This window comes from Lactuca sativa, chromosome 2 (genome assembly GCF_002870075.4).
Source record: "Lactuca sativa cultivar Salinas chromosome 2, Lsat_Salinas_v11, whole genome shotgun sequence".
Taxonomy (NCBI): Eukaryota; Viridiplantae; Streptophyta; class Magnoliopsida; order Asterales; family Asteraceae; genus Lactuca; species Lactuca sativa.
The window spans coordinates 151882648-151954736 of NC_056624.2; the positions used below are offsets into that span (position 1 = coordinate 151882648).

At 40.2% G+C, this 72089-nt stretch overlaps 1 pseudogene; it reads left to right on the top strand.

Moving 5' to 3' along the window:
- Nucleotides 1–17517: 17517 nt before the first annotated feature.
- On the top strand, nucleotides 17518–31198 carry LOC111918888 (cysteine-rich receptor-like protein kinase 2; annotated as a pseudogene).
- Nucleotides 31199–72089: the final 40891 nt, after the last annotated feature.

Sequence of the window (72089 nt, forward strand, 5' to 3'; positions counted from 1 at the left end):
TCTCCCCCTTAGGATGATTCCGTCTCGGAATCATGCATCAGGAAACAGATGTGGATAACGACTCATCATGTCATCCTCTGTTTCCTAAGTGAGATTCGGCCCATTCGAATGTTTCCATCAAACTAGCACTAAGTCGACCATCTTGCGTCGTAACTTCTTAGTCTCACGGTCAACAATTGCCTCAGGCTCTTCAATCAGCCTCTTATTATCATCCATCCTTAATTCTGAGATTGGAATTATGTCGGGAACATCTCCCATGAATTTCCTCAAATAACACACATGGAAGGTGTTATGAATACCATCGAGTTCTTTGGGCAATTCCAGCTTGTAAGCTTGGTTCCCAATCTTCTGAAGAACTTTCAACGGTCCAATAAACCTTGGACTCAACTTTCCTTATTTCCCGAATTGTATAAGTCCCTTCCACGGTGAGAGTTTAAGCAAAACCGAATCCCCAACTTTGAAGGTTATCGATCGTCTTTTCTTGTCAGCATAGCTCTTCTGACGATCTTGAGCTGCTAACATTCTTTCTCTGATCACTTTCAACGTCTCTGCAGTCTCATGGACTATCTCGGGGATCATAAACTGCTTCTCTCTGGCTTCAAGCCAACAAGACGGCGTACGACACTTCTGTCCATACAAGGCTTGATTAGGTGCCATCTTGATGCTCGAGTGAAAACTATTGTTGTAGGAAAATTCTACCAGATGTAAGTGCTCGTCCCAGTTTCCTTGGAACTCAAGGGTACATGCTCTCAACATATCTTCCAGTGTCTGAATCGTTCTTTCGCTCTGGCCATTAGTTTGCGGATGGTAAGCAGTACTCAAACACAACTTTGTACGCAACTCGTCTTGTAGACTCCTCCAAAACCTTGACGTGAAACGACTATCACGATTTGATACAATCGTAAGAGGAACACCGTGAAGTCTTACAATTTCCTTCACGTAAGCATTTGCGAGCTTATCCATAGACCACTTCTCGTTGGCTGCTATGAAGTGTGCACTCTTGGTGAAACGATCCACGGCTACCCAAATCATGTCGTGTTCGTTCTTTGTCTTGGGCAGTTTAGTCACAAAATCCATGGTGATGTCTTCCTATTTACCCATGGGTACAGGTAAAGGTTCTAAACTCCCATACAGTTTTTGATGTTGTGCCTTAACTCTCGCACATGTCACGCACTCGGCCACATACTTCGCAACATCGAGCTTCATTGTCGGCCACCTGTAGTAGGGTTTTAGGTCCCTATACATTTTAGTGCTACCGGGATGAATCGAGTACATGGTCTGGTGTGCTTCTTCCATCAGAAGGTCTCTTATTCCTCCCATCTTAGGTACCCAGATTCGATCTTGGAATACCTTTAGTCCTCGACTGTTTGTACCGAACACTAACATTTTTCCCAAACGTTCTATCTTTCGGTCATTCTTCTCTAAAGCTTCTTCTTGAGCTTTCCTGATACTTTCCACAATCGTCGAGACGACCTCGATTCTCAACGCTCTTGGCATTTTCCTTTCAAGGTTGACTTTCCGACTGAGAGCATGAACAACAACATTTGCTTTACCGGGGTGGTAAAGTATCTCACAGTCGTAGTCCTTGAGTAAATCTAACCAGCTTCGTTGCCTCATGTTCAATTCTTTATGATTAAAGAGATACTGGAGACTCTTATGATTAGTGAACAACTTGCACTTCGTGCCGTAGAGGTAATGCCTCCATATCTTTAGGGTAAATACTACCGCCGCCAACTCCAAATCGTGAGTGGGGTAGTTCTTTTCGTGCTCTTTCAATTGTCGGGATGCATATGCTATCACCTTTTCTCTTTGGGTCAGAACACAACCCAATCCGACTCCAGATGCATCACTGTAAACTGTGAAGTCTTCAACTCCATCGGGTAGAGAAAGTATCGGTGCTTCACATAACTTCTTCTTTAGGTTCTCGAATGCCTCATCGTGTTTCTCACTCCACGTATATGTAGCTCCTTTGTGGGTCAAAGCTGTTAATGGAGCAGCTATCAAAGAAAATCCTTGGATAAATCGTCGGTAGTACCCAGTTAGTCCTAGAAAGCTTTGGATCTCTGTGGGACTTTTCGGACGTTCCCACTTCATCATATCCTCGATCTTTGCGAGGTCAACCATTATCCCTTCTTGGTTAACCATGTGACCCAAGAACTGGACTTCTCGTATCCAAAAGTCGCATTTGGAGAACTTAGCATAAAGCTTCTCCTCCTTTAATACTTCCAACACTTCTCGTAGATGCTTGCCATGCTCCTCTTGGCTTTTTGAGTAGATCAGAATGTCGTCGATGAACACTATCACGGATTTATCGAGGAATGGTTTACAAACCCTGTTCATCAAATCCATGAATGCTGCTGGAGCATTGGTTAGTCCAAATGACATAACCAAGAACTCGTAGTGTCCATATCTCGTTCTAAATGCAGTCTTCTCAATATCCTGCTCTCTTACCTTCAGCTGATGATATCCTGACCTAAGATCGATCTTTGAGAAGTAGCTCGAACCTTGCAGCTGATCGAATAGGTCGTCAATCCTCGGCAATGGATACTTGTTCTTCACCGTTGCCTTGTTCAGCTCTCGGTAGTCTATACACATTCTCATGCTTCCGTCCTTCTTCTTTACGAATAACACGGGAGCTCCCCATGGTGATGAACTAGGTCGAATGAAACCGTTGTCCAACAACTCCTGAAGTTGCGTCATGAGCTCCTTCATCTCCGTCGCTGCTAATCGGAAAGGTGCCTTTGCTATCGGTGTTGTGCCTGGTAACAAGTCTATACGAAACTCCACTTGCCTATCAAGTGGTAATCCGGGAAGATCTTCAGGAAAGACTTCCGGATAATCATATACGATTGGTATATTTTGCACCTCTTTCTTCTCCTTCTTAGCATCAATTACGAATGCCAAGTATGATGCACATCCTTTGGACAAACATTTCTTGGCTTTCATCAGGGAGATGATTCCAGAATTCACTCTGCGTTTGTTCCCGTACACCATAAATGATTCCCTTCCGGGTGGGTTCACCTTTACTATCTTCTTTCGGCATTGAATCTCAACATCATTGGCGCTAAGCCAATCCATACCCAAAACGATGTCGAAACCGTTTAACTCTATGGGTAATAGCTCTTCGTGGAATTCGTTTCCATTTAGGTCGATGACGATGTTCCTAATACGATTACTAATAGGTACGAATTTGCCACTGGCAACTTCTACAATCAGGGCATTATCAAGTTTTTCTACAGGCAATGCTAATTTCCCACCAAATTTATGTGACACAAAGGAGTAGTTGGCTCTGGAATCAAATAGTATATTGGCAGACAAACCATTTACAAGAAAGGTACCTGAAGCGACGTCTGCTGCCTCCTTCGCAGCCTCAAGTGTCATCTGGAAGGCCCTCGCCTTCGGCTTCGGAGGTATGTTGGGTCTTCCTGCCTCCTTCTTCTTCGGGCAAACCTTTGAAATGTGCCCCTCCTCATTGCACTCATAACAGACCTTCTTAGTGAACGTGCATTCGTTGGCATAGTGCCCAGGCTTTCCACACTTGAAACAAGTGACTCCTCCATCACATTTCCCCCGATGCTTCTTCTTGCATTTGTTGCACCATTTTGCTTCGGTTCCTCCTCCGCTCGAACCAGACTTCGAGAATTTACCCTTCATACCGAACCTCAAGGATCCGTCAAATTTCCTCTTCTCTCCCACCTCTGCTCTCTCCAGACCCTTCTCTCGTATCTAGGTCTCCACATTTTTAGCAGCCCAGATGGCGGCTTTCAGAGTGGTAGTTTGCTTGACCATTGGAGCGAAGTCTGCTGGTAATCCAAGTGCAAAATTGTTAACCTTGGAGAGTTCAGTTGGGATGAGGTGAGGAACAAGCTTCATTTTCTTAGTAAAGCTGGCAGCGTATTCAGTAACGCTCATTCTTCCCTTCTTCAGGTTTTGGAATTCGTTGTTGATCTCCAGAAGATCATGCTCAGAGCAGTATTGCATCTTCAACTGTACCAGAAAATCCTCCCACGACATCTTGCTTGCTTCACCTTTGGGCATTGAATCAGCTAGTAGCTTCCACCAACTTAGTACTCCAGATTTCAACAGAGGAACCACGAGAGCGGTCTTCTGCCTGTTGCTACACTCGCAACTCTCAAAAATCGTCTCCATCTCAGAGATCCAGTTCATGACTTCCACCGGCGTCGGGCTTCCAGATAGACTCGGTGGTTTGGACGCCATGAAATCCTTGTATTTGCATCCATGTCCGTCATTCCCTCCATCCTGGTGGTTTTGCCTAACTATCGGTGGGTTGGCTTGACCAATAGTCCCACTGTAGTTTCCCTCCTCAGTCTGCCCTTCATTCAACTCGGGCTATTCGATCTGTATGGTCACTTCCTCTCGATTTTGCTGGAGCAAACGTCTGGTTTCCTCCATTTGACGATCCAACATCGCCTGGATCATCGCTTGCACTCCAGCCATCGTTATTGGCTCAGCAGTGGCTTCCACAACCGGTATTTGCTCAATCATAGGGGGTTGGTTTCTGTTCCCATATGCATTCATGTTTCCGCTACGGGTCCTTGCCATCTTGATCTATACACCGAATATGGTGAATTTAGATCTTTATTTAGGATAGACGTTTAAATCATCCTTATCCGTCTGAAACGTTTACATGCTAGTTCTAATATCGTAGTTAAATGCTTAGAATCCTAAACACATAAGGTTTCCAGATCCGGTCGGCAATAGACCATAGATCCGAACAAATAACAGCATATCAGGCACAAGCATTTAGCACATAAAAGCATTTTAGGCACAATTCCTAAAATAAGCTAGTGCTCACACCTCACAATCATCGCTTAGCATTCTAAGTTTAAGTCTAGAAATCCTACAAATTCCTAGTTTGCTTAAACTAATGCTCTGATACCAACTGTGACATCCCCATTTTCACGGCCAGAAAAGACCGATTTTGTTTATGCTTTGTTTGAAAATCAGAGTAACATTTTAAATAAAAGTGTTGCAGAATTTGTCCCCAAACAAAATATGATAAGGATTTATCAAAAGCATTTCCAAGGAAATGTATTTCATTAAAAGACTTGGGATGTCATGTTCGATACAGATCAAAAGCATAAACAATACAATATAAGCCTTACTACATTATTTCGTATCTACAGGCCTATATCCGTAATCCTTCATCCAAAACATCACATCTATGCTCATGCGCCACTACCTGTAATACAAGAAACTGAGTGGGTCAGGCTTGGGAGCCTGGTGAGCACATAAGATTTTCAACCCACAATAAATAAGTTTATTAATTTCATCAATCAACAATAACCCGATTACCCGTTCCCGTTATCCTCACTTTACGTCCCTAAACACCTATCATAAGGGACCTAGCCTAAGGATCATCATCGGGATGGACACTACTGCTAAGGGGAATCCTCAACAATAAATGTCCTAAAGGCAACTATGTGGGGGATGGAGTACACCGTTGAACACATCGTTCACAAACACCTACAGGTTGCGAGCCTGCTAGTGTTCCACTAGACTGTCTAGAAGAGTCCGTGGTTGTCATCTGTACTCTGCTAGATGACAGAATCAACAACATCAACATCGAGGCCTCTCATCATTTTATCACACATCACCTATTACATCTACCCATGTTTTACCCCAACATTTTCATAGATATAAAATACATATACAGTTTAAATCATTGAAAACATGTATAAAAACGTTCATCCAGCATAGATAGCAAGTATTCAGATAATATGCACACATAGCATGTAATTTACATAAAATACTTCATATTTATGTGTAAGCTGAAAGTAACTATGCACTCACCTGAAAGGTGGTGACTCAGCACTCGGACAGCGCTTCGATACTCTCAAAACAATTTTCCTTCGATAAAACCTAGTACCAATACTACTAGGGTTTAGTCTAATGATAACCACGGCAAATTAATAGTCTGACAATTATTATTATTATATAATTGTTTAATAACACTCAATATAACTCATAATAATTGCCCAAATAATTATTTTAAGGACCTAATAACATTCCTATAATTATTTGAAAGCTATATTAAAAATTGTGTAAGCGTAGCTCACTTACAGTGGATTTTAAAGAAAACCGGAACTTTATTTGGAGCAGCGTTTCGAAAATCGAAAGACTCTTTTTCTTGGTACTCCGGGAGCCTCGGGGCTTCCTTCGGGTGCTAGGGGTTCACCTAGAATTTAAGGGAATCAAAAGGGGCTAGAGAGAGAGAGAGTGAGATTTGGTGCAAGAAAACCGGCTGCCCTCGCTGCCTTTTTATAGCCTACGAGGCCTCGGACTACGCTGGGTGTAGTCCTTGGCTACACGGGGTGTAAGGCTCGGATAAGGCTTCCAGCTGGCTTCGAACGTGGACCGATCTCGGAGTGGATATGAACCGGAGTACACGGGGCGTAGCAAAGTGACATGTCATCATCCGAAGCGAGCACCGTGGTCAGCAGGTTACGGCTCAGATGCAGGCACATCATCGATTTAGCAACATACTTCGCAATTTTACTTTTCGACTTCTAAAAATCATAACTTTCACATACGAGATCCGTTTTTGAGGTTCTTTATATCCACGCGAAGGTGGGAACATACTCTACAACTTTTGTTTAGACTCCGTTGGCTAATTTTGACTCTATCTTAAAAGTTATATCATTAACATGCCGGGACAGGATTGGTCCGTTAAATTCTCATAACTTCTTCATTCGACGTCCGTTTTCGCCCATTTTTTTTCTCGTTACGCTACTCTTTACGAGATTTTTGATTCTTGTTTAGGTTGCATCGGCTAAAAACCGCTCGATCTAATATTCGAATTTCGGGCTGTACACTGCTAAACTGAAACTTCGAAAAATCATAACTTCCTTATACGAAGTCAGATTTGGGCGTTCTTTTTATGGACGCTCTCGGTTTAACGTATTCTACAACTTTCATTTAGATCACTAAGGCTAAATTTCGCTCTATCGTAAATTCACTATTTACGCTTTCCGGTATCGTGCCGTTTCCGTCGCAAAACTTCGACGGGTAATAACTTATTCGTTATAACTCGGATTTCAGCGTTCTTTATATCCCTAGAATCCTTGTTTCGACCACTACAACTTTATATAAAGATATCGGGCTTATCTCACACTTGAATTTTGACGCTTATTTTTATCTTTTATTTATTAAATATGTATAAATACATAATAAGCATAAAAATTCACATAATTCACATAATACTCAAATATTTCATCTTTATTATTTCAAAAAGAGTTACAATAGTTGACCTAGACTATTACATTGTCTAAAAATGCTTAGCCTTGAAACCCGGACGTTACAACCGAGAACAACGGAAACGTTCTGGGGCGGAGGACGTCATGGAATGTATCACAACAATGTAAAGTAGTAAACAAGCAACAACATCATCCATTGCATTAATAGTATAATTTTAAATACGTGTGTGTTCTTTCATATCATAAACAACATAATGAATTTTCAAAATAAAAGACATGTCTTGACTGCTCCGCCTTCACAAAACTTGGTCGTCGTACCTGTCTATTTGTGACTTGAGAATACAAGTTATTTTGAAAGCGAGTATCAGCAATAAAGATGGTGAATTCATAAGTATTAATGTGTCTTTGATTTGTAAAACTATAAAGAAAGACTTGTTAATGTTTGAAGAAAAGTTTGTATCAATGAACATGTTTGTAAGTAATTGTAAGAGTTTGACAACCCTAGAAAATCCCATATTTCCTACTAGTATAAAAAGTAGTCTTCTACCAAGACTCGACTATTTTGAAAGTAGTCTTCTACCAAGACTCGATTGTTTTAAAAGTAGTCTTCTACCATGACCTGACTGTTTTGAAAGTAGTCTTCTACCAAGACCCGATTGTTTTGAAAGTAGTCTTCTACCAAGACCCGACTGTTTTGTAAGTAAGCACCATTGTAAATGTGACGATTTTTCCCCTGTTTAACTATTATTATAAAACCATAGTCTACCTCATCGTTTATGCGTATGAGTCACAATATAAAGGTAATAAGGAAAATAGTCTATCTATATTAAATATATCCTTCCTCGTCATTCATGTGAATGTGTTACAAAGTAAAGGTAAGAAGAAATTAATATAATAACTAAAATTGTATCCTTTTGAACTAGGATATTCACGGCGTGGAAACTCGCCGAACAGTACAACTGTAGACACCCGTCGATGAGCATTTTCCCTACTGTAGCTAACAGCCTTGGGTGTGGAATGGTAAGTCCCGAAACGTTTGTAACAGATTCTATGTAATAGTATCTATTAAACGTATTAATGTAAACGTGTTCATGTAAGCGTATTCATGTAAGCGTATCTATGTAAACGTATTCATGTAAGCGTATCTATGTAAACATATCTCTTCATATTGTATGTAATGTATTAGTATAGACTCATGAATGAACTGACTCTTGTGTGATTCCTTGTACTTAGAATAGTAAGTAATATCTCCTAACTATACCTATTATAGTTACTAGTAGTATACGTGTATAACTGAAAGTATGCCTTTGCTACCCAAAGGTACTGAACTGACTGGTGGAACTTTTATGTCTATATATGTATACATGATATATAACTAATATTTAGACGACATTCGGACGAGCAAACGATGCCCTAAGGCCACATCCCAACGAGGAAAAGGAAATAAAGCGAGCTAAACTTCCTAAGTCCTTTAAACACTATTTATATAATTATACATATCTAGGCATGCATTTGACAATATAAAAGCATAAAAGAAGTTTTCTAAAACCTTTGAAATATTTAATACTAAGCAACGAAGACTTGATGTCAGTTTATAAAACGATTTGAAAGTATTTTGTTTGATAAGACAGTTTTAGTATAAGGAAAACCTTTGTTTGAAAACACATTTGTAACAGAGTTTGAAAGGAAACATACGGTACGTAAAGCAGTTTGATAAAGAGTTTTTAACATGTAAAAACGTTTATGAAAGTCATTTGAAGAAATTTGTTTGGTAAAACAGTTAACATATAGTAAATCCATTTGAATGCTAGTTATTAATCACATGCGATTGATATAACAAATAGCATAATTCAACTTGTATCCCCCCATAAAGCATTTATAAACATTTAGAAACATTTAAAAGGGTTAATTAAGGGGTATGAACTCACCTGTAGTGAGCGGATCGGATGGAAGTGTCGGATAAGTGCTTGGTGTCAGGTGAAGACTTAGACACACACAATGATCCTAATAACATATGAAGACATATGTATATATATACACACACAATTAGTGATTATAACACTAATTAGACATTAGACATGTATAAACATCCTAATGTGAGGAAAACACTTTGGTCAAAGTGTTAGGAGGCCATTGGATTGCGACAAAGGAGTGCAAGACCTCATACGGGAGTTTATGGTCAATGGACCATGTTGGTTGGAGTTTATGGTCCAGGGGAGTTTACTCCTAACCTTAAACTCTCAATTAGGTCACCAAACTAGGCTTAAAACTATCATAACTTAAGTGGCTAAGTGTTCTAAGGCTTAAACAAGAGGTTGGGTGAGTTTAAGGTCCAAGAATGACCTTGTATCATGTTTACGGTCTGGGGACCACTTCCCCATGAGTTTACGGCCGTAAACTCATGGTAAGAAGTAACATTTAGTGTATCGAGGTCCTTAGTTCAATGGTGTAAGGCTCTATGCTAATATCCAAGGCTTACTGTGGTGTTAGGGGCATCAAAACACCCTTTGGGGGTGTTTACGGTTTTGGGAGATTCCCAAACCGTAAACTCATGTTCATGGGGGGGGGGGTTTGGTGTTTTTCAAGTGCTAAACTCATCAAGGGAAGGATCTATGCTTGTAACGACCCGTTTCCGGTATGTTAATTCCTTGGTAATTGTTGTAAGTTTTGCAAGAGGAACTCAGCGAGTTCATAGCCTGACTCGCCGAGTAGGGTCGCGGCTGCGTGCACGCGTGAGCCGGGGACTCGGCAAGTCCATATCCTGGACTCGGCGAGTCCATCCGTCTGGGTGAAACCCTAAATCCCCGGGTTGCCCACTATTTAAACCACCTTATAGCCCCATTCTCGCCTCCCTCACCCTGAGAACGTAGTGAGAAAACCCTAATCCTCCCTTGAGAGCTTATAAGTGATTTGGTGCCATTTTGTGAAGGTGTGAAGAAGGAGAAGAAGAAAGAAGCAAGGAAACGAGTTGTAGTGCAAAGATCCAAGGGCAAATCTGAGTTTATTGAGGTATTTTCGGAGTTCCCTTCTTGTTATATGCTTTAAACTTCCATTAGAGCTCTTCTAAGAGCTATTGATGTTTGTTCCAAGCCTTATGTTTGCATGAATGTCTTAATAAGTCGAAATACCTTTGGATCTGAATGTTGGGGTGTTGTAGAGCCCAGATCTACTGTCTTTTTGGAGTTACTTTGCATATTAATCATAGATCTACCCATTTTATGCATCTTTTAGCCTTATTTCCCTTATTCATGAGGTTGTGCACGTAAAGTTGGAAACTTTACGTGGTAAATCAGCTTATTGGACTCAGATCTATCAATTGTATGTGTTGGATTCAAACAAAATCGAGTAGAAATCAGTTGCATGGCGGCAACTCGGCGAGTCGGGAAGAACGACTCGGCGAGTTGGGTCGCGAGTTCCTGAGTCCTTCATTTTGATCAGTGTCGAGTGAATCCAGTGAGTTAGAGAGTGGACTCAGCGAGTTGAGGGTAGACTCAGTAATGGAGGGACTCGGCGAGTTGTTCATACAACTCGGCGAGTCCAAGGCAATCTTCTTAGGATCATGAACAACTCGTCGAGTTTGTTCATACGGCTCGGCGAGTCGGATGAAGATTGTCTGAGTTCTTGGATCAAGGGTGTACTCGTCGAGTCGATGCCACACTCGACGAGTAGCAGCGTGTAGAACTGAGAAGTGAGAGTAGGACTCGGCGAGTTGGTGGCCCAACTCGGCGAGTCAGCCCCAAAAGTAAGTTGACTTTGACCAAGGGTAAAAGAGTCATTTTACCCCAAGTGCAGTGTTTAGTATTTGATTGAGTGTGTTCATGGGCTTGTAGCCGAGGAGATTCAGGAGCAACAGCCGGTAGCTTTCAGAGACACACACTCAGCCGCCAGTTTACGAGGTGAGTTTCCTTCCAGTAGGGACGGGTCTAAGGCCACAATGCCGGCCCGTCCAGTTAGCAGTAGTTTTCGGACTTGATCCGATGCAGTAGTTAGTATGTTTGATGCCTTCGTGGCTCAGACAGGATTTGTGAGCTATGTTTTATGTGTTATGTATTATGTGTTCCGGGCTACGGCCCGATGTAGTATGCAGTATATGTGTTCATACTAGTTGTTATGATATGCTATGCTATGTTCAGTCCCGGACTTCGGTCCGATGCAGCCAGTTCCGGACTTCGATTTGATGCAGTTAGTTCCAGACTTTGGTCCGATGCAGGGGACAAGGTCCCAGACAGTTCCGGACTTCGGTCCGATGCAGTTAGTTCCGGACTTTGGTCCGATGCAGGGGACAAGGTCCCAGTCAGTTCCGGACTTCGGTCCGATGCAGTTAGTTCCGGACCTTGGTCCGATGCAGGGGACAAGGTCCCAGTCAGTTCCGGACTTCGGTCCGATGCAGTTTCCGGGCTTCGTCCCGATGCAGTGGGCAAGGCCCGATATGTGTTTATATGATATTGCTATTGTATGGTATGTGGTATTTTGGGGGAGCTCACTAAGCTTCGTGCTTACAGTTTCAGTTTTGGTTTCAGGTACTTCCGCAAGCAAAGGGAAGAGCTCGGGATGATGGCATCGCACACACCACCGCCTCAGCTTTAGCCTGGGATTGATTTAGTTGTTTTGATTTGATGTAGTATGATACAGTTTTCCGCACAGTATTTTATTATGTTTTGGAATACATCACGCATGGTTTTATTATATGATGCTCTGATTACAGTTTTGACTATATTAAAAACAAAAAATTTTGGGTCGTATTTTTGGGTCGTTTCAATGCTAGGTTCTAAGCATAAGGAAGGAGCTAGGGCACACTTTGTCACCCATTTTAGGGTTTACGGCCTAAGAAGATCTTGGGCCGTAAACGCCTTGTTCTTGTGTTTATTGGGTGATTTCCTTGATATATGGATGTGTAACAAGCTTTAATGCACTCTAGGATAGAAGTACTTACAATTTGGACGAAAGCTTGAAGATCCTTGGGAGAGAAATCGGGTTTTTCTCTAGTTTGAAATGGAAGAAATGAAGGAAAAATGGCTAAATGTCATATATATGTACTCCATGGAGTTTACGGTTCAAATGCCATTTGGGCCTTAAACTCAAAAATCTTGGAGTTTTTGGAACTTTACTGATGCACAATAAACTCCAGAGTATACGCCCTATGTTTACGTCTTGAAGGGTTAAAGCTCAGAATGCTCAAACGGACACCAAACGTGCTAAAAGGTAGCATAAATGAGTTTGACTTTCTATGAGGTGTTTGACTGTACCGGATAGAAAATTTCGGGTTGTCACAGGCTGCATATCTGTAATGGAAATACTCCATCATAGCGGTCTTTATAGACCCAAACAACTTCAGAATTTGACCCCGGACAATCTCGACCACCTCCTCGCGGATGATTTCCCTGACTCGATCCTCTGTCAACACTCGCCCCTCCTGGCCGATAACCTCAGGCGCTGCTGGGGCCTCCTAATCACCCTGTCCTGATCCGGATTCGGATCCTGTCATGAAACGCCTCGTAACCACCATACTGAAAATATAACAAGAAGATATCAGAAAATCCGCATAAATAACTAGGAACCAACTCCCTACTAAACCCTAGGGGTTGTGACTTCCTTGCTATGTGTATGGGTCCTGTGCTTTCAGTAGTACGAGCCCATACTACCTTCCACACTTACCCATATTTGTCTCAAGTATCACCACAACACCCTAAAAATATACATCCACGTGGTGGTCGCTCAACCTCACCCCTAGAGGAAGGATAACTGTCTCACAACTGACCTACCAGCCTTACACAACCCACTTATCCATGAAACTTCCACCAACCCTGTAGCACTAGTGTATGCTGGCCATACATAACGCTAGACCTTATAGACTTTCGAATATCCAACCCTACCCTAAGTCTCTAATCAAACAAGAACATAACATAAGGCTAAATCAAACATTCTCAGGCTATAAGATCTTAATTATGTATAACCGTGATGCATACACTAAACAACCACAATAATGATGTCAATTTCATATAGAGGAAACCCTACGCTAGCAGGCATCATGTAATCTGGAAATTCTATCATGCAATTCCTGAAGATCCCTAGCCTAGCACTAGCATGCTGTTCTAACATATCACATCATCAAATAACTGTATGGTATTCTAGGGTCTACTTACTGGATCCGGTTGATCGTACACCTTGCATCCTCCTTTACTTATTTTTGAAAACCATTTGAAAATCGTTTCCTTGATTTGAGACTGGAGTCCTATGAGTGTTCCTCCAATTCACTTAAACCAAGGCTCTGATACCAACTTGTAACACCCAAAAAATTCAAGCCAATTTAAAACTTTTCAAGACATTTAAAACCAACAGTTATTACAGATTTGTTTTCAAAATAGTATATATCAGATTTTTCCCAGAATCATAAACAAAACATGAGGAGCTGTACGATCATGTGTTCGCCTTGCCGCGATCCCCTGATGTACCTAAAACAATAAACTAAAACTGTAAGACCAATAGCTTAGTAAGTTCCCCCAAAATAAGAACACCACACAGTCATAACCATATCATATAAACATATCGGCAAACAATATGCATAATGAGCCTTTAACCTGACTGGACCGCCTTGCAGGACTTCAGCCTATCTGGATCGCTCCCCGAGCCTTCAACACGTCTCGACTGCCTCGAAGGGCCTACAGCTTATCCGGACCGCTCGCTGGGCCTTCGGCCTAACTGAACCCCTTTGCAGGGCTTTCAGTTTATCCGGACCGCCCTGGGTATGTTGGCCTTCAACAAAGAGCATGACCGCCTCAACCCAACCCCCAATAAACAAACATGTGCACATACATATCATACGCTAGCATATATAACAGTCAAGACGATCTAACAGATCACTAATCATAGCAACATCCTATTACCAGGGTACAGACCTAACCAGATCATTAAGAATATCACCATCCTAACTACCATGATGTAAACCAATAAGCATATCATATAATAAACCCGAATACAAATTCGACAAGTGCCGACATTGGTGCCTTAGACCCATTAGATATAGTGAGGATAACTCACCTCACAACTGACGAACTGAAGTGATAAGCTCAATTCTCAGATCACCGTCACAAACTCTACCACCTGTATTCAACATAGAATAATATCCATAAATTTCCAATTTCCCAAAATGCCCCCAAAAGTCAACTAGTCAACCCTTGGTCAAAGTCAAAATCAAAGTCAATGATCATGCTCAATATTCCATGTTGACCTTAACTCGTCGAGTACAACCAACCACTCGTTGAGTCACTTGGGTGACTCGTCGAGTTCCTAATGTTTGTGGCCGTAAACTCCTTGGCCAACTCGTCGAGTTTTCTTGTAACTCGCCGAGTTCATGCGTGTCCATAGGTTGGGAAAACCCTAGCTGACTCGTCGAGTCACTTTACTGACTCGCCAAGCCCACGACAATCTTCATCGGACTCACCGAGTTGACCATGCAACTCGCCGAGTCCCTTCAGTCCTTCATCCAAATAAATGCTTTTTAAGCCATGCTAAGGTTCCATATTGCAGATCCAAATCCCCAAGGCATGTTTATCACATAAAGTTGAAAATTTTACGTGCATGCAAGGCTCTAGAGACTCTAAATGACAAATCCAAGCTTGCAATGGAGTGTTACACCTTAGGATTGTCTCATTCTTGCAAAATCTGGAAGCTTTATGGACTTAGAGACCCAAGAGAGTTCAAATATGAAGTTGCAACTTCAGATCTTAGCTCAAACACAAGAAATGCTTCCTAATATGCTAGAAAAGCCCTAAAATCCACCCAAATGAGATCTAGAATGAAATGAGGTCAAGATAACGGCTTAATACCTTCAAAAGGATGCCAACTGAGGTAGATCTCTGATTCCCACACGTTCCTTGCTCCTAGTCACTTGATCTCCAAGTTTTTCTCACCAAAAATCCTCTTCCAAAGCTTAAACACATAAATGGAGCACACTCACACGAATTAGGGTTTGTGGAGTATTAAGAGGCTGTAAGGGGAGGCTGAGGAGGCTAATTGTCCTTTAGATAGGGTGCAAAACCCCGGAAATTAGGGTTTCATCCTCCAGCTTCTACTTGTCGAGTCCCTTCTTGGACTCGGCAAGTAGGTCACTTAAAAATGTGGACCAACCTGCTGCTACTCGATGATTAAAGGCAACCAACTCGTCGAGTAGACCTTGGAATCATGAAAATCTATAACCAAATAAATACCTGAGAATCGGGGCGTTACAATTCTCCCCCACTTGAACTAGACTTTGTCCTCGAAGTCTGCCACGGTGAACAACTCCGGATAATGCTCTTGCATCTCTGCCTCCGGCTCCCACGTCCACTCGGACTCCCTCCGGTGCTCCCACTGTATGTTTACCAAAGGTATCTCTTAGTTCCACAAAATCTTCATCTTTCTCTCCAGAATGGATAATAATGTTGCATATTTGTTAGATTAAAATTGGATTATATTGGTTCAGTTATTAGTTGGATTTTCAGGATAATCCAATAACTCATCTAATCTAATTGGATTTTGAAATTTCGCATCCAATCCAATCCAATTGTAATTGGATATCCAATCCAATCGACCGTTTGGTAATTGGATCGATTAATTTTTGCACACCCCTAGTCTAAATTGAATTTCGTTCCATAAAAGACACTAATTTATCATTTTTTTTTCAATTTTGACACTAAGTTTTAATTATTATTATTATTATTATTATTATTATTATTATTATTATTATTATTATTATTATTATTATTTTCAGATTTGACATTTTTTTTTCAATAGCGAACATTATTTTTTCTATTTTTGTTCAATGTTGACTATTTTCCATTTGAAACCGTATATATATATATATATATATATATATATATATATATATATATATATATATATATATATATATATATATATCATTTTATTACATTTTAAATCATATATATTCTTTTATTTGAAAACCACATGTCTATATAAATATAAGTACTTTTTTTTACAATCAAACGATAAAATATTATGTATAAATATTTATTAGTTATATAAAAATCACATTTTACATTAAATACGCTACTATAAAATGAGTTTGGATATTTGAATGCGTGTAATTGTTCAAGACCCAGATGGGAGTGCAATCCGTGAAATTTATACATTTCATATCATATTTATAATATTATTAGGAACATCTTGAATCTCATGGTATGACTCCAGAATGCTATCACGAGTTTATCTTGATTGTCCATTTAATTATTGAACCACATTTTAATTATTTTGGAGGTATGTAATCATTATGTCCATTGACAATATTGAAAATCATATTTTTAATTCAAATTTTCAATAATATTTATGAAGGATAAATATCGCCATTATTACATTTATTTTAGTATTCTCATTAAACTTTGATATTTTGTTTATATTTTTCACATCTTCTTTGATGCTTCAAACGAATGTTAGATGCGACATCAATATATATTTAATAGAATTATTTAATTGTAAAAAAACCCTCATATTTATATAAAAATGTGGTTTTTAAATGAAAAAAAATGTATTTATATGGTTTAAATGTAATAAAAAAAGTATATACGGTTTCAAATGAAAAATGTTCACACAAATGAAAAAAAATGATGTTCGATTTGGACCAAAAGATATAATGTCAAAATTGACAAAAAATTAAAATTTATTGTCAAAATTGAAAATAATGAAAACTTAGTGTCTTTTTTATAAAAAAAATAATTTTTATACGTCAGCATGTCATGTCTGTATGCCACGTTATCAGACAACTGGATTGACTGATCAAGTGACTATGATTGTAATAAATTGAAAAACACAGTGTCAAATCTGAGATAAAAAGACACGATGTCAATTTAAAATTTTGATGTAAACTTTGTGATTTTGTACTATTTTCCCTTGATTTTTTTGATCATGTGGTAAGAGTAAAAGTGAGTCCCTAATATAATATTTTCATATATAAACAAGACATTAATACTAGGATGAAATTCGACACCTAATACACCGTCCCAAATTATATTAATGACTATGATTAAAAACATTTTTTTATTTTTCATTTACTAATAGTTAACGACGAAACTACAACAGTATTCATTAGATTCCAAAGTGTTTTGCGACATAAAATACGTCATTAATTTCGTCGCCAAGTTCCTTGCTAATTTCATCAATGATCTTGTTGATGTAGGCCTTTAGCGGCGAATTTCCAACTGAACTTCCATTGTTGATTCCAATGTTTCTTGTATGTAAAAATATATAGAGTCGCACACCACACACATCCTCAGAGCCGCCGACGCCGACTCTCATTATAGCCGATCATTTCCCTATTGTTTTGATCACTAAGATACAACTTGCATATTGATCTTATAAGATCCAACATATTTATCATAATTCCATCTTCGATAGGACGTCAAACCACACCCCTTGACCGAGGAACGAGACGACAAATCCGTTGAACAAATATCATACACACAAATAGATGAATATTCCATACATTGCTAGTCATTTATTATTGTACACTTATCACCTTTCTAGCCATTTATTATAGAAAATCCGATACACAATAGGCACACACCAATATTATTATTATTATTATTATTATTATTATTAAAGAAAAGTATACCGTTAACGGTTTGGTAAGTTCTGCTTCTTTATATATCTTGTACCCCAAAAGTCACCAACAGGCGTCTAAAATCCACTTTTGTAGCAAGAACAAAGGAGAAGCCATGACTAGGTGGTGCTACTGCTACTATAGATGGCAGATGGTGGTGGTTGCCTTTATGTTCATGGTCTTCCTCACAACTCCGGTGACATCACAGCCACAAACAAACATACTAATCACAGCTTGCAGCCAAGCTAACCACACCAACCTGAACCTCCAGAATTTCTACGCCAATCTTAACTCTACTTTCCAAGATGTCCGAACACAATTATCGAACAATAACACATACTTTGCCACCGCAGAGCAGACAAGGAACTCAGAGGCAGTTTACGTAATGGGTCAGTGCAGGAACTACATGTCGACGATGGACTGCGTGGCTTGTTTTGATTTTGCCGATAGGGTAATACGTTTCTGCGCTGGTGCTAACGGTGGCCGAGTTGTACTTGACGGCTGCTTTCTCAGGTGAACATTTATATATTTACTTTTTTCATATTGTGAATACAGATTACGAAGCAAGAGCAGCCAATCTCGAAATATCTATGATCATGCAACGTGCGGTTTGTATTGCGTTGAAAGACTTCGATTCCCTTGGTTTGTTTCTATCATATAGAAGTAAAGTCCACATTTTATTTCTCGTCTGGAATAAACCACCAATTTTTATGGGAGTTGATTTTTCGTACTGTTTGAAAAATCAATATAGGGACAATTATATCCGCTTCAACCTATTTATTTTTAATTTATGATATTGAAGAGAGAGATCCAAATTGATTTGCTTCCAGACGACGCCTATTAACCTTCCTCCTTCTTTCTCCTTCGGCGCTGCAGTTTCTTGAGTTGCTGATGCTTCCGATTCAAAGGGTAAGTGAAGTAGAACCCATCTCTTCAGTCACATCATCCCACCAAAGCCTCCGTCTCCGCTTCTTCCACTGATGATGCATGTAAAGTGCAATCTTCAATGGATACCGATTCAAATTAAATCTTTGATGGAACTCAAATTATTTAGGAGTCTTCAATTCCCGATTTGGTATTTTAGTATCAGAACATTGAAATCAAATCTAACCTGGTGTTGTTGAGCTATCACGAATCATATCCAAATTGGAAGAAAACCATGAAACAATCTGCCATCTCGTATTAATTCTTCTTTAATCGAATACCTACACCTGGCGCCCAACAAAACAAACGTTTATTCAAGGAGCTTCAACACAAGACTTCAAGAGCTTCAAACAACTTGTATACGATGGATAAGTTAATGATCACATTTGGATGGAGGGCAAGACTTGTATACGATCAAGCTCTCTCTCTCTCTCTCTCTCTCTCTCTCTCTCTCTCTCTCTCTCTCTCTCTCTCTCTCTCTCATATGTTGGTGTGCCATTAGCTGTTGCAAATAGATGAGTTCGATTTTGATTGTAATCTTAGAACTCGGATTCAAAGAACATTTGATTCTTTATGTTTTACATCCATTCTTCTATTTGATAAGGTGAAATGTGATGGCTTTATGTTCGCCCTGACCATCGCTTCTTTCCACCGAGGGCAACACTTCGTTTTAAGAAGATGTTTGTGGTGATAGTTTGTTGAGAAATCTGGAGATTGAGATTAATTCAAAAACTTTGATTTCTTCAATATCATGAACTAAAATTAAAATGGGTCGAAAGGTAGAATTGCCCGTGTATTAATTTTCCAGTGGATGAATAAAACATGTGGAAAAAAATCAGTTCCCAATTTTTATTCCTCAAAGTTGTTGATCAAGTAGTTTCCAAAATTTATTCCACTATTCAATTTTCAAATTTGTTATTTTCAGTTTTGTACGTATAGTCGTCTCCGATTCAGGGTCGGCCCTAAGGAAGTGTTGGGTGTGCGACCGCACACAATCCGTATCGTGAAGGGTAAAAATTTAAAACTTCAATAATCCATCACTATCTATGGCTAATCCATTGTGATTCCATTTCTAATCCATTGTTAATCCGTAGCAAATATGTTGCTAATCCATTGCTATATATCGTCATACGTTTCTAATTCGACATATTCTCATTAATCTGAAAGTTTAGGGCCTATTTTCACTCTTTGCATAAAGCCTTCAAAATTAATGGATCGCTCTGCCCCCGATCAATCTTCGATTAGTCCCTAGGCGGTATGCGGCCAACTAAAAGGTGCCTAATGATTAATCCATGTTTAAATAGTGAGTTAAACTATAAAAGCCGATAAATTTTTAATGTTTTCAAGAAACTTTATTTAAATCGAAACTATTTGAGGAATGATTAGTGTTATATTATTCCGATTAACTTATTTTGTTATGATATTTGTAACATTTATTAACTTTGTTATGATATCAAACACTTTTATTTTTTAAAATTTAACAGATTTACAAGTTAGGGTCCCCGACTAATCCCTTACTAGGCCGACTAATATCTAGTCGCTAGTCGACCGACTTAATGACCTATACCCGCTAACCTTTTTATTAAAAGGTTCAGGTATGGATCATCACCGATCCACTCTGTTTATAACTCGCTCCATATAAATTTCGAATTATATATATATTTTTTGTTGTGATCGTTTATTTTTAATTCCAATCGAAATTCCAAAGAGAAAATGTCAAACTGTGTTTACCCAGGGCTCGAGGAGTCGTCATCCAACCTTCTAGTTTTCTGCCAAGAATTATGATTTCATTTCATTTATATTTCATTAAAGAATCTCTAATACCATTTATAAATCAATAAAATCTATCAATTGTAATAAACTTTGTAATCACTATTCTCTATCACTGTACTCGGCAATCAAAAATCAATCAGAAGTTTATGCAATAATGATTTGGTAAAAGGGTTTTGATCAAAATCGATTCACTCCAAATTCGTTCCATTGCCAGATCTACTTAATACTGCCTAACAGTAACAACGTCTACATCCTTGGTTATTTTATAAAAATGTTTTGCAATATTATTTGACAAATATCACAAGCTTCTATTAATCAACTAAAAAGAAAGTAGAACTTAAACTAATAAGAAGCTTTCACGTTATCTATTCTAATAAATAAAGATCTTTTTGCCACATGTCACACTCTCATTCATTTTGCCACATGTCATTTTGTGGTTATTTTAAATTATTGTTTTCCTCATGTAATTTTATGGTTTTTTTTCTATTTTATTAAATTCCACATAATATTTAAATGTAATAATAAATGCATATCACTTTCATTGACAAACTTTTCTTCTAATTTCAAAATTCCTAAATTAAAGCCTCATCAGTTTCATTTCATCATTTATCTATATTATTTGTTTAAATTTAAAAGATAAAAAACACTTTAATTTTAATAATTCAATAATTTCTCACTTTTCTTGTAAATTAAAATTTCTCAAATGTTTAGAATTTTATATTTATTTTTTCTTTTAAAGAAACTCATGTAATGCATGGGTCTCACACCTAGTATACTTATATACATGAATTTTAAGGAGCATGTTTTCGCTGATCTAGCTTAAATAAGATTTCAGTGAAGGGCTACAAATAGCAACCACTTATACACGGTTGGTGGGGTTGGTATGGAGATGTTAGGTGTCCATGTGCGAGGGCATGAAAGTTAAAAGTGGCAATAAGAATAATCGTTAGGTAAGTGGTTGAAGATATTTACTCTATATGTATGTGAACACATGAAAATAACTGGTTGAAGATATTTACTCTATATGTGTGAACACTTGAAAATAGGGGGTGCTACATACGTGTAGCTTTAAGAATTTTACGTATGTGAACGATGAAAACTTCATTTTTCTTATGCATTCAATGTTTGTGGCTTAAACATGAATCCTATAAATAGGCACAACCTCTTGCTTCACAATATCACAACACCAGATACGCCAGATAGAAAATATAGAGTGAGGTAGATTTTTGTAACATTAGGTTTTCAGATAAGCTTTTTTGCATTAAGTTGGCATTAATAGGTGTTTGGTAATTTCTCTGGATAGCGATGCTACTTACTTAGTGGTCATGACGCGAAGAGTTCGCGGTATGAACTTTGATGAAGCTCGCGACACTATAGGACTGTTGGGCCAAACCTGAGAAGCCTTGAGATTTAGGCCTATTTAAAGGCATAAACTCCTAGGGTTTCATTATTTCCTCATCATCTATCACCCTCAGAGCAATCAAAGCAAACCATAGCCTCTCTAATTTGATTTTGAGCCTCTAATGTTTATTTATGCACCTTAAAGGAGAAGGTAGTGCATTTTTGAAGCAAGGAAGAAAATAGAAAGTTGGATCCAAGCTATTAAGCACTTTTTGGACTATTGTAAGTCTTCAGTATTGAAGCTTTATGAGTTAGTATGTCTAGATCTATGATTTCATTCATGTTTTGGTCACATGGTTGATGTTTCTTTGGAGTTTAGGGAACTCCAATCTTAAAGGTTGTATTTTTATGGCTTATGAACCCATTGTGGTAAGAAAATGATGAGTTCATATTGTCATTTGGTCCATGCATGAGTATGAGAGTTTGTTGGTCCTAATTTTGACATAGGCTTGGTATGATGGTGTTAAGGACATGCAAATGATAAAGTTGGAAACTTTATCCATTAAGACCATATTTGATGTGTTCTAGAGGTTTAGAGCTTAGTTGTTAAAGTATTAAGACCTTAGTTGGAAGTTGGGTGTGTTTCCAAGATCGAGTCGTGATATGAGGATTTGGTCATGTCATGATATTCGAATTGACCGCGTCTATTTTTCCGCTTAGCAGTAGCGTCGCGACCTTGTGTTGGTCGCATCAAGATGACGTGGACAATTGACTTTTTTACCAGATTTGACTTTTGGCCAACTATTTTGGGTTTGGGTCTTAGATGGGAAAAATATTCTTTTTTCCATAGATTCCATTTTTTTGGACCCGGACTTGATAAGGAAGCATAATTGAGTATTTTACCTTATTTACTGAATTAGGATTCTTTATTGTATAGTCTTGGGGAAGACTTGATACTACTAGCTTGAGTTGTGGACTTAATCGTGTCTTCTATTTAGGTGAGTTCCCACACACTTTCTTATTATGTGTATTATGTGATGATGTTATGTACGACCAATAATAGCCTCTTGGATGGAAGTGTGGTCGTGATGTTTGGTACTACTACAAAATAGCCTCTTGGAGGAAAGTTCTAGTATACCTTAGCAAGATGTATGACCACGGATAGCCTCTTTGAAGGAAGTGTGATCATGATGATCTGTACAACTAAAGAATAGCCTCACGGAGGGAAGTTATACTTATACAGTGATTAGAATTATGCTAACATATATTATGTGGTAGACTATAAGTGATATGTGATTTAATGCATGAAGTTCATGTGTTATTATGTGTATTGCATATGATCTATATAATAGGTGAGTATTTTGATTTCTCACTAAGCATTAGGCTTATAGTTGCTACTTAATGTTTTATAGCATCTCTTTCTAGTGTGGCGAAAGGCAAGAAGCCGACATGATTGTGACATCTGGGCATTCTTGAGGGCATGGCATATATCTAACATTAATAAACTTTATGAGATAACTTTCAAAACAATGTTTTATGCTTCCGCAACATGATGATATAATATTTAATATGATGATGTGATGAGATATCTTTGATTTCAATAATTGCATTTAGTATAACAAATAATGTTTTACATTTCACAAAGATTTATACTCTGATTAAAAAAAGAGGTTGTATATATTGGGGGGTTACATTTTCTTTTGTACAAAGCCTTATTTTTTGTGGATAAAAATAAGAGTGATACCTTACAATGAGAGATCATAATACAAGTACAATTTAGCCTCGTATGATTGTAATATTTCTTGGTGATAATAAAATCCTCTCTTTCTCTCTCGTTCATCCATGGATGTAGGTTAGATTTGACCGAACCAAATTAGATATTTTTTTTTTCTAATATTGGTTTTCGTTAGTGGTATTTTCAATAGTTTTATTCCACTTTATGTTACCGAAATCATTTATCATATTGTCAGAAGTGCTTAACTTGTTTTGTTGAATCCTAACAAAATGGTATTAGACCCATGGTTGAAGGTAGGAAACTTAAAATCGAAAAATTCCATGGTCAAGATTTTGGTTTTTGGAAAATGAAAATCGAAGATAATCTCTACTAGAAGATGTTACACCTACCATTGTCTGAAAGATAGTCAGAAGTGTTAGAATAGGAGGAATGGGATATGTTAGATTGTTAGGCTCTTGGTGTAGTCAGGTTGTTATTGTCAAAGAATGTTGCCTATAATATTGTCAATGAAAGAACAATGTTTGGGCTACTCAAGGCGTTGTATAACATCCATGAAAAACACTCAACGACGAATACGACTTTCTTGATCACACAATTGGTGAATCTAAAGATGAAGGAGGGTAGCTTGGTGACTGATCATGTTAACAAATTCAATTCAATCATCTCAAGGTTCATTTCAATTGATATTGGATTTGAGGATGAAGTCATGGAGTTGCTACTATTATTATTATTATTATCCTGGGGAGATAGTTGGTCTGGTAAAATGACGACAATTAGTAGTTTAACCGCATGTGCTAAGTTGATGTTCGAAGGTATTTGTGATTTAATCCTCGGTGAGGATGTGCATAGACGGAGTGTTGAAGAAGCTTATAATATTCTTCTATGTACGAAAGATAGATGAAGAGGTTCTAACAGAGGAGGCTGTAGTAGATGAAGATGAAAGATGAGAAACAGAGGTCGTTCAAAAAACATGAAGGATATTACACAATGGAACGGCAAAGAGAAAGGTCATTTTAGAAATTAGTGCCCAAATCCTTCGACATATAAAGGCAAGAAATAAGTGAATGTCATTCCATTCTAGTCATTCCATAGAATTAATGCAAAATTTCTGGTAGTACAATGGGAGGGTTACATTAGTAGATAACAAGAGCATGAATATTACTAGTGTTGGGGAGGTGGTCATCAAGACAAATTTGATTACGAATTAGACTTTGAAGAATGTCAAGTTCATTACAGACCTGAAGAGGATGTTAATATCAGTAAGGAAACTTAGTTGTTGCTGGAGGTCAGAAGCGGGGTACACTTTATATGGTGGCAGTTTCTAATTCTGAAGCGTATGCCATTGAAGAAGTTGGGGCATCTACATTGTGAAACCAAAGACTTGGGCATATGAGTGATATGGAATGAAGATGCTAGTCTCCAATGGACGGATAGTATATCTGAAGACTATGACAGTCAATTTCTATGAGTCATGTGTACTTGGTAAACAAAGAAGGTTATTTTCATGAAGATAGGACATCTGCCTAAGTCCAGGAAGTTGGAGTTAGTTCATTCAGATGTTTATGGTCCCAATTCAGTTCCTTTAATGGGAGGATCCTAGTACTATGTCATGTTTATTGACGATTGCATGAGGAAATTTTTGGTTTATTTCTTGAAACATATAAGTCTGAAGTTTTTAGCACATTCAAGAAATGGAAAGCTATTGTGCAAAATGAAACAAACTTGAAAAATTAAGTATTTCAGATTAGATAATGGGGTCGAATACAGTAGCAAAGAAGTTTTTGATTACTGCGCTAACCAACGAATCAGAATGCAGAGGACAGTTCCAAGGACACCTCAGTAGAAAGGGGTAGCTCAAAGGATTAAATGAACATTAAACGAGAGGGATAAAAGCATGAAACTACATGTAGGTTTACCTATGAAGTTATAGGAATATTTAGTCAACACAACTACATATTCAATCAACAGAAGACCCTCAGTCCCCATAGGGTTCAAGATTACATAAGCGAAATGGAAAAGGTCAGGATATTTTGCTCAAACACCTGACGGTATTCAATTATGGTTCATATGTCAAAGTTAAAGACTCAAAGAGAAATAAGCTAAAGTCAAAGCAGGAAAGTACACCTTTGTAGATTACATGTTAGATGACATGAGGTATTGCTTTTAGGATAACAGGAATGAGAAGGTTATCATGATTCAGGATGTGGTGTTCAACGAGAGTGCTCTATACAAGGATGAACTTGAAAAAAGCTCCAATAGTGAAAAACAATCAGATGATATTAGTTCAAAGGAGGAGTCTGCAGATGATGTAGAGACAATCACTTCTATTATCCGTAGATCTACTATAGTAAAAAACATACATTCATGTATTCTCCATCAACTAATTACTTGTTGTTGACTGAGAATGGTGAACCTTGGTCCTTGGTCCTTGGTCAAGCTTTCACAGGGAGGAAATAACTATTAAAGAAATGGGTGTTTCGATTCAAATATTAGATTGATGACACCAAATAGTATAATGTAAGGTTAGTGGTCAATGGGTTTTAATATAAGAGAGGGGTTTATTACAAAAAGATCTTCCCTCTAGTTGTGAAGATGAATATAATCAAAATGATCTTGGGTATTGTAGCCTTCTAAGATCTCCATCTACAGTAACTATATTTGAAGATAACTTTTCTCCATGGTGACCTAAAAGAAGACATATACATGGCACACCCAAAGAGTTTTCCCACAAATGGTAAGGAAAATGCGGTGTGCAACCTAAAGAGAAGTCTATATGAATTGAAGCAAGCTCCAATGAAATGGTACTTGAAGTTTGATAGCTTAATGCAAAGGAGTGGGTATCACAGATGTGAGATGAATCATTATTTTTACTTGAATAAATTCTACTCCTCATACATCATCATGTTATTGTATGTTGATGACATGTTGATCGATGTATCTGACATGCATGAGATCCACAAGCTTAAGAAGCGGTTGCCCAACGAGTTCAAGATAAAGGGCATAAGGGCTGCTAAGCAAGTATTATGCATATGCATAGCGAGGAACAAAGTTACCAGTACACTAAAATTTTGACAAGCTAAGTATGTCGAGAAGGTTTTAGAAAAGTTCAACATGGCAAATGTTAAGGTCAGCAGTACACCTTTGGATAGTTATTTGAGACTCAAAAATCAACATCCATAAAGACCAAAGAAGACATGGAACAAATGGTTAAAGTTCTCTATGCATCTGCAGTTAGTAGCTTAATGTATGCTATGGTATGAACCCGACCAAATATTTCTCATGTCATAGGAGTTGTGACGAGGTTCATGTAAAATCGAAAAAGAGAACATTATAAGGGAGTAAAGTGGATGTATGATACTTGAAAGGAATGACTGAGGTTTCCCTATGTTTTAGAAGAAAAAGGATGGTCTTATAAGGGTTCGTCGACGCCTTTTTGGGTGGATATATGGATTCATGTAAAAGCACAACATGTTATGTGTTCATAATCGGAGGTACGCCAATCAGTTGGATGTCTAGATTGTAGAAGAGTATTGCTATCTCAACCACATAAGCAGAGTATATGCCTATTGCAGAAGAAGCCAAGAAGCTTGTATGGTTGAAGAACTTCTTATCAGAACTTAAAGTGTAGCAGGAGAATTGTGTACTGCATTTTGACAACCAGAGTGTAGTTTATTTCGCAAAGACCTCGATGTTTCACAATAAAATGACATACATTCATATGGGGTACTGTTGCATTTGAGAGTTAATTAATGATGAAACTCTAAATCTAAAGAAAATCCTTGGAACGAAGAATCCAATAATTATGTTCACCAATGTGGTTACCACTGAGACGTTGAAGCTTTGTATGACTTCAATTGGCTTTTCAAAAGTTTCAGAAAAAGGCATGACAGAAAGCAATATATATATATATATATATATATATATATATATATATATATATATATATAGAGAGAGAGAGAGAGAGAGAGAGAGATTAAGGAATGTTGCAAGGTTTTGTATGGCAGAGAAAGGCTAAGTTATTCAAGCCTTCAAGTGAGAAATTGTTAGGTGTGCATGTGTGAAGGTATGGATGTCAAAAGTGGTAGTAAAATTAATTGTTAGGTAAATGGTTGAAGACATTTATTCTATATGTATGTGAACACATGAAAATAAGTGTTTGAAGACATTTAATCTATATGTGTGTGTAAGACATGAAAATAGGGAGTGCTACGTATATGTAGCCTTGAAGACTTTTATGTGTGTGAATGATGCAAACTTCAATTTTTCTTATGCATGTAGTGTTTGTGGCTTAAACATGAACCCTAAAAATAAGCATTCCCCCTTGCTTCCTAATATAACAACACAAAGAACAAGATACACATATAGAAAATTAAGAATGAGGTTGTTTTCTTTTGTGTAGAGTCTTATTTTTGGCAACCAAAAATACGAGTGATACCTTATAATGAGTGATCAGATTACAAGTGGAGTTTCGCCTTGTAATTTTCTTGGTAACAGTTATTCTATTTTTAAGGTACGAGGGTAATTCATTCTACAATCAATCAACAACGCCAGGAAATGATGGATTATGTGGCAACCACACATCATCAAGACAAAGTGTTTTCGAAACCACTGTGGATGGATTGATGTCTGATCTTTCTATCGCCACACCAAAAATAAATGGTTTCTTTGCTGCCACCACAGCACCCGTTATTGGCACCAATACAAGTACTGCATATGCTATCGCGCAGTGTGCCATTTCAATAACACGCGATGATTGCAGAAATTGCTTACAAGTGGCATATGCTAACATAAGAGTTTGCGCAGCTGATGTTACTGATGGGAGGGGTGTTGATTCTGGGTGTTTTATGAGGTACTCAGCCTCTCCGTTTTTCCCCAACAACACAATTATTGATATCACGCCGTTTTTACGAGATGGTAAAACTTATGAAATCCCTATGCTAATTTCTTATTATATTTATTAATCGCTACAATTAATATATTATTCGACCTATTTTGAAAATAAGGAATTCAATACAAGTGTATCAACATGCTATCTTATAATATTTCCATGTACAGGAGGTTCAAGCAACAAGGGAGCCATTATAGGAGGTGTTGTTGGTGTGATCATCTTGCTAATACTTATACTTTTGTGGTATCGTCGATGAAGGAAAAGAACAACACCAGGAAGTATGAATTGTCGATTTAATTATAAATAATTATATTGAAGTTGATCACCAATAGATTTTAAACTGATCAAGAGACTGATCAATGTGATTGTATAAATGTCTTATGTGTATTTATGAGACATTAGTAATTTAGTATTTGTCTTCTTGACACTTGGTTGACAGGGTTGGTGTGTGATGTGGGTGATCATGTGGAATTATTCATCTGTTGTTTTTCCAGTTGTATATAGTTCTAAACATAATATTTTAATTATAACGATAAACTCTATTTGTATACATGTCGACCAGGTTATGCCATGGAAGCTGCGGATTTGAAAGGTGCAGTACATTACAATTATAACGATCTGCAGTTGGCTACCAATAATTTTGGGGAAGAGAATATTCTAGGGAAAGGAGGTTTTGGTGAAGTATTCAAGGTAATAAAATAGAATTTTTGTATCCGAATGATATTATTGATTTCAATTTGAAAAATTAAATATCCTTCTATATTTTCTTTCTATTATCCTCCTACCTATATTAAATATTAAATGCTATCTATTAAATGGTGGCAAAATGGTGACAAGTGCATATTCCTACATAGCTTGTTATTGTGATATTACCAAATTTTGTAGTATAAGTCAATACCTATCGGTTAACCTATCAACTTAGCTTTAGATATCACAAGCCAACATTTCTCATTTTCTACAAACAAATTGGAGATATAATTTCCTTATTATTCACTAATTCAAACAAACTCTTAAATTGTTGAATTATAGGCAACCCTTGATGATAAGAATATTGTGGCAGTAAAGAAACTTCACGTACAACATGGTAGAGTAAAAGAAGATTTTGAAAATGAAGTTAAGCTTATAAGTGACATTCATCATCGAAATCTTCTACGTCTCCTTGGATGGTCACGTGAAGGATCTGATCTCTTTCTAGTCCTGGAATATATGCCAAATGGAAGCCTTGATCAATTCTTATGGGGTGAGTTGATGTTGCAAAACTATTAATAATTATTCATATGAAATTCAATATTTAAAAACACTTGGTATGATAATATCTATTCATAATGAAGGTTCAAAAAGGGGTACTCTGGATTGGAACCAACGATATGAAATAATATTTGGGATAGCGAGGGGTCTTGCTCATCTACACAACGAATTTCATGTCAAAATCATTCATAGAGATATAAAATCAAACAACATTCTTCTTACTGATGATTTTAAACCAAAGATAGCAGATTTTGGGCTAGCAAGGTTTCTACCTGAGGATGAAACTCATGTTATCACCAAGTTTGCTGGGACATTGTAAGATTGATTTTTGATACAACTGTGTTGTATTAAATCGATCCTCTGTTTGTGTATAATTAAGTTATTTTAATTTTACTATGAAATACAATGTCAGGGGTTACACAGCGCCAGAATATGCACTTCAGGGTGTTTTATCAGATAAAGTTGACACGTACAGCTTTGGAGTCGTGATTCTTGAAATCATTAGTGGCCGAAGGAGTACCGAAGTGACATCTGACAAATCAACCTCCGACTACCTACTGGAACATGTGAGATACCATATTAATACCTTTTCTCATATTTAGTTGTTCTTTTTAAAGAACGACAAGATCGTTTATTTAGATTAATAAGAAACAAAAAAGTTATTGCATAGGAGGTGCAGTACATATGAGAAGAAAGAAAGATAAAATAAGATACAAACAAACATGTGTCCATCCGTGAAACATAGCATGAAGAAAGAATAAGAAAGCAAAACAGATATTCTAACATAGTATATATATATCTTCTAAAATAATTATATCTTTAAAAACAACAGATCTTATATATTTCACATATAAAGGTTACTCATATTTAAGTAGATTTTACATTCTTTGTAAAATAGTTACTGAATTCTTAATTTTTTTTATATGATTGGGTGAACAGGCATGGAAGTCATATGAGAAGAAAGTACATATGGAATTCATTGATGTGACATTGGACTTGAACCAACACCAACAAGAACATGTGATGAAGATCATTGAGATTGCTTTGTTGTGCACCCAATCGCCAGTTACGAAGAGACCAACCATGTCTGAGGTTGTTTTGATGCTTCAAGATGGCCAATCATTGGGGAAAAAAGAGCTAACCAGACCTACTTATGTGCACAATCATGAAAGGAGGATCCATATTGGATCTTCAAAGAATTTCGTTGCGGCTAATACTATTTGCAAAAACCCAAAGCAAATATTAGAGGCAAATGGGAAGCTACGTAGTGAAAGAGCAGACGCCAAAGTAAATGTACTGGAGGAAGAGATGAATGTTGCAAAGATCTTATAACTTAGGGATTCAAGGTCGATGACGTTCAGGTTATTATGTGGTTTTAAAAAAAAACTGAGCATAGACCGGTCAGCCTATTATTACGTTTTGTCTGAATGAAACAATGAAATAGAAACCTCCATTTTCAGATCGCCTATTTTCCTTGCTTTCTCTACAAAGTGTCGTCAATGAGCATCTTTAAGCTATAATTATTTTTTAATTTAATTGAATTCAATGTTTTTGACATTAAATTAAGTGAATATATATCACTCGTAGAAAAAGGGGTTTTAATGACAACGAATTGTGATATACACTAATTTTGGCGGACAAAAAAAAAAAATCCGACGTAAACATTATGCATGTTTCAAGAAATCTTAAGGATTTACGACAGAATTCTATCATAATATGTCATCTTTCGAAAAATTATGATGTACAAACATATAAGTCATAAATCAAAATTAAAAGAAATACACGGACTACCTTTCACCTATTTGTGTGTGATCATCTAGAAAAAAAAAGTCAGACGTCTTTAATTTCCCCAGCTTCTATCGATCTCCTCCCATTTTCCTGGTTCAAAACACCTTTTCTTACTACTTTATGGTGACCGCCACCTTTGATTAGATTGGCCTATGTTTATGCAGCCAATGTGATCAATGAGAAATATAACACGACTTGGTTGGACAATCTATACGTTGTTAACAAAAGTGAAGTAGTTTCAGGGAGAAATTAACACAAGGCACCTTACATAAAGCCTGCGTATTACGTGATTAATGAAAAATAAGAACAAGATGTCTTAATAGGCTTACACGATGAAAAGGAAATAACATAATAAGCAAACTCTCCATTAGCATGATGTGCCTAATGTTAAGGAGGACTACCCACTACCTAAAAGACAAAGTCAAATGAACATAAATAAAGTAAACATAACATATAAAACAAGATAGGTACATGAACAACATAGTCATGCACATGGGTTGGTGTTGTATTTTAATACTCCTTCTCAACACCAACATTCACCATTCCCACTGTCTCGTAGAAGTTGATCATTTTCATGCTTGGTAGGCCCTTAGTGAATGAATCTGCAACGTGATTTGAAGTTTATATATATATATATATATATATATATATATATATATATATATATATATATATATATATATATATATATATATATATATATATATATATATATATATATACACACACACATTCTCCCTCCGTCCTATATTTATTGTCCCCTTTTGACTTTTAAAGATTTTATTCTTCAACTTTGACTTAAAATATTTTTGTTTTTAATATATAATACTTGATTCAAAATATATGAGTGGATTGTGTTTTAAGTGTCATTTCATTGTTGTAAGTTTAATCAAATAATATATAACACAAATAAAAATATATAAGGTCAAATTTGAAGAATAAAGACTTCAAATGCTAAAAACAGACAATAAATATTGGCTGAGGGAGTATATATATATATATATATATATATATATATATATATATATATATATATATATATATATATATATATATATATATATATATATATATATATATATATATATATATTGAAAGCCTATGTCTCCATTCAAAACTCTTTCATAAATAAAGTGATAATGGACCTCCATGTGTTTGGTTCTTGCGTGAAATGTTGTGGATAGGGACACCATGGGCTATCGTTTACTACACCATGAAATTGAATTGGAACCAACATGGACACATATCTTGTTGTAGAACGTCATGTGTTTAAGTTACATGCATACTCAACATCACAGAAACCAACCGGCTTGCTCATCAACTCCTTCTTAAACATAAGAGTAAATTACTGAAATTGTCCCTGTGGTTTGGTCAAAATTGCACGTTTGGTCCTTAACTTTTTTTTTTGCACTCAGATTGTCCCTATGGTTTGATTTTCTTGCATTTTTCATCCATGTGGTTTGATTTTGTTGCATTTTTCTTCCCTTACATACATAAAGTTAGGGATCAAACATGCATTTTTTTTTACCAAACCATAGGGACGAAAAACGCAACAAAATCAAACCACAGGGACGATCCGAGTGCAAAAAATAAGTTAGGGACCAAACGTGCAATTTTGACCAAACCACAAGGACGATTTCAGTAATTTACTCTAAACATAATTCCTTGGTCAGGTGTTGCTTTCACATAACTTAGGACTTGATGTATGGCAGAAAGATGCGATCTCCTAGGGTATTGCATGAACTGAATCAAAATCCCTACAATAAAGGCTATGTTAGGTCATGTCAAGGTGAGATAAATAAGGCTTCCCACAATCTTCATGTATATAGTCATGTCTTCTAACTCTTTGCTAGCATCAACACAAAGTTTTGAATTTGTGTCAATTGGTGTCATTGTTGGCTTACTGTTAATAATTACAAATCTAATCAAGAGATCCACAAAATATTTATGTTGGTGTATAACAATGTCTCCATTCTCTTCATACTTCACTTCTAGTCCCAGAAAATGCTTCAGATCACCAAGGTCTTTCATATGGAACCAAGTACATAGATTCTTTCTCACTTGATCAACCACTTCATAAAAATCACCCGTGATTATCAAATTATCTACATAAACCAATAGGACTGCAACCTTACCTTCTTCGGCTCTTACGAACAAACTCGCATCAGAAACTGTCATCATAAAACCATTGTTCTCTGAAACTCAACAATTTTACTGAACCACGCTCTTGGGGATTGTTTTAATCCATAGAATTATTTCTTGAGTTTACATACGTAGTTTGGATGGTCTTTGCTATCGAATCCAATTGGCTGCTCCATGTGAATGACTTGATCTGGATCTTTGTATAGAAAAGCATTGCCTACATCCATCTATCTAAGTTTCAATCCTTTATTGGCAACTCGGGCTAGAATGACACGTATAGTGGTAAGCTTTGCTGTTGGGCTGAAAGTATCCTCATAATCAAGTCCATATTTCTATGAGAATCCGCAAGCCACCAACCAGGATACCTCTCCATAGAGCCATATTCCTTTCTTTTTTTTATCTTATATACCCTTTTGCATGCTATGGGCTTCACTTCTTTTGGCTTAGGGACTAGCTTCCACATTTGGTTTCGGACTAGGGCTTCCATCTCCTCCATAGCAGCCATCCATTCTCTTTTTATACATGTCTGTTTAAAGGATTCATCCTCAATCTCGATAACCACCTAAAACTTGACGATTCATCTATCTCATCTTCAACATTAGAATAATTGAACACTCATGTCTTCAATGGATGTTGTTCCCATCTTTAAGAAACATCTTATTCTATGACAGTACCTACATCATTAATATTTAAATTGACGGTAGATGACTCTAATCCTTCCTTGAGCACATTAGAATCAGGAAGTGTTTCCTGATTTGTTGACCACCATGATGATTTCTTGTTAAAAACTATGTTCCTTGAAACATAACACTTGCCAATGTTGGGATCACAACACCGCCTACCCTTCCTCTATGCATCATATCCGAAGAATATACACTGGATAACTTTCTTCTCCATCTTTTGTTGTAAGTGACTTGGTATGAACACATAACACACATAGTCGAACACTCGGAGATGGATAACATTGGGTTTGGTACATAAAAGCTTCACAAATGGTGACACAAACCCCAAACATTGTTGTAGGATTCTATTGATAACATATGTTGTAGTGTTCATACCTTATTCCCAAAAACGTCATGGGACATTTTTTTGTCATGGATCATGCTACCACATATTTTAGTTAGGTGCTTGTTCTTACGCTGTAAAACTCTGTTCTGTTGTGGCATGTTTGGACAAGTTAATTGTCTTCCAATTTTGTGCTCCCTTAAGTAATCAACAAATTCCTTTCCCAAGTACTCTCCACCATTTCCTGGTTTAAGTAGCAATACATGATGATTTCCATCTCTTTCTGCTTCAACTTTAAACTCTTTAAACTTACTAAAGATCCCTGATTTTTCCTTCATGAAGTATACCCATATAAACCTTGAGATGTCCTCAATAAAGGTCACCATATACTTCATTCCTCTCAATGATTATTGTTTCACAGGTCCGCACACATCTGAATGTATTAACTCTGGAGGTGCCTTCGCTTGCTAAGTGGACTTTTCGAAGGGAAATTGGTGAGATTTCATATATTGACAACATGCACAAATAATAACTTTCCTCAGTTCTAGTTCTAGAAGACCGTTGACAAGCATTATTTTCATCATAATATCGAGTTTTTAATAAGCTACATGACTCAAACACATATGCTAAAGATCCATGTTTTTATTCCTATTTGTTTTATCTACATACATTGTTTCATCAGAGATCACATATATAGACTCCGATTTTCTTCCTTTGGCAATTGGGTGAGATGGTGTTTCAAACTCCTTATACATTTTTACATCATTGAGACCAAAAAGCACATATTGGCATGCTGAGGTTAATTAGGACAAAAAGAGCAAGTTCTTTTTCATTCGGGGACATGATACACAACTTGTAACATCGTCTCTTTCTTCTTTTCTTTCGAGTGAAATTGTAAATCACCAACATTGGCAATTTCAAGTTTTGAGTTATCTGATATCACAACAACTCTACTTCCACCATATTCAAACGGATTTTGTATGATATTTTTATTGCTTATTATATGATTAGAGCAGGCGGAATCAAATACCCATTCATCTAACTTATTCTTCGCTTGTTCAGTTGTAGCTGCAAGCGCCATGACATGTTCATCTTGGACAAAGTGTGCTTCAGCATCCCATGCTTCTTCTTCTTGAGTGGTCGTTGCATTTCCTTATTCAATGTGTTGTTGTGGATAATTTCTTGACATGTATCCTCTTTGAACATTTGAAGGGAAATTTTTGTTAGAGCGATAACTTTTTTGCTTTTCTGCTAATTGTTACCCATTCTCATTGTCATGATTTTCCCTCTCGTTCTGTTTGTGCTTATCAAAGTTTTTCTTTTGTCCCTAGTTTGAGTTAGGCTTGTACTTCCCTTTACATCTCTCCATATAAAGGGATTCATCTTCATCCTTGATAGAGATGCTTCCCATCTATTTTACAAGAGCCTCCTGTCCTGCCAAGAGGTTGTCAAAATCTAATAAAGAAGGCTGGATAGACCAACCTTGTATTGGAGCCACAAAGCTTCCGAACTCGGGCTTTAGGCCATGAATAATGGAATGTTTCATACGATTCTTACCAATTTGAGATTATAGATCATTCTCTAAACTCTCCCTGCAAGTTCACTTCACATTATGGAAATATTATGGGATAGACATATCACGTTAAGATGCGAAGAGCAACTCATTTTCAAGAAATTGCAACTTTGTGTCATTCTTTTTCAAGAATAGAGATAATAGAGCTTTCTAGGCTTCAGATGAAGTCACAACATCCCGGATGTGTTCAATAACATCTTTGTAACATCCCAATTTCAGGTATTTTTATTATTTCTTTTATCTTTATCAAAAGTTGCACAATTGGTCCCTTGAGGAAAAAGGCTTGCATTTTGGTCGTATGCATGGCGTACTTAAGGGTACGCGTAGCGTACTCGTGCAACATGGAATCACGGATCATCCTAATATTAAGGGTTTCTCCCTATTTAAACAACATTATATCCCCTTTTGATCATCCTTATCAGGCATCATTCCCTCCCCAAACTCTAAATCCGAATCTAAGTTTCTTGTGTGAGTTTTGGGAGCTTATGGAGTGTTTTTTGTGCATTTTGTTGAAGAAGGAGTCTAGAGAAGAAAAAGTGGTTGCTTGCAAGCTTGTAGATCCAGAAACCTTTCCTCTCTGAGCATCTTTTTTAGGTATAAAGTTTATACCTTGATGAGTTTTCTATTTGATATATGATTGAATTTTTATGAGTTTTTATCCCCAAGATTGGACCTTTATGAGTTTGGAGCACTCCAGTGAACTTTAGCTGTCCTTTCATGCATTTTAGGACTTATAGATTCATAAAAATGATTTCTTGATCATCCCCTATGGCTCATGCATGAGCAAAGTAGCTTAGGGTGTGTTAGAAGTTAAAGTTTGTTGCATTTTGACCTTCCTAGCCATGAAAAGGCTTAAAGTCGAAAAATTTATGGATTAAGACATCTTAGAATGAACTGAGGTTGCGTTAGTTGTCTCAATGGATTAAGACACAAGGTTGGTGAAAATGGAAGCAGACGGAGTACGCTGGGTGCTCTCCTGGCTACACCCAACGTAGCCGATTCCACCCTCAATGGGTCATTGATCGTGTTGTACGCCCCATGTAAGGAAGTGTACGCCCAACATACACGTTAGGCAGTTGACTTTCATTGACTTTTGTCTTTTGGTCATGATTTAGGGTTTTGGACCATGAAAAAGGCAAAATGGTCTTTTTTCCCTTAGAGGAATTAGTTGTGGGATTTGGACTCGCGAGTTGAGTTTTAGACCTTAATTATTAATTAGGGTTAATTATTTATTTGACTAGGCGGAGTCTAGTACCAACAGTTTGGGTGTGAGATTTACTTGTCGTTAGTGTTAGGTGAGTCTTCTCACTTATTCTTACTTGTATGGTAGAATAGTTGTATTTGTGTTGACCAGCTGGGTCTCACTATTATTTGTATTATGTTGTTTATGTGTGACTAAGAGTGCGGATAGTCTCCAGGGTTGCTGATAACCCATAGGGGGTGCTGTTGCCTACTGGGACTGTTGATAGTCCCCAGGGTTACTGATAACCCATACCTACTGTATTTATGTTTTGATGTATGTGGTATCTTGGGGAACTCACTAAGCTTCTTTGCTTACAATTGTTGATTTATGCGTTTCAGGTACTTCTGAGGACCGCAAGAAGGCGAATGTCTGATTATACACACTTACTGGGAGATTTGTTATTGGGACAGTTTGAGAACTCTTATATTTTGTGATAATGGTTGTTTTGTATAATTATGTGTTTGATAACTTGGTTTGTGAAACTTTAATTTTGGTAAATTAAAAATGAAAATTTTGGTCTAAAATTTGAGGTGTTATAATTTGGTATTAGAGCCCTGGTTTGAGGGATTTGGATGAACCTCAGGGTGATTCCAAACTCAAACTAAAGATTTGAAAATTTTTAATAACTTAACAGAGAAGTGAAGATCAGGAGAAAAACCAAGTGAAGAAGTGTCTACAATCAACTAGTGCTCGAGCTCTAGTTTCCCAAAATACCCCAATTTATAAAATGAGTAGTGCATAGTTGATATTTTATGAGCTGATAGAGTTGCATGCTAGTTAGTGGTAGGCTAAGGAATCTTGTAGGAACAGTGTGACAATGTTGCTTGATTGTACATTATGCCTTAGCCTAGGAGTTTATTCTTATGAGATTGAATTTGTCGTTACTATTTGCTTAGTGTATGCTATATAATTGTACATAGTTCGGATTTTATAGCCTTAGAATGCCTGATTTAGCCTTTCTTCCTATTCCTTGTCTGGTTGTGGATTTGAGGTAGGATATTCAAATGTTTATTGAGTCTCGTATTATGTATAATTGGCATACGCAAAGCAAATGGTGAGGATGGCAGAGATCTTGTGAAGCAGAACATTGCTGGGGAGCAGTCTAGAGTCAGTGTCTAGATGCTTAGTCGTAGTTCTAAGGAACCAACAGGGCGAGTCTATAGTTGATTTGAGTAAGTATAGTCCTTGTGACTTTGGGTCTTGAGAGGACGACTTGAGACAAATATGGGTTGGTGTGGAAGGTAGTATTGGGCCCGTACTACTGGAAGCACTAGATCCGTACGCGACTCAAGGAGGAAACTTAAGGAACTAAGGAGCTTGTAGGAGTGTGTGGGTGTCGGTGTATGTGCTTTAGCTTGATTTTTGATGATTTTCTTGTGTGTTTCAGTACGGTAGTTACCTGAGGTTCTGGATCCAGTGACCCCGAGAGGCCGAGTGCCAGTGATGATGAGATCCATTGGATTGTTACCGCTGAGGTGTCCGCAACAATCATAGGGGATATTTGTAACGACCCGTTCCCGGTATGATGATTCCTTGGTATTTATTTTGAATTTTGTAAAGGGACTCGGCGAGTTCATAGCCTGACTCGCCGAGTAGGGACGGGATTTCGAGCACGTGTGAGCTGGCGACTCGGCGAGTCCATATTCTGGACTCGGCGAGTCTGTCCGTCTGGGAGAAACCCTAAATCCCCGGGTTGCCCACTATTTAAGCCACCATTTAGCCCCCAATATCGCCTCCTTCACCCTCTAAAGCTGTGAGAAAACCCTAATTCGTTCTTGTGTGGTTCTAAGTGATTTTGGTGTGCTATTGTGAAGGCTTGAAGAAGGAGAAGAAGAAAGGAGCAAGGAAGAGGATTGTAGAGCAGAAATTCAAGAGGAAGCAAGAGATCTTTGAGGTATTCTTTAGTTTCCTTCTCCTTTATGACTTAAACCCTTTTCTAGATCTTATTAATGCCTTCTTAAAGCCTTATATTGATATGGAAGCTCTCTTATGCCGGGATAACCTTAGATCTGTTCATCTAGGAGTTGTAGAGCCCAGATCTATTGCCTTTACGGAGTTATTCTGCATATTAACCCTAGATCTACCCTTTTAAGTGCCTTTCTAGCCTTTATTCCCTTGTTCATGTGTTTGTACACGTAAAGTTGGAAACTTTACGTGGTAAATCAGCTTATTGGACCCAGATCTATCATTTGTATGTATTGGATTCGAGCAGAATCGAGTGTAGCTTAGTTGCATGGCGGTGACTCGGCGAGTCGGAAGAACGACTCGGCGAGTCGAGTCGCGAGTCCCCGATTTCTTCCTTTTGAGCGATGTCGAGTGGGCCCAGTGAGTTGTGGAGTGGACTCAGTGAGTTCGAGGGTAGACTCAGCGATGGAGGGACTCGGCGAGTTGTTCATACAACTCGGCGAGTCCAAGGCAATCTTCTTAAACTCAAGAACAACTCGTCGAGTTGTTCATATGACTCGGCGAGTCGGATGAAGATTGTCTGAGTTTTTGGATCGAGTGAGTACTCGTCGAGTCGATGCCATACTCGACGAGTAGCAGCGAGTAGGGTCGAGGAGTGAGAGCAGGGACTCGGCGAGTTGGCGGCCCAACTCGGCGAGTCAGGACAACTGTGGGTTGACTTTGTCCGAGAGTTGACTTGGTCTGAGGGTTGACTTTGACCAAGGGTAAAAGAGTCATTTTACCCAATGCAGTGTTTAGTATTTGATTGAGTGTGTTTATGGACTTGTAGCCGGGGAGTTACCGGAGCAGCAGCAGTTAGCCCTCAGAGCTATTCACTCAGCAGCCAGTTCACGAGGTGAGTTTCCTTTCAGTAGGAACGGGTCTAAGGCCACAATGCCGGCCCGTTTAGCTAGCAGTAGTGTCCGGATTTTATCCGATGCAGTAGTTAGCATGTTTGATGCCTTCGTGACTCAGACAGGATTATGTGTGTTCATGTTAGTGATATGTTATGCTATGATCAGTCAGCTTCGGGCTCCGGTCCGATGTCAGCTTCGGACTTCGGTTCGATGTAGGGGACAAGGTCCCAGTTAGCTTCGGACTTCGGTCCGATGTCAGCTTCGGACTTCGGTTCGATGTAGGGGACAAGGTCCCAGTTAGCTTCGGACTTCGGTCCGATGTCAGCTTCGGACTTCGGTTCGATGTAGGGGACAAGGTCCCAGTTAGCTTCGGACTTCGGTCCGATGTCAGCTTCGGACTTCGGTTCGATGTAAGGGATAAGGTCCCAGTTAGCTTCGGACTTCGGTCTGATGTGAGCTTCGGACTTCGGTCCGATGTAGGGGACAAGGTCCCAGTCAGTCAGCTTCGGACTTCGGTCCGATGGAGGGGGCAAGGCCCCGTATGTGCTTGATATATTATTGTATGGTATGTGGTAATTTGGGGGAGCTCACTAAGCTTCGTGCTTACAGTTTCAGTTTGGGTTTCAGGTACTTCCGCTTGTAGAGGGAAGAGCTCGGGATGATGGCATCGCACACACCACAGCTTCAGCTTTTATCCTGGGAGTTGATTTGGTTCTTGATTTCTATATGACATGGATATGATACAGTTTTCCGCACAGTGTTTTTATTATTATTTTGAGATACATCATGTATGGTTTATGATATGACACTCAGATTATGGTTTTTGGTTATGTTGAAAACGAAATTTTTGGGTCGTATTTTTGGGTCGTTTCAAGTTGGTATTAGAGCCCTGGTTTGAGGGATTCGGATACACTTCCGGGTGTATCTGAACTCAAACTAAGGGGAAATAAAAAGTTTTTTAAAAGGAAAATGTTTTCTAAAAAGAATTTTGAGAGCACTTAGAAAGAAAGAAAAACAAGATGAGGGTGTGGTGCATGCGATCAGCCGAGCTCAAGTAAGTACTCCCAAATTACCCATACAAGTTATTTGTTCAGTTTCAGTTTCAGTAGAACAGCATGCTAGTATAAGACTAAGGATCTAGGAGGATGCCTTATGTGCCTGCTTTATGTGTTACAGCTTTATGAGTATTGCATGCTAGTATTGAGTAGACAGCAGTAGGATAGCCTGTTTAGGTTATGCCTGATAGTATGAGCTTAGCACTGTATGCTAGATCAGTTTCTCATTTTGAGAATAGTTTTGCCTGAGTATGTTTCCTTTATCCGAATGCTGCTTGCTTCGTGCTTTGTGGGAGTTCTGAGTGATGGAAGTTAGCCATTAGGTGAACACGTTACACCACATGTGATCAGGGTTGAATAATCCCAGAGTGCTGGAACTGACCCTATTGCGCAGCTCTTGTTTGAGTCCAACCGTTATAGGGACGGGTCTTTTACTTGAAGGATTATCTGATCTTCATCACATGTGATGGTGTTCAGGTGGTGGTTAATTAGCATTATAAGGAGACCTGCAGCAGCTGAGGACTAGTTGAGTGAGTTTGAGGTTTCCCTGGGGCAAGCCTAGGATGAGAGTAGCAGAGATCAGTAGTAGTAGAAGTGACTTGGTGGAGTCAGGGCAGTTCTTGAAGAAAGTACGGATAAATGTGGAAGGTAGTATGGGCCCGTACTACTGGAAGCAGAGGATCCGTACTCGAAACAAGAAAGGCTGAGACAAAACCAGGAAGCTAGTTGTCGTATCTATGATCCCTCGAGATATTTCTATTTTCTGATGTAGTTGTGATGTGTTTCAGAATGGTGGTGTTGCGTTCGAGACCAGCAGCCGGCAGCGGGGGTGCCGGGGAGGGATCAGGTTCAGGTTCGGGGGATGAGCGCATGGATGAGCAGACCCGAGAGTTTCTTTCTTCAGAGATTACGCGTATCATTATAGAGCAGACTCCTGTGATCTTCGGTTCGATCAAGGAGGGGATTCTAGAGCTGATGGATGAGAGATTGGGCACCTTCCGTGCTGAGGTGGCGGCCATGATGGGGTCGCGCACCCTTACTTTCCGGGAGTTCAGGGCATGTGGAGCTCCGGACTATCATGGGGCGCGAGACCCCATAGCGAGCACCAGATGGTTGGCGGATGTGGCCAACGCTTTCCGTACTAGCAGATGTCCCGAGGGGGACAAGGTCAGATTGGCGTCCTGTCTTCTGAAGGACAGGGCACGAGATTGGTGGGAGGAGGTCGGGCATGCTATTGGGGATGATGCAGCATTGGACGCCATGACCTGGGCTGAATTCTCTACCAGGTTCAGGGCGGAGTTTGCACCGGTCATTGAGGTGCAACAGTTGGCTAGGGAGTTTCAAGACCTCACCCAGACTACAGAGACAGTGGCGGAGATCACCGCCAAGTTCAGGGAGAGGGCTCTTCTCGTTCCTCAGTATGTGGCTGATGAGGAAATGAAGAAGGCCCGTTATCATGAGATGTTGCGGAGCGATATCCGCCAGTTTGTGAGCCGGTCCAGCTGTAAAACGCTGGAAGATATGATTGCTAGAGCTCGGGAGAGGGAGATTGATCTCGAGATGGAGAAGAAGAGGAAACCGGAGGTGGTTTCGGGTTCGGGCGGTTCGGGCAAAAAGCCCAGGGTTTCAGATCACAGGTCCAGGGGACAGCCAAGCCACGGTCGATGTGGTAGGTGTGGGAAGATGCACGAAGGAGCGTGCAAGGCAGGGAGTTCCGGTTGCTTCAAGTGCGGTCGGATTGGACATTTGAGTAGGGATTGTACGGCTCCTGCTACTGCCGTTGCAGCGTCAGATCTGATTTGCTTTCAGTGCAATCAGAGGGGACATAAAAAGTCCCAGTGTCCGAGTTTAGCTGCAGCAGGGAAGGTGGCTGCACCTGCCCCTGCTACCTTGAGGATTACAGACGGCCGGCAGGGTCGAGTTGATGCGCCAGTGGCGAAGAGTAGGGCGTTTCAGATGACAGCAGAGGAGGCGCGAGCGACTCCTGATGTGGTGACGGGTATGTATCTTCCCTTTATCTCTTATTATTATTGATTGTATATTGCTTATGATTGTATGTTTTATTCAGGGTCGTTCTCTGTGAACGGCATTTCTGCTATGGTATTATTCGATTCGGGGGCTACCCGATCATTCGTATCACTTGCGCTTAGCAAGAGATTCAGTAGAGCTCCAGGGGAGCTGGATTGTCCATTAGAGGTTGAGATAGCGGATGATAGGACCGTGAGGGTCGGCAGAGTGCATAGAGGGTGTTCTCTTCAGTTATTTGATGAGCAGTTTTCAGTGGATCTGGTACCTATTCCCCTGCGAGGGAATAAGGTTATTGTGGGTATGGATTGGCTAAGCCCCAATGGGGCGGTGATTGATTGTGAGCTTCAGCTAGTGAGGGTTCGCACTCCCAGTGGGGGAGAGTTGGTGATTCAGGGCGAGAGGCCACAGCGAGGACCGATCTTTTGTTCCGCCGCAAGGGCGAGGCGCTATGTTCAGCAGGGTTGCGCCGGTTTTGTAGCTTACGTTTTGGATGCCCGGGAGAAGGGTAAGTCGACAGTTGATGATGTTCCTATTGTTCGAGACTACCCGGACGTGTTTCCCGAGGATTTGCCGGGGATACCTCCTGAGAGGCAGGTTGAGTTCAGGATCGACCTCATTCCTGGTGCGGCTCCGATAGCCAAGGCACTGTATCGACTAGCTCCCCCTGAGATGCAGGAGTTGTCTACACAGCTGCAGGAGCTGTTAGACAAGGGTTTCATTCGGCCGAGCAGTTCGCCTTGGGGAGCGCCGATCCTGTTTGTAAGGAAGAAGGAGGGGTCGCATCGTATGTGTATAGATTACCGGGAGTTGAATAAGGTAACGGTGAAGAACCGTTACCCACTCCCGAGGATAGATGATTTGTTTGATCAGCTTCAGGGAGCGTCTTGGTTCTCCAAGATCGATCTACGCTCCGGATATCATCAGATGCGAGTTAGAGATGAGGATGTACAGAAGACTGCTTTCAGGACCAGGTATGGTCATTACGAGTTTGTGGTGATGCCATTTGGGCTCACCAATGCTCCAGCCGCGTTCATGGATCTCATGAACCGCGTGTGTAGGCCGATGTTGGATCGGTCAGTGATAGTGTTCATAGATGATATCTTGGTATATTCCAAGACGCAGGAGCAGCACGAGGAGCACCTGCGGGAGGTGCTGGAGGTTTTGAGGAGGGAGAGACTTTTCGCAAAGTTCTCCAAATGTGAGTTCTGGTTGCGCGAGGTGCAGTTCCTTGGTCACCTCGTCAACCAGAAGGGTATTCTGGTAGATCCGGCCAAGATAGAGGCCGTGATGCAGTGGGAGGTCCCGAAGTCTCCATCTGAGATTCGGAGCTTCCTAGGGTTGGCAGGGTATTATCGGAGATTTATTTAGGATTTCTCCAAGATAGCAGTGCCACTCACCCGACTGACCAAGAAGTCAGTGGTATTTCGTTGGGGTCGGGAGCAGCAGACAACATTCGAGACCCTCAGGCAGAGATTGTGCGAGGCTCCGATCCTTACCTTGCCAGAGGGAGTAGAGGACTTTGTAGTCTATTGTGATGCCTTGATCACAGGTTTGGGAGCAGTTTTGATGCAGCGAGGCCATGTGATAGCGTATGCCTCGAGACAGTTGAAGCCTCACGAGGCTAATTATCCTACCCATGATTTGGAGCTGGGGGCAGTTGTGTTTGCCCTCAAGATTTGGAGGCATTACCTTTATGGGGTCTGTTGTACTATTTACACGGATCACAAGAGTTTGAGGTATCTTATGGATCAGCCGAGTCTGAATATGAGGCAGAGGAGGTGGTTGGATGTAATAAAGGATTATGACTGTGAGATCCTATACCATCCAGGGAAGGCCAATGTGGTGGCCAATGCCCTGAGCCGCAAGGTGTCGGCGGCCCCTATCAGGGATCTATGTTTGAGGATGACAGTGATCACTCCGTTGTTGGAGCGGATCAAGGAGGCTCAGGTAGAGGGTCTCAAGGAGGAGAGACAGAAGTGTGAGAGGATCGTGGGCCGAGTAGCCTCGTTTGACTATGATAGTCGTGGTTTGATGACACTTCACGGGAGAGTGTGGGTACCGTACTGGGGTGGAGTACGGCAAGTGTTGATGGATGAGGCTCATAAGTCTCGGTTTTCTATCCACCCAGGGGCGACGAAGATGTATCGAGATCTTCGACCTGATTATTGGTGGCCCTGTATGAAGCGGGACGTCGCCTGGTACGTCGAGAGATGCCTGACCTGCCGGAAGGTCAAGGCGGAGCACCAGAGACCTCACGGCAGGATGCAGCCGTTAGACATTCCTGTGTGGAAATGGGACGACATCACCATGGATTTTGTCACCAAGCTTCCCCGGACCGCATGTGGAGTGGATTCGATATGGGTAGTAGTGGATCGGTTGACGAAGAGTGCTCATTTTATCCCGATCCAGGAGAGTATATCGGCGGAGAAGCTAGCCGATATCTATGTGCGTGAGATTGTGGCACGTCATGGAGTGCCGGTATCGGTGGTGTCTGACCGAGATGTCCGTTTCACATCCAGGTTCTGGAAGCGGTTCCACGACGAGATGGGTACTCGTCTCCATTTCAGCACCGCTTTCCACCCTCAGACAGACGGGCAGAGCGAGAGGACGATCCAGACTCTCGAGGATATGCTTAGGGCATGTGTCCTAGATTTCGGTGGCAGTTGGGATACGTATCTTCCGTTAGCGGAATTCTCGTATAACAACAGTTATCATGCGAGCATTGACCGACCTCCCTTTGAGATGCTGTATGGGAGGAAGTGTAGGACCCCGATTTGTTAGGGCGAGGTCGGTCAGCGGGTCATCGGGAGCACGGAAGTGGTGCTCAAGACGACTGAGTTGATCCAGCAGGTCCGTAGTAGACTACAGACTGCTCAGAGTCGGCAGAAAAGCTACGCCGATAGGAGGCGTTCGGACTTGGAGTTCCAGGTGGGAGATATGGTCCTTCTGAAGGTCTCACCTTGGAAGGGTGTCATCAGGTTCCGGAAGAGGGGCAAGTTGGGCCCCAGATTTATTGGTCCTTTCAGGGTTTTGGCCCGGGTGGGTCGGGTTGCTTATCGGTTAGATCTTCCTGAAGAGCTTAGTCAGATCCACAACACCTTCCATGTGTCTCAGTTGAGGAAGTGTCTGGCGGATGAGTCAGCAGTAGTTCCCCTAGAGGATATTCAGGTTGATAGTAGCCTGAATTATATTGAGAGGCCGGTCGCGATTCTGGACCGGAAGATCAAGACCTTGAGGAACAAGGTAATTCAGTTAGTGAAGGTGCAGTGGCAGCACCGGAAGGGGTCTGAGTGGACGTGGGAGGCTGAGGAGGAGATGAGAGAGCACTACCCAGAGATATTTGCAGATTCAGCCGTAGCAGACTTCGAGGACGAAGTCTGAGATAAGTGGGGGAGAATTGTAACGACCCGTTCCCGGTATGATGATTCCTTGGTATTTATTTTGAATTTTGTAAAGGGACTCGGCGAGTTCATAGCCTGACTCGCCGAGTAGGGACGGGATTTCGAGCACGTGTGAGCTGGCGACTCGGCAAGTCCATATTCTGGACTCGGCGAGTCTGTCCGTCTGGGAGAAACCCTAAATCCCCGGGTTGCCCACTATTTAAGCCACCATTTAGCCCCCAATATCGCCTCCTTCACCCTCTAAAGCTGTGAGAAAACCCTAATTCGTTCTTGTGTGGTTCTAAGTGATTTTGGTGTGCTATTGTGAAGGCTTGAAGAAGGAGAAGAAGAAAGGAGCAAGGAAGAGGATTGTAGAGCAGAAATTCAAGAGGAAGCAAGAGATCTTTGAGGTATTCTTCAGTTTCCTTCTCCTTTATGACTTAAACCCTTTTCTAGATCTTATTAATGCCTTCTTAAAGCCTTATATTGATATGGAAGCTCTCTTATGCCGGGATAACCTTAGATCTGTTCATCTAGGAGTTGTAGAGCCCAGATCTATTGCCTTTACGGAGTTATTCTGCATATTAACCCTAGATCTACCCTTTTAAGTGCCTTTCTAGCCTTTATTCCCTTGTTCATGTGTTTGTACACGTAAAGTTGGAAACTTTACGTGGTAAATCAGCTTATTGGACCCAGATCTATCATTTGTATGTATTGGATTCGAGCAGAATCGAGTGTAGCTTAGTTGCATGGCGGTGACTCGGCGAGTCGGAAGAACGACTCGGCGAGTCGAGTCGCGAGTCCCCAATTTCTTCCTTTTGAGCGATGTCGAGTGGGCCCAGTGAGTTGTGGAGTGGACTCAGTGAGTTCGAGGGTAGACTCAGCGATGGAGGGACTCGGCGAGTTGTTCATACAACTCGGCGAGTCCAAGGCAATCTTCTTAAACTCAAGAACAACTCGTCGAGTTGTTCATATGACTCGGCGAGTCGGATGAAGATTGTCTGAGTTTTTGGATCGAGTGAGTACTCGTCGAGTCGATGCCATACTCGACGAGTAGCAGCGAGTAGGGTCGAGGAGTGAGAGCAGGGACTCGGCGAGTTGGCGGCCCAACTCGGCGAGTCAGGACAACTGTGGGTTGACTTTGTCCGAGAGTTGACTTGGTCCGAGGGTTGACTTTGACCAAGGGTAAAAGAGTCATTTTACCCAATGCAGTGTTTAGTATTTGATTGAGTGTGTTTATGGACTTGTAGCCGGGGAGTTACCGGAGCAGCAGCAGTTAGCCCTCAGAGCTATTCACTCAGCAGCCAGTTCACGAGGTGAGTTTCCTTTCAGTAGGAACGGGTCTAAGGCCACAATGCCGGCCCGTTTAGCTAGCAGTAGTGTCCGGATTTTATCCGATGCAGTAGTTAGCATGTTTGATGCCTTCGTGACTCAGACAGGATTATGTGTGTTCATGTTAGTGATATGTTATGCTATGATCAGTCAGCTTCGGGCTCCGGTCCGATGTCAGCTTCGGACTTCGGTTCGATGTAGGGGACAAGGTCCCAGTTAGCTTCGGACTTCGGTCCGATGTCAGCTTCGGACTTCGGTTCGATGTAGGGGACAAGGTCCCAATTAGCTTCGGACTTCGGTCCGATGTCAGCTTCGGACTTCGGTTCGATGTAGGGGACAAGGTCCCAGTTAGCTTCAGACTTCTGTCCGATGTTAGCTTCGGACTTCGGTTCGATGTAAGGGATAAGGTCCCAGTTAGCTTCGGACTTCGGTCTGATGTGAGCTTCGGACTTCAGTCCGATGTAGGGGACAAGGTCCCAGTCAGTCAGCTTCGGACTTCGGTCCGATGGAGGGGGCAAGGCCCCATATGTGCTTGATATATTATTGTATGGTATGTGGTAATTTGAGGGAGCTCACTAAGCTTCGTGCTTACAGTTTCAGTTTGGGTTTCAGGTACTTCCGCTTGTAGAGGGAAGAGCTCGGGATGATGGCATCGCACACACCACAACTTCAGCTTTTATCCTGGGAGTTGATTTGGTTCTTGATTTCTATATAACATGGATATGATACAGTTTTCCGCACAGTGTTTTTATTATTATTTTGAGATACATCATGTATGGTTTATGATATGACACTCAGATTATGGTTTTTGGTTATGTTGAAAATGAAATTTTTGGGTCGTATTTTTGGGTCGTTTCAATATTCCAGAGATGTTTGGGTCTATCAAGATCATAATGATTGAGACTTTTGATGAGCGCTATGATGCTTTCACGGAGGCTGCTACTGCCGCAACCACTGCAACTGTTACTGTTGCGAGACCGTAGGGGGTGATTCGTTGTGGTATCGAGAGTTCAACAACACAAAGCCACATGAGTTTGATGGGACCCAAGACCCGATAGCTGCTATGAGATGGATCTATGATGTTGAGGGATGTTTTTATACTTTCTCATGTCCGAAGAATCTGAGGGTTCGTTACACGCTGAACCTGCTTCGCTTGGGAGTGAAGGACTGGTGGAAGCTTGTGACAATTGATTATACTTTTACAGAGCATACTTTGGTGACTTGGGAGAGGTTTAATGAGATGTTTAGGGATGAGTTTGTACCCATGGTTGAGCGGGAAAGATTGGCTCAGGAGTTCCTGTCTCTCAAGTAGAAGACAGAGACGGTGACTAAGATCACCAAGATGTTTCATGAGATAGCCTTGTTTTTCCCTGAGCAGGTGCCCATGGAGCAAGCACATGTGAGTCGATATTTTATCATTATGAGGAGAGATATCCATGAGTTTGTAGTGAACACCACATATTGGACATTGGCTGAGTAATAGACCAATGCCAGGAGAAGAGAGATTGATCTGGAGACCCAGGCTAGGGAGGAGAAGGCGAACCATGTGAGAGATAGGAGGCTAGTACTGTCACATCAGGTGACTAAGTAGCCCAATCCTGCTAATCATAGAGCTGGAGGCCAGAAGGTCCGCACTTGCATAAAGTGCGGCTAGGGACATAAGGGACCCTGTCGGTCAGGATTGGCTTGCTACCTGTATGGTAAGGAGGGGCATTTGGCTAGGGATTTCCCCAAGGGATTTTAGGTTTTCTTCAATTGCAAACAGACATTCACATGAGAGCGGAGTGTCCTCAGCTTGCATCTAGGGCAGTTCAGATTCCGGACCCCTCGACCCTATATATCATTGATGGCCGATAGGGGAAGGCCGAGACATCGAAGGATTGAGGGAGAGAATTTCAGTAGACATCATAGGAGGCCCGTGCCGCTCCAGACGTCATGGCTAGTAATTTTCTTGTGAATTATATGCCTGTGCTTGTGCTGTTTGACTCGGGTGCGAGTCAATATTTTGTTTCATCATCTTTTTGTAGTGGTTTTAGTATTACACGAGAGACCTTGAACAGGACCTTGAGAGTCTCTATACCTGATGATCGTCCAGTCTCTACTACTGAAATCTACCGGGGTTGTGTGTTGGAGATCTTTAGTGTTGTTTATTCGATAGATCTTATCCTTATTGTGATGGTAGATGTCTGTGTGATTGTGGGTATGGATTGGTTGAGCCATTTTGGGGATTTGGTTGACTATGAGCGTCAGATGGTGACGGTTCGAGACCCTATTGGGGGAGTGATGACTTTCTATGATGAGGGTACTAGGTCGGGGTTAGCCTTCTATTCTGCTACCAAGGCAAGACGGATTTTGCAGCATGGGTATATGGGTTGTCTGGCATATGTAGTGGATACACGGGTTGAGGAGAAGGGATCAAGTTCCATTTTTGATGTTCCACTGGTACATGAATTTCTTGATGTTTTACCCAGGGAGTTACTGGGTGTGTCTTATGGGAGGCAAGTGGATTTTCGGATAGATTTGATTCCGGGTGAGGAGCCGACCGCCAAGGCACCGTATCGTCTTACACCCCCTAAGATGCAGGAGTTATCCTCTCAGCTGCAGGAGTTGTTAGGAAAAAGGGTTTATTCAGCCGAGCAGTTCTCCTTGGGGAGCACTGATCCTTTTTTAGAAAGAAGGATGGTTCACATCGGATGTTCATTGATTACCGGGAGTTAAACAAGCTGATGGTGAAAAATCGTTACCCATTGTCGGGGATTGATGATCTTTACGACCAGCTTCATGGGACATCTTGGTTTTCTAAGATCGATTTGAGGTCCGACTATCATTATATGAGGGTGCGAGAGGAGCATATTCATAAGACAACCTTTTGAACTCGCCATGGGCATTACGAGTTCGTGGTGATACCTTTTGGACTCACCAACACACCAGTGGTGTTCATGGATCTCATGGAACGGGTGTGCAGACCTATGTTGGATCAATCAGTGATCATTTTCATTGATGACATTCTAGTCTATTTGAATACCAGAGAGTAGAACAAGGAACATTTACGTAAGGTTCTTAGGGTTTTGAGGATGGAGAGGCTCTACACCAAGTTCTCCAAGTGTAACTTCTAGTTGCGCGAGGTTCAGTTTTTGGGCTACCTCGTCAATCAAAAGGTATCTTGGTTGACCCAACCAAGATAAAGGTAGTGATGAAGTGGGAAGTGTGAAGATCTCCATCTAAGATTCAGAGCTTCATTAGAGACTTCTCCAAGATTGTTGTTCCTTTCACCAGATTGACAAGGAAGGATGTTGTTTTTAGTTGGGGGTCTGAGCAGCAGACATCATTTGAGACTCTTCACCAGAAATTACGTGAGGCGCCTATGCTTCCCCTCCCTAAGGGTGTTGAGGACTTCATAGTGTACTATAATGCATCCATTGCAGGGTTGGGTGTTGTGTTGATGAAGAGGGGGCATGTGATTGCATACGCTTCGAGGTAGCGGAATCCTCACGAAGCGAAGTATCCCACACATGATTTGGAGTTGGGGGCAGTGGATTTCGCCCTCAAGATTTTGTGTCACTATCTCTATGGTATTCGATGTACCATCTATACGGGCCATAAGAGCCCGGGATATCTTATGGATCAGCCTAACCTAAATATGAGGCAAAGGAAGTACGACTGTGAGATTTTGTATCACCCGGGCAAGGCTAATGTGGTGGCCGATGCCTTGAGCCAGAGGGCGGTGAGTGCCTCGATTCGGGATGTGTGCATGAGGATGAATATGATGAACCTAGTCTTGTAGATTATCAAAGAAGCACAGTTGGAGGCCATAAACGAAGAAAATCGGAAAAATGAGCGGGTGATCAGCCAATTTTCAACCTTTAATATTGACAACCGAGGGCTTTTGACTCTTCATGGGCGGGTATGGGTATCATATAGGGGTGTTCGCGGTGCGGTTTTGAGGTAAAACCACAAACCGCACCGCACGTACGGTTTGAAATTATTGGAAACCGCAAACCGCACCATGAAGGTTCCAAACCGCGTTATGCGGTGCGGTGTGGGCGGTTTTGGTGCGGTTTGGTAGGCGAATTTTCAAATTTAAGTATGAGTATATAAATATTAACTTATTATGTATCATATAATGTTTTTCGAATATAATAATCAAATGGAATACTTAGGCTGTTTGTAATGTTTGTAAAGTATGTTTTTACCTGAGACTAGAAGATGAATAACAAACATAATATCTATATACATTCTAAACAATACATTGTACATGTTCTAACGTACAATTAAAATATACAAAAATTAAAGAATTAGCAAAAATATGTAATTTATTAAGCGAAGTCACATCAAATTCACTTAAACAAAAGTTTGAAAGGATCCATTTTTTCGTTTGTATGACTAAATTCGTTATGTTCTTTAATTATTTTATACTAAATTGGTTATATATATATATATATATATATATATATATATATATATATATATATATATATATATATATATATATATAGTGGTGCGGTGCGGTTTGAACCGCAGTTTTGTAATTAAAAACCACAAACCGCACCGCGTAGTGCGGTTTGACAACATTACAATCTACAAACCGCGCCGCATATGTTTTAAACCGCGTTATGCGGTGCGGACGGTTTATGCGGTTTGTGCGGTTTGGTGCACACCCCTAGTATCATATGCAGGTGGGGCCCGACAGATTTTGATCGAGGAGGCCCACAAGTCGATATTTTCCATTCATCTAGAGGCTACCAAGATGTATATGGACCTGAAGCATAGTAAGTGGTGGCCATGTATGACGAGAGATGTAGCCTTGTTTGTAGAGCGATGTTTGACCTGTCGGAAGGTCAAGGCTGAGCACCAGTTCCCTCATGGAAAGTTGCATCCTCTTAGCCATTATTAAGGGCTGTTATGCAGAGAAGTTGGATAAGATTTGTGTTATAGAGGTAGTGGCTCAGCATGGGGTGCCGACTTCTATTGTGTCGGACTAGGATGTGCGTTTTACTTCTAGGTTCTGGAAGTGGTTTCACGAGGAGTTGGGTACCCGACTACACTTCAGTACTGCATATCATCCGCATAATGATGGGCATAGTGAGCTGACTTTTCAGAGGCTCGAGGATATGTTGTGTGCATGTATCATCGATTTTGGTGGGGGTTGGGACTCCTATCTTCCGTTGGCTGAGTTTTTTTTTATAACAACAACTATCAGGCCAGTATCGGCATGCCCCCCCCCCCCACTATTCGAGCTTCTATATGGAAGGAGATGTCAGACTCCTATTTGTTGGAGCAAGGTTGGATAGAGGATCATAGGGAGCACGGAAGTAGTGCTCAAGACGACTAAGCTTATACAACTGGTTAGAAAGAGATTATTGACACCTTAGAGCCACCAGAAGAGTTATGCGGATCGGCGACGCTTTAAACTAGAGTTTCGGTTGGGGGATTTGGTGCTTCTGAAGGTCTCACCCTGGAAGGGTGTTATCCGCTTTAGGAAGTAGGCAAGCTGGGCCCCAGGTTTATTGGCCCTTTTCGAGTTTTGGCTCGTGTGGTCAAGGTGGCTTACCGGTTAGAGCTAACGAAGGTGTTAGAACAAAGTTCTTTTAGGATTGTATGATTCTAAGCAGGATATTAAATAAGAACATAATAAAGAACACACATATGGCACTGAATATGTCGTATGATTAATGCGATAACACCTCAGAAGAGCTCGATAAAGAACTTCAATCTGTAGAGGTGTTTAGGGTTACAAGAATCAACATAATTAACAACTGCTAATATACGCATACATGCATGCATATATATACTATAACCCTAACAGCTAATCTAGATAACAATGAAACTAATCTAGATAGACACGGATGGACAGGCCCAATCCGGATACAAAATATATGGCCCAAGACGCAACACAAATGGACTCAACAATCTCCCCCTTTGTGTCTTTGGAGCCGAAACCTCATTCCTTTTTAACAGCTGGAGGCTTCTTCACAGTTTTTAACACCTTTGGTATAATGGCTATCATATGATGGCGAAAAGTAATATACCACCAAAGCATGTCAGTAAAGTTCTTCTTATCAGCCACTGAGTTCTGCTTGCATCGGTGTATGATACTGATGATATGCTCCAAACAGTCTGTTGAAAACAAATGATTATCAACCAGAGCAAACAGAAACTTGTGTCCTTCACCTTTCGTGAACATGACAGTTAGATTTGCTGAATCTATCTGTCCCAATTTCATCTTGTTTACATCACCAGGTTTAGGCGTTGTCTTCACAGTCGGCTTTTTATTCATTACCTTTGCTATCTCCTTATCCATAGTTGCAAGCTCATGGATATAGGAGGCCAACATTCTCTTAAGATGTTCTAAAATCGGCTCATACTCCTTAGGATTAGAGAGCAGAATGTTGTATAGCAGAATCCAGTCATGAGGATTGAGGTTAGGAAGATCTGCTAGAGAGATTATAGACATCGTGTTTGCTGAACCACAGGTGATTTTGAAATTGACATTTACGAATCTCCCAGTAGGTGAAGGTTTCAGTACCTTGACTTTCATAATCTTCTGTGCACTCCAAGTCAAGTACTGTGGTTGACCATACTTCAAGTAAAAATCAATCAATTCCCTGTCAACCTTCGGGTGTGGATGCGGAACCTCAACAGTCGCCTCAAAGCAGTGAAATGTAAAAGCTTTTCTGGTAATAGGCATATCAAACTGCGAGTCTTTAGAGTTATCACAATCAAACGAAGCAACTGGTTCCAACCAATAAACAGAAGGAAACTCAATCGCCTGATTGATAAGTGTGTCTTTGTTCCACTTAGGAAACAAAGCCTTCTTGCATTGCAAGGCATCCTCTTCTTCCTTATTTTTCTTTTCCCGCTCCTCTGCTTCCCTAGCCACTTTCATCGTTTCATCAAGCTCTCTGTCTCTTTTCTTTCTTTTTAGAGCATCAGCTATAGTTTCTTCAACATCACTCTCACTGTCATCATTAATCTCTTTTTGCTTTGATTGAGAACCAGAACCCGAAGCTAAATTAACCTTCGGTTCTGTTGTGACTTTTGGGTGTGTACCTTCTGTCTTCACAATCGGTCTCGTTTGAACAAAATGACGAGCGCTACTCTCTCCCCCTTGTTTTGGAGGTACAACTCCCTCCGAAACACCTTTCATTTCACTTAAAATGGCAATAGCAGGGAGGAGTTTGGATTGAAGATGATTCCGAATGGTCAGAGTTAAGATCGGATCATGCGCTTCAAGCAAATTTGTCAGCAAGTCTTTCACATCTCCTGCACAACTTTTATAAACAGCCCTTTGAGTTTTCAACAAGGAAATTTCTTTCTCTGCTTGGGCCATCTGCACTTTCTGAACATCAATTGTTGCTTGCTGTTTAGCTAAATCCTCCTTCAAGGCACTCTTTGTTGCAAGATTAGCAGCAAGAGCATCAAAACGAGAATCCACTGATTTTAAGAAAGAAGTGGTTTCTGTTTTGAGCTCAGAGCGTACAACCTCAAACTTAGTGGTTTCATTATGAAGGGACTTAGAAAATGAGTCCACAGAGGATTGATACTTTGCTGCATGAGTGTCAGCATGAGACTTCAACGACTCAAGAAAAATCTAAGTTGTATGAACAACCTCAGAAACTTCTTTGGTAGCCTGCTTACAGGTGGAGGTAGACTCATTAACTGCCGTCATAGATTTGTCAATTGCCTGAGTATACTGCTCAATGGCTGTCTCCAGAAATGCTTTAAGAACAACACCACCATACGCTTTGCTGTCGTCAAGCAATCGATCCAACTTCTCATGAATGCCCTGTATTTGTTGACCTGTGACAGGAGCATCAGCCTCATCATCGGTTGGAAGTCTGTAAGGACTGTAGTAGATCGAGTCAAATTCCTCATCGTCTCCCCCAAGAGTAGCACCGGAATCAGATGATGGGGTTGGTGAAGGTGGTTTGGTAATGATTGGAGTTTCAGTCACAGTAGTAGCCCCTGTATCAGATACATTGACGTCCACTGTGGATTTGGGAATGGTAGTGGTTGTTGATTCGGTTATAAGTGGAGAAGATAAGGGTATAGTAGAAATAGGAACTGAAGTAATTGGTGGTGGGGTTGGCAAAGTTGTTGCTTGAGTGGTAAGGGGTGTAGTAACAGTGGGAACAGAAAGTGGAACAGTCTGTTTCGTCGATTGGGATGGAGTTGGAACTCTGTTGTGATTTGGAGATTCTAGTGGAGTAGGAGAATGTGGAGGAGTGGGCTCTCGGGGTGAGACATGATGAACCTCTTCTTCTTCACTTTGCTCATCTGCATGATCTGTGCTTGGAGGAGTGTTCTCTCTAGGTCTATGAGCCATCTTCTTTATTTTCTTCTGTTTCGGTTGAGAAGTATCTCCTTCACCAGACTTGCGTTTAGAGGACTTGGACTTACGTTCCTCAGGATCCTCTTTCTTTGAAACCCTCTTTCCTCTGTTGGTAGGCTTGTCTAGTGCATCCAAAGCTGCTTGATGCTCAGGAGACAGAACTCTCAGTCCGATAGGAGGAAGTTTCCTATAGTCAGCCAAGACATTGCTCTTTTCCGTAACACCACGATACATGGTTTCAGGAACCGTTCCATAATGAGGAAACTTGAGCGGATTAGAGAGAATTATCTTCTTTGTATGGAATGTGGCAATAAAAGCAAGTAGAGCATCCTGCATGATCGAAATCTCTAAAGAATTAATTGCCTTCCTTGTAATCAGGTTCCAAAAACGCCCACATGAAACTTCAGAATGCCATGTCGATGTATTGAGACTCTGCACCACCTGAGACCAGATTATAGAGCCATAATCAAGATTGATCCCGTTGTAGAGGCCATAAAGAATAGCGAGAAAACCCTTGCTAGTAGTATCAGAACCACCACTTCGTTCTGCTAAACCCTTAATCAGTAGAGTGAGCAAGCCATTCCACTGAGAGGGTAAACAAGATTTCTTCACTTTGGTAATAGTCGTTAGCACATCGGTATACCCCATCTTGTACATCATTGAAAATAACTGAGATGTGGTGATAAAGTCTGGCGAGATGATAGAAGAATCTACTGCAAGACTCAAAATTGAACAGAACTTCACCTTTGAAATCGAAGTCTTCTTGTCGTGGATGGTAAAATAGATACGATCTTTGTTTTTGTCATAAGTCGCCGTGGAATAAACCTGTGATAACAGCGACATTGGGACTGCTTCAACCTGGGTTAGGGCTAAAACCAGGGGGGATATTTTAAACATTCCACAACCTGCAGCATATATGAGTCATACAAGAATGGATTAAGTTCGATGATCATATTTTGGTTAGGTTTAATGGTGAGCAAGGATGATGATGCCGTCTGATCATGTACTGAAGAGGAAGTCGACATTGATGAATGAAGAAGAAGATGAATAGTGTTTACTTGTCGTTTAAGTTTGAGAGAATTGAGTGCTGGTAAAAGACAAATAAAACGTTCAACCCTTTATATACCATTGCCTGGAGAGAGAAAACCGTGATGATAATGATGAGATCACTAAAACGTCGCCTGAAAAAGCGCAATGTGACAGTGTGGTTACTCCCAGGTATACGTCAGCACGCATGGGTTTAGAAACCGTTCAAATTCACGCGCCTAAATCGTATCTTCAATCGGCGTTTGAAATTCCACAATAGCCCCTTGTTTGGTTGCAATAGATAACCCAAAACTCAAACCAAACAGTAACCAGAATGTTGGAAAATAAAATTTTTTGTGCATAAGTGTGACAAAGATAAAGAAACAAATCAAATGTGTATGGGATGTGAGTGATGTCTTATTATTAAACAGAAAGCAGAGGATTCCGGGCAAGAATCACTTCCTTCAAAGTTAAGAGAGACTTAAAGTGCTTATGTGGTTTCCCGAAAAATATGATCAACTGTTTGTTAATAAACATTGAAAGGCTTCTTTTAATCATAGGCTTAGGGTAGCTTATCTTCAACCGAACTTCGAGTTTTAACATAAAACCAAACGTTGGAAGAAGTACCTGTGAGATCGATGTGGTCTGTAAAACAGGTAGGTGGGATATATTGTTTTAGTGACAATAGAGAAATCAGAAATCTCAAAAAAAATAAACTGGATCTTTTTGGGAAGAAATGCCTTGGTAGTAGACAATTTCATAAAAGATCACACAAAAATAAAAAGAGAGATTTCCTTAGGTAACCAATAAGTTCTTGAATATATAATTCACCGTCAATTCATTTTTTGTGTTGGATATTGGGTTTCACTCAGCACGTGGTAAACGTATCTAAGATCACAAACACTAATGTTGTGTAACCATAAACCTCAATGGTAAAGACCGAGAGTCTCAAGGGTTACATTGGTGAACCGAAAGTAGATGGAGAATATAAGGAGGTGGCTAAAGAACCAAATGTACCTTCTGCTAGATAATCCTGACAGAGCAGAGAAACTCTTAACTCATATGAGAAGAGTAAGGTAGCTCTAGACCGAGTAGTATAAATTAGCATGATTTGGAAGAAACGATATGTGTAGATCGAATCATTAAGGCATGCTCAAGATCGTAGAGGCTTAAGACAACATGCAGCAGCATGCTTTTAGGGACCCTTAACTAGTTCATTTTGAAATTGAATCATACCTTCCTTAGATCTACAGTCGGTTATACGGGTATTCATATCACCTAAGAAGAATAAAGAAACACACCAAACAAACCAAACAGACAAACAAACGAGACAAATAAAACTTAGTGAAAGTTTTGAATTTTTTTGAAAAATAATAAAAACAGAAACATAAAATATTTTTGGATTTTTGAAATTTTCTGAAAAAGAATAAAAACAGATAGATAAAATATTTTTGGATCTTGAAATTTTTTGAAAAAGAATAAAAACAGAAAGATAGAATAATTAAGTTCAAATCAAAAGAAAGATATGCACAAAATATACAACCGAAACCTTATCTTTAAATGAGTGAAGCGAAATAGACCAAGAGTTCGGTTCATTTCGGTTCCAGAAAATTATGGAGCTGAGATAGACCGAGCGGTCTGTCCATTTCGGTTCCCTAAAAGTCTAGAGCCGAAATAGACCGAGCGGTCTGTCCGTTTCGGTTGTCTATTTTTTAATGAGAGATTTGAGGATTCGGTACCGACTCTCCTTCCATCATGCCCAAGCCTTGTAAGATTTTGTTAAAGGTTGCTTCTGGTAAGGCTTTAGTAAAGATGTCAGCCAGTTGATCAGCAGATCGAAAAAAGTGTACTTCCACGTTCCCATCTTCTACATGATCCTTGGTGAAATGATACCTAAGTGCAATGTGCTTGGTTTTTGAGTGTTGCACTGGATTATGACAAATCCTAATTGCACTTTCAGAGTCGCAATAGAGAGGAATCTTCTTCATACTTAGCCCATAATCTCTTAGTTGACTTTGAATCCAAACCACTTGATAGGTGCAAGATGTTGCAGCAATATATTCAGCTTCGGCTGTGGATAACGAAACACAGGTTTGTTTCTTGGACTGCCAACTAACAAGTTTCCCGTCATGAAATTGGCATCCACCTGTAGTCTTCTTTCTGTCCAGTCCACATCCTCCTAGATCAGCATCAGAAAAGGCTTGGATGAAGAATCCAGATCTTGCAAGATACCAGAGACCGAGAGATGAAGTTTTCTTCAGATATCGAAAAATGTTCTTCACAACAAGCATGTGAGGTTCTCATGGATTGGCTTGAAACCTGGCACAGTAACAAAACAAAAACATAATATCTGGTCTACTAACTGTTAGATACATAAGGGACCCTATCATTTGATGATAAAGTGTTATATCCACATCAGGTTTCTCCAGAGTTGGGGTTAGCTTAGTGCCAAATGCCACAGGAACCTTCACTTTTGAATCACCCTTCATTCCAAATTTTGTCAGTAAGTTCTTGGTGTATGCCTCCTGGTTTATAAAGATACCTTCTGGTCCCTGTCTAATATTCAAACCAAGGAAAAAGTTAATTGGACCCATTGTGCTCATTTCAAATTTAGTCTCCATCAACTTCCTGAATTCAGTTTTTAAGCTAGGATTCGCTGAGCCGAAGATGATATCATCAACATAAATCTGAACAATCATCAAATGTTCGCCTTCCTTCTTACGAAAGAAGGTTGGGTCAACCGAACCTGTAAAATTTGACATTTTCAAGAAGCGAGTTAGCGTTTCATACCAGGCTCTCGGTGCTTGTTTTAGCCCATAGACAGCTTTATCCAGCACATATCAATGATCAGGGTATTTTTCATTCACAATACCAGGCGGTTGCTCAACATAGACGGTTTCTTCTAATTCTCCATTCAAGAAAGCGCATTTGACATCCATTTGGAAAACTTCGAAGTTCTTGTGAGCAGCATATGCAAGGAAGATTCTGACAGATTCTAACCTTGCTACTGGAGCAAAGGTTTCTTCATAATCTATCCCTTCTTCTTGACAATAACCTTTTACCACCAACCGAGCCTTGTTACGAATGACATTCCCTTCTTTGTCTAGCTTATTTCTAAACTCCCATTTCAGGCCGACAACAGAAGCATCTTTCAGTGTAGGAATCAACCTCCAAACTCTGTTGCGTTCGAACTCATGGAGCTCATCCTGTATTGCTTGAACCCAATCTGAATGATCAAATGCAGCATTTACAGTTTTCGGCTCAATTTTGGAAATAAACGAATTAAACATACAAAATTCCACTTTAGAGAATAATGCAGTTTGTTTCGCCTTCAGTTGAGATCGAGTAAGAACACTTTTTGAAGTTTCACCAATAATTTTCTCTTTAGGATGGTCCTTTGTCCATTTCACTAATGGAGGATAGCTTGGATCATATTCTGGATTCAATTCACCTTCTACTTCTATTTCAACATCTTACAGATCACCCTCACCTTCGTCAGTAGAACCATCACTTTCTTTCTCTTTCTCCCCCTCGACTGGCGAAGTGAAATCTCTGACAGCATCAGAGTCTGCATTTCTTGTGGAAGTTGGTTTCTCCCCCTCGATTTGACTATCACTTGTTTGTTTTGGATCAGTTTTTTCCCTATCATCTGAACCTTTAGATGTTGGGGATGAACTTGGATTCTCCCCCTCAACAAAACTTCGGTTGTCTTTGAAGTTGTAGAACTCTCCCCCTGGAATGTTGAATCTTTGTTTGGAGAGACTGTTGATGACTTAGTACTTGGTGGTTCGCTTTCCATCTCATTAGTAGCTTCGTCTATGACCTTTTTGAGCTTATCGATTTTGTTATATGATGTTGTTGCCTCTGAATGAATTGCTTTTTCTAGTTCATCGAATAGCCGAATGTATTCCTCAAACAGGTTGGATATTGGAACCGAGACCTGTCCAGATTCTGGGAATATGTCTCCTAAGGCACTTTCAGTCCTTTGAACCTTCTTCATATAATTGTCATCAGAGGTGACATAATAAGTCTCTTCAATTTTTTGGAACGCTTATTCAACACCCTGTATGCTTTTGATGACAGAGAGTAACCCAGAAATATGCCCTCATCGGCTTTAACATCAAACTTGTTTCGGTTCTCTTTAGAATTAAAAGTAAAGCACCTTGAACTGAAGATATGGAAAAATTTGACATTCGATTTCCTATTGTTTAAGATCTCATAAGGAGTTATGGAGAATATCTTGTTGAGCAAGGACCGATTCTGAGTATAGCATGCAACGGCAATTGCATCAGCCCAGAAGTATAAAGGTAGGGAAGCGAAACTGAGCATGGTTCTGGCTGCTTCACATAACGAGCGGTTTCGTCTTTCAACAATCCCATTCTGCTGTGGTGTATAAGGGGCCGAAAAATTGTGAGTTATCCCCTTATCAGCCAGAAAGTCTGCAAAATCCTTGTTCTTGAATTCCAGACCATTGTCACTTCTGATGTTTCTGACCGTCTTCTTTAGTTGTACTTCCACTTGCTTGATGAATGCCTTCAGCTTGGGAGTAGCATCTGATTTCTGCTTAAGAAAGAAAACCCAAGTGAAGCGTGAAAAATCATCTACAATGACAAGAATGTAGTTACTTCCACCGATACTCTCTATAGCAGAAGGTCCACACAAATCAATGTGTAACAGTTCAAGTGCTTCCACTATCTTAGTATTGATGCGTGTAGGGTGGCTTCTTCTGCTCTTTTTACCCATCTCACATGCTGCACATAAATGCTCCTTATTGAACTTGAGGAGGAAGGCCTCGAACATGATCACCAATCACTAATTTGTTGATGTCTTTGAAATTTAGGTGTGATAGACGTCGATGCCATAACCAGCTTTCATTGGTGTTTGCCTTTGACAGCAGACAGATAGCTGGTGTCCCTCAAATTGGGTTAAGATTCAGAGGGTACATCTCTCCCTTTCGTGCAGATTTCAGCAGAACCTTCTTGGATTGTTTTTCCATTATCTCAGACCCCTCATCATCGAATGATACCTTCAAAACTATGCCCACAACTAATTACGACACGTTGATGAGATTGTGCTGCAATCCCTCTACATAAGCCACCTTTCTGATCGAGAAGTCTCCATTAGTTATCATGCCGTATCCTTTGATTGTTCCATAGGAATTGTTTCCAAACTTCACAGACCCACCATCTTTCAGGGACCGAAACTCCCTTAGCTCCTCCTTCCTCCCTGTCATGTGACGCGAGCAACCACTGTCTATATACCATTCGTCGTCAAACTGCTCGTCACTGACTACCTGCAAATTCAAGCAGATTTAGGAACCCAAAGTTTCTTGGGTCCTGGTGAGTTTTTCACAGAGAAAGGAATAACTACAGAAACATCAACTAAATACGTTCGTTTAATAAGAGTGGTTTGATCTTTTCTTTTAATGGTATACACCTTGATTTTTGTTTTATCTTCTTTAAATTTTGGTGTATCAGTTGGGGTTGCTTTTGATGGTTTAGGATTTTTCTTTTGATTCCTAGGTTTAGTGGATGATTTCTTATTTTCCTTCTTAGAGTCTGATAGCTTTCCTTTTCCTTTGATGTCCTTTAAAGAATTTGTTTCAACTTGGGACTTGGAGGATCCATAACTAGGATTGGGACCGAATCTGGGTTTAGGACCGAAACTAGGTCTAAGACCGAAACTGGGCCGAGGACCGAAATTGGGTTCAGGACCGAGACATGACTTTCGGTTCTGGGATTTGGAATAATAGGAATTTGGACTGAAATTTTCCTTCAACTTTTTCTTTCCCTTGTCCATGGATCCTTTCCTGGGAGGCTCATAGTTAGGATTTTGAGAATTCCAATGCCTTTTCCGTTCATTCAGATTCGTGGCATATCTCTGATTTCTCAAGCGTTTCTGTTCAGCTAGCTCCTTCTGAGGTTTGTGGACATTGAAGTTGGCCTTTGGTTTCTCCTTCTGAGTTATAGTTGTCTTACCTTCCATTTTAGATTCTGTACTCTTCTTAGTTTGAACTTTCGGTGCTTCCTCTCTCTTGAGTAGAACTTTCGGTTCTTCCCACTTGATTGGAACATCAGGTTCAACCATTGGTTCCTTAGGAACATCTTTGGTTCCACTTGTGCTTGGAACGTCGAAACTGGAGGGTTTGTTGATGGGTTCTGGTATGTATCTACCTTTGACTCTCCATGTGGTTTTCTCAGATAGTCCCACAGTCTCGTCTGCGTTGTCAATAGGAGCAGACCATAAATAGTCTTCGCATCCTACAACGTTATCTTCGTCAACTATGATTCTTAATTCTGCCGTTTGCCTTTGAGTGACCCAGTCACAGCATAAACCTGATTTGGCACGGTCTGAACTTTTTGATAGACCAAGGCCTTTTCCTTGAGTTTTGGTTTCTGTTCTTTTGACAGACGAGCAAACTCAACCGAGTTTTCTGATATAAGAGTTTTTTTCATTCTCGGTTTCATTTTTCATGAACTTAGAGCAATCAACTTCATCCTCTACTGAGATTTCACTCATCTCGCTTTCCGCATCAAATTCAGACGAATTATCTAAGTTTATTTTATTATCCTTAACAATTTTGGCATTTGACAGATCGAATGTTTGTATAGTTTCAGTTTTAATCTTTAGCCTATCATTTTCATCTAAGATATCTTTTAACATACTTTTATGTTCCTTAGAATCGATGAAGGTTTCTATCTTATCCAAACCTAGCCTATACGACATTGATGTCTCTTCAGATGACACTTCTGATTCACATTCTGCTATAACTTCATCTTCCTTAAATTCAAGAAAGGGCAAAATCATTTTATGAATTTTCTTTCCAATTTCACAGCTTAAATGTAATTGAGCAATATTAGTATAAAGACGCTTAGCAATTAAACAGAAAACATTTCTTTGTTTTAATAACTTTAAATTGTCTCTTTGCAAATAAATACTTTCATCCCTAGCTCTAACTAACTCCGCTTCCTTCAGCTCAATCCACATTCTCCTTTCCTCACTTTTTGAAGACACTCTGCCGAGTTGGTCAGTTAGGTTAGAATTCGCTAAGCGGGTTAGCATGAGGCTACTACTTAGGTTAGAAAATTTAAAGTTTAATTCATTTAATTCTTCTTGATAATCAGTTTTTGAAAGTTTAAGAGACTCAAGAATAGAGTGTACCTTTTTGATCAATCGATCGTAGCCGTTGATCTTCTCACTCACCGGCTTGGCCACAAAACACTTGTTTTCTATCAGGTTCGGTTCCTTATCTGCACTTTCGGTTGATGGACCAGCAGTGACGATAAGGCACTTTCCACCCGAACCTTCATTCTTTGCCACATACGCCTTTCCATGAGTGGGCCTTCTAACCTCTTCGTCTTCAGAGTCGGCTGACCAGAATTCTACGCCACCGAACTCATCTTCCCTAGCATTCTCCTGTACGTTTAAGGCATTCATCGAGCTGTTGGACGCCTTTTTCTTCTTGACTTCTTCTAATTTGCACATATAATACGCCTCATCATCTTCACCCTCTCTTTTCTTAGCCATCTTTCTCAACATGCAATCTTTGGTAAAGTGGTTCTTGCCGTGACAATAGTTGCATTCGTAGCCAAAGTCTCCTACAAGCTTGCTCTCCTTTTTCTCTTCATCCTTTTGAGAGGAGACTTTCGGTTCATCCTTCATCTTCTCAGAACTATAACTTCCCTGCCAGTTTCGGTTCTTGCTGACGGGAAATTTTCTCCTTGCAAATTTCTTTGGATTTGTGACCATCAAGGCATACTCCTCACTTGTAAGGCCGCACTCTGACATGTCTGACTCTTCTTCTTCTTCTGTAGTACTTTTTCCTTTAGAAAAAAGAGCCAATGATCCCACACCAGAGACCACTTTCGCTTCCTTGGTTACAACACTTTCATGGGACTACTTTAGTATCCCTACTAGTTTCGCCAGCGAGTACGATTTGAACTGTTCATGCGCCTTCACAGTGGAAACCATAGCCATCCATTTTGGTCTCAGCCCGTTCATGAATGTAACTTTCTGCTCGATCAGCTTCCTCTCTATCCCATGCTTGATCATCTTACTTAGGAGATGATTGAACCGATCAAAGGTCTGTACAAGCTTCTCTTCAGGTTTCTGTTCGAAAACTCCAAATTCTGACAGTAGCAGAGTTTGAATGGAGTGTTCCAGATCTTCATCAGTTGAGTAAAGTTCCTTCAACCTATCCCAGATCTCTTTAGCAGCTGTGCATGAACCTACTAGCCGAAAGGTGTTAGATTGTAGGGCGAATCTTATCATTCGCATGGCTTTAACGTTACACAAGAGCTTGTCCTTCTCATCCTGTGGCATCTTCTCAACATCTGTCACCAACTTGTTGTAATCCGTTTGCAACTTAACAGTTGTGTTTGTTCCCGAATGTACAAACGGTCCAAGAGTGATAGCTTCACAGATGAGATAGCCATTGTCTTCAGATCCAACCACGTAATCTTCAAAGTGATGAGCCCATACTTCGTAGTCTTGAGTATAGAGTATGGGTACTCTGGTTGTTGATCCGATGCTGTTTGAGATGTTAATGGGATTTGTATGCGAATCATCGTGAGACATGGTGAGCTGCTAGAATCAAACCTGTAAACTTTAGATTAGGGTTTTATCAAAAACAGAGTTGTCGTTGATATGAAGACTGTTGGGTTTTGAGCATTCTAACACTTCCTAAGTGTACATGCAACCCTAATAAACCTTGGATCTATGTTTGTCTAAGATACATGCAAATAATTATTTTTCCAAGGCTTATATCCTAACTAGCATGGCATGGGGAACTTGAATCAAATAAAGCTAGTAGAAACACTTACCTTGTAATTGTAGTTGATTCCTTGGAGTTTTAGAGCCTAGCACCAATAATGTGGATGCCTCAAATGAAAGTCACAAATCACCACAAACTTGGAACTTTGAGAGAATAGTCACACTTCTCTTGAAATCGGCCCTCACCTCAACATGTGTCAACTAGTGTTCACTAGATACAACTAGACACAACTAGTTTTATTTCAAGAGCCAAAGCCTCCTTTATATAGTGTGGTGGATTAGGGTTACATCCATGTAAACCCTAATACCCATGTCTCTTCATTTCCATGAGATCCATGGGTTAAAGCTCCATGGAGTATCCATGGACTTCTCCATCCAAGCCTAGCCCATTCCAAATAAGCATAAGCCTACACACTATATAAATATAGAAGCCCATATTTAATTAGTAATATCTTTGATCACTAAATTAATCCTAGATTAATTATAGATCACTACTAATTAAATAATATGATCTTATATTAATATATTAGAACTTATAATATATTAATAAATCATAACTTGTACTATTCTCAAATATTATCCATAAATTGTTCGGGTGAAGTGCAACCCAAATGGACCATGCCGGGTCGGGTCAAGTACATACCAAATATAGTTATGGACTTAGACACTATATCCAATAGTCTCCCACTTGGATAAGTCTAGTAACTATATTTGCAAGTATAACTTCAGGAACCGATCAGCACTCGTAGCTCTTTAAACTCTGTAGAACTTGAACGCGCCATTTAGATAAGTGATCATATAATCCTCTGTTCTAGATATCAGCCGGACAAACACATGGAACATTGTCTTACTTATTGTCCAGCATTTGTTTCCCGATTTCCGATTTGTCTGACATAGAACTTAACTGAACACATCAATTTAGTTCTGACCGGGCCCGATACATAGGTCAAAACAAAATCATCGAGGGGCCCAGATATCAGCTTCTAATCCAAGAAGGAACAGATAAACTTCGACTCATATGTTTGTTCTACCACTCATTGAATTACACACAAAGGCACGTTTTATAACATCGAGTTACCAATGCGTTTACGTACAATCAATGCATAACCAACTCGTAAGTAACAAATCATATCTCTAGGTTTGAAGACTTATATGATATTACCATCTCACGATCACTCGAGATAAAATTCCATGAAGTGATTCCAGTGAGCGTGGGTTGAGTCCAATGCTCAGAACTTATGAGCACTCATGATTGTTGTAGCCTTGTCCAACACCTTAGACCTCTACAACCCATCATGACAGTCTTGATTCATACCTACTTCCGACATATGACCGACTGTGGAGGTTTGAATAATATGTTATACCAAACAAAATTATTCTGGAAGTCAAAACATGCAAAAGAAATATAGTAAAAGATCGACAAGAGATAGTAACACTTTACTCATAAATAAAAAACCTTTTATTCATCATCAAATGTCAATTACACTTTACAAATTTCCGGCTTATCTAACTACTAAAACTTATATCATCCTTCAGCCCTATGCTCCGAGCATGCTGGAGATGCTTAACCCTACTCAGTCCCTTCGTGAGGGGATCTGCCGGGTTCTCATCCGATGATACCCTCTTCGCCATGAGGAGTCCTTCTTCAATTCGATGTCTGATAAAATGGTATTTTCTGTCGATGTGCCTGGATCTCCCGTGACCCCTTGGTTCCTTGGCTAAGGCAACCGCACTATTGCTGTCACAGAAAATCTCCATTGGCTCTTCTATAGCTGGTATAACTCCAAGGTCTCCGATGAAGTTCTTTAGCCATATCGCCTCCTTTGCTGCCTCGCTTGCTGCTATATACTCTGATTCACAAGTGGAATCAGCCATTGTCTCCTGCTTGGAACTCTTCCAAGAGATTGCTCCTCCGTTTAGGGTAAAGACCCAGCCTGACTGAGAGCGGAAATTATCCCTATCAGTCTGGAAGCTAGCATCACTATACCCTACAACTCTCAAGTCATCACTCCCACCGAAGGTAAGGACCCAGTCCTTAGTCCTTCGCAGGTACTTGAGGATATTCTTTACCGCTGTCCAGTGTTCCTTGCCAGGGTTCGCCTGATACCTGCTAACCATGCTCAAAGCAAAGGCTACATCAGGTCGAGTGCACATCATAGCATACATGATCGATCCTACAGCTGAAGCATAAGGAAATCGACTCATTTCTGCTATCTCAGCCTCAGTACTAGGGCTTTGTGTCTTACTCAATCTGGCGTTACACTGAATGGGTAACTCACCTTTCTTGGAGTTATGCATGTTGAATCTTTTCAACACTTTGTCCAAGTAGGTACTTTGGCTAAGTCCAATTAGCCTTTTACTCCTGTTTCTCAAAATCTTTATCCCTAGGATATAGGCAGCTTCACCAAGCTCCTTCATAGCGAAACACTTCCCAAGCCAGGACTTTACTTCCTGCAGGGTTGGGATGTCATTTCCTATGAGTAGTATGTCATCCACATACAGTACCAAAAAACTGACTATGCTCCCACTAGCCTTGATATAGACGCAAGATTCATCTTCACTCCTCGAAAAGCCAAATTCCTTGACTTTCTCATCAAAGCAAAGATTCCACCTGCGAGGTGCCTGTTTCAATCCATAAATGGACTTCTCGAGCTTACACACTCTATTCGGGTACTCATTGCTGACAAAACCCTCTGGCTGACTCATGTAAACATCTTCAGCCAACTTTCCATTAAGGAAAGCGGTTTTGACATCCATTTGCCATATTTCATAATCATGAAATGCAGCTATGGCCAACAGAACCCGAATAGACTTAATCTTGGCTACTGGAGAAAAGGTCTCATTATAGTCCACTCTAGGAATTTGAGAGAAGCCCTTTGCAACTAGTCTAGCCTTATAAGTGTGTACTTTACCATCCATGTCGGTCTTCTTCTTGAAGACCCATTTGCACCCTACAGTCTTATGACAAGGTACATTCTCAACCAAGTTCCAAACTTGATTGTCATACATGGATTGTATCTCGCTATCCATGGCCTCTTTCCATTTAGCAGCCTCAGGGCCTGCCATGGCTTCCGTGTAGCTGTTAGGTTCATCCAGACCTACTAGTGTCTCATCACTAATAAGTGTCTCACCTTCCGCAGTAATATGGAAACCATAGTAATGCTCAGGTGCATTCCTAACTCTCGTGGAACGCCTCAGAGGTACAGGCTCATCAACTGGCTCAACAGGAGTTTCCTCCTCAAGTTGAGGGTTAGTGTTCGAAGTTCCTTCACCGCTTGACTCTTGAATTTATTCAAGATCAATTTGCCTCCCACTGTCTCCTTGGCTTATAAATTCTCTCTCTCGAAAGACTCCTCTTCATGCTACAAAGACCACATTGTCACCAGGTCTGTAGAAGAGGTAACCAAAGGATTGCTGTGGGTAGCCGATGAAAATACACCTCTCGCTTCGAGGTTCGAGCTTATCATGAGTCTCGCGTCTCACGAAAGCCTCACAACCCCAAATCTTGATGTGGTCTAGCTTAGGTACTTTGCCAGTCCACATCTCGTGAGGAGTTTTGGCAACTTTCTTTGTAGGGACAAGATTAAGAATATGGGCGGCAGTCTCTAAGGCATACCCCCAGAATGAGATTGGTAGCGTAGCTCGACTCATCATGGAACGAACCATGTCCAACAAGGTTCGATTACGCCTCTCAGCCACACCATTCAACTGTGGTGTCCTGGGAGGTGTCAATTGTGAGACAATCCCACATTCCCTAAGATAGTCGAGGAACTCTGAACTAAGATACTCACCTCCTCGATCGGATCGAAGCATCTTAATGTTCCTGCCCAATTGATTCTCGACTTCCTGTTTAAATTCCTTAAACCTCTCGAAAGTCTCTGACTTATGCTTGATTAAGTAGACATATCCATATCTACTGTAATCATCAGTAAAAGTCAAATAATAACGATTAGCATCCCTTGTGGCATGTTTGAATGGTCCACACACATCCGTGTGTACAAGGTCCAACAAACCTTCACCCCTCTTACACGAGCCTGTGAAGGGTGACTTTGTCATTTTTCCAAGTAAGCATGATTCGCAACTATCATTTGACTTTAGGTCAAACGACTCCAAGACTCCATCCTTTTGGAGTTGGCCTATGCGTTTCTTGCTTATATGTCCAAGACGACAATGCCATAATGATGCTTTATCCAAGTTATTATTATTAGTAGAATCAATACACAAAACATTATTTCCTAAGTTATCTACAACAGATACAGCTTCATACACACCATCACAAGGTAATGCTTTAAAATAAAAAACATTATTATAGAAAACATCTATAGAACCAACTTCATTATTAAATGAAAAGGTAAACCCTTGTTTGTACAAAGCATGAAAGGAAATAATATTTCTTGCCATTCCTGGCGAATAACAACATTTATTCAAATCTAAATTAAACCCACTACTTAGCGATAAAGTATAAACTCCAATCTTGGTAACAGGTGAAGCTTTCCTATTCCCCATGATCAAGTTTATTCTTCCTTGCTCCACATTCTCACTTCTTCTTAGTCCCTGCAAGTCACAACAAATATGAATACCACAACCGGTATCAAGGACCCAAGATTTAGAATGGGGTGAGTTATTAGAAATGATAGTGTAAGTACCTGCATGGTTGGGTTTGACTTTCCCATCCTTCACATCCTGCTGGTACTTTGGGCAGTTCCGCTTCCAATGAGATTTTTCATGGCAATAGAAGCATTCAGCCTCTTTTGGGTCAGAAGAAGGAGTGACGAAACCTTTCTTGGTTCCACTTGAAGAAGAGCCATCAAGGGTCTGAGCCTTGGTACCCTTCGAGGATCTATTTCTCTTCCTCCATCGACTTTTCCCAATTGCCAAAACCGGAGTTGAGTTTGGAGTAGGAGTGATAGCAACCGACTTCCCCTTAAGACCTGATTCTGCGGTCTTGAGAAGTCCCTGAAGTTTGCTGAGTGTAACCTCTTCCTTATTCATGTGATATGTCATGCGGAATTGATCATATCACGGTGGTAAGGAGTGCAAAATGATATCTATTGCAAGATCCTCAGGGAAGTTCACATTAAGCTTCAGCAAACGATCCACATACCTTTGCATTTTCTGCATGTGGCTCGTGACGGATTCCCCGTCCTTCATCATGGTTGTTATCATGGAGCAGATGATTTCATACCTCTCTTGTCTTGCACTTTGATGGTATCTTTCCATCAAATCTTGGTGCATTTCATACGGGTAGAAATCCTCATAAGACTTTTGGAGTTCCGCTGTCATCGTGGCCATCATGATGCAAGCCACTTTCGTAGCATCCCTTTCATGTGCCCGAAATTCAACGATCTCCAGAGGAGTTGCAGTGGTCTCATCTATCTCCTTAAGCTCCTTGTCAAGGACATATTCTTTGTCCTCGTAGCGGGTAATCATCCTGATGTTTCTGATCCACTCATTGAAGTTGGATCCATCAAAGGTGACTTTCCCACTAAAGTTCATAAGGGTAAAGGAGCCATTAGGATTAGAGCCAGAATCAGCATTGTTTGAAGACATCTAAAAAGAAGAGAACAAGATTAGTTTAGATATAAGAGAGTCCTTAATAAAACACCCAAATGTAATATTAAGGCTAGGATCCAATCACAATATAATATAACTTAGAAGATGTATGCCGTAATCTAAGCTATACCATATTTGAAAGGTAGGTGAATGACGATTCACCAATTTCCACCACGAAAACCGAAATATTTAAATATTAGGTTTTTGATTGGTTCTTAGAAATTCCTAGATTCTTTGAGATTCAATGAACTTTTTCAAAGGCATGTTTCAATCTCGAGTGTGCCCTCCAAGCTTTGTGACTGGGATGCCGAGGATCACAAAACGAGGTGTGAAGTAACC